Raw genomic sequence first — 72,089 nt, forward strand, 5'->3', positions numbered from 1 at the left:
TACGATAGTCTTCTACTATCTCCCACTTGCTTGTTCATTTTACACGATCGCTTTTCCTCCTCCCCTCTACCAATTCCATCAGAGTCCACCATTTGGATTCTCACTCTGAGAATATCGAGGGCTTCGAGTGGTGGTATCGTCCCCAGTTGCTGTTTATTCGTGCGCTGCTGTTCGTGTAGACGATCATGGTCTGTTAGACAACTGCTTGCTGGACGATAAGGAGCGTGAGGAGTTCGCTTCCGTTGGACCGAGTTCGATTGAAGATTGTCTTCAACTGGCAAGTCTCTCGGTCTTTTGTATTTTATTTGTTAAAGCATGCCCGTAATTAGTTTTACAATGCATATCTATATGTTAGAATGTTTGTGTGGTCATTTTGTCACAATGAAATAGGAAAGATCCGTTTCCGCTCATGGGTACTCTGTTTAAGAGTTCCTTCAAAGGTTAGGTTTGATTTTGACACCCCACACATGTCATAAAAATGTGCATAAACTAAATTTTAATATTTAAAAACATATAACTACATATTCTTTTGATAAACATTTTTTTTAGTAAAATTGGGGTAGGAGATTCAAACCATGAACCATGTGTTTCTAGCACACTCATATACCAAATGAGCTATGCACGGTTTGACTCGTTTGATAAACATTTGCTTAACTTATATAAACCATACTTTCACTTATGGGTTTCTTTATTTTTATCTACCTTTAAGGAGTGTTTTTAAAATTGAAGTCAAAGCTTAAAATTTTTAAAAGGTATTCCTTAATACGTGTATATATATATATACACGCATTCACACATATATACACACATTTATATATACATACTATGAATTGAAAAATGAAAATTCTTGTAAAGAAATGTTAAGAAAACAAACTTAATTTGCAATAAACTAAAAAGTAAATGCCAAATAAGTATTAAACTATTAAAATAATACAAGTTTCAAACTATAGATCAAAATGATCATTTATTTTTGTCTAGTTTTAAAAATGTTAAAATATCATTTTAGTCTTTCAACATCCAATTTTAATCTATGTACATTTAATTAATTTTAAATTTGGTAATTTAAGCTTAGTTTTTATTGAAATTAGCTGAACAATAACAACTATAACTTCTATTCAAATAAATAAAATATAAGAATATATTTCTTAAAATTTATAGTGAAAATATTAATAGATGATGGTTTTTTCAAATAAAAAAGTATCACATTAAGAATTAAATTTAAAATTTATTAAAATAATATGGACTAAATTTCAACCAACTAGAAATCAAAGAGATCACAATCATATTTTTTAACCTTTGAAAAATTTCAGCTAACACGTGCAGATTACTACCATGTGTTAATAAATTTGGCCACATCAATTGGGGTGTTTGAAAACCCGTAGACCCGAAAACAGATCAACCTAATCCAACCCGTATAGTTTGGATTGGGTTATTAATTCATTTTGGTTGGGTTGGGTTGAGTTCAAATAAATGAAAATTTTATGGATTGGGTTGGTTCATGGGTTCATAAAAATAATCCGAACCAACTAGAACTAACTCAAATGTTTTTGTTAGTATTAAAAAGTATGCTTTTTTACTTCCAATACAATTATATATATATATATATATATTTATTTATTTATTTTAATTTTACTTAATTTCATGATTTTTCAAAGATTATTTATTATCCACGAATTGTTTAAAATAACTTTTTAGCACTATGGAAATAAGTTTTTCATAATTTAATAAAATTCATTTGCTAATCTTATTTCATTAAGTGAAAATAATTAAACAATTTTTTTCACATATTAACATGCTACTTTTATGTAAAACAAAAATTTAAACAATGATCCAAGTAATCAGAACTAACCTAATCCAAATATTTCATGATTGGGTTGGTTGGGTTTATTATTTAATGAGAATCGTTTGGGATAAAGAAATTTACAACCCAGATTATTGGATTTGGTCTAAAAGATGTTTCAACCCAACCCACCCCATGTACACCCCTTATCAACGACCCAATGAAAGCAAATCTCATGGCATGCGCCTCGCACCAAAAAGCAGGAAAGAGATCGAATTATCGATATTAGGGTTCCTGCGAGGACATGATTATGAAATCAGATAAGGGCAATTTAGTAAAAACCTATCAGAGAGAAGGATTTTGATATGCTTCTTAAAATTTGGAAAATTGTCAAAAATAGCACATCAACTTTCCATCTTTCAAAACTAGCATGTTTTTTGAAAAATCGTTAAACTAGTTTTTTTTTCCGGTGGATCTCGGGTGAGATCGATCACCGAGATTTAGTTAAAATTTTTACTTTTTCTAAATTATAGATTGTTTTGACCCTTTGGACCTTTGTCGTACATGAGATTAAATGCCGAGATTTTAGTAAATTTTCTAGATAATCTATCCAAATCTTATACCAAATTTTACATATTTTCAAATTTTCTCCAAATTTCAGACCAATTTTTGTTTCCATGATTATATGAATTTTTAAATTTCCAAATGAATTTAATTTTTTCAGATGGATGATTATATTTTGATTTTTAAATTTTTGGAAATATTAAATTTTGCAAAAAAAAAAAAAAAAGATAAGATTAAATTTTGCCAAAAAGAGTAAGATATAAAAAATAATATTAAATCTCAATATTAATTTGGTCGAGAATTTATGAATTTCGATGTTAATGTGCTTGAGATTCATATCAAGAATTTATATATTTTCCATATTTTCAAAATCAATCTGAGATCCATTTTAAAAAATTCATTTAGATAATTAGTAAATTAATTTGAAATTTAGAATTTTGGCTAAATATTTTAAAAATTATGTGAGATTTTGATATAATATTTGATAAATATAATCGAAGTTAGAGAAAAATTGAAAAGGTATAAAATTTGATATAAGATTTAAAATTATCACATAATATTCTACTCAAATCTCGGTAAATCCTATCCCACAGTCAAAATAAGTCAGAGAAAACTAATTATTTTAACTAAATGTCGGTGGTAGATTAATTTTGTATGGTAAAAATTTCTGACAATTTCCCTTCATCATCTCAACCTCCGTCTGGTCTGAAAATCTCCGGAGGTTTCAATAATGGGCGACACCGGAGGTATTTTTCTTAATTTGTTTCTATTAAGAAAAACATTGCATATTTCCTTCGCCTTTGATTCTTGTTCACATTCTGGAATGTTTTGATTCTGTTTGTGTTTCTCTTTGTCGAAGTTTAATCTTGTTGGTTAATGTATGTTTAGATATCGACGGCATTGAAGAAGGCCCATGCGGATGTACACTGCGATGCGGCAAAAGAATCAGCGGCGTAGATAATGGTTTCGAAGATGAGAGGTATTCGGTTTCGATAGGATACTTTTTACGAATAAGGATGAAGCACTTCGGATGCTTGTTAGACGCCTAAAGAGGACTGGATCGTAAGGTAGAATGGTGGAACCTGTGCATTCTTTGATTATGTCTAGTGTTTTGAATATATCTGTTATCTTGTGACTTTTAGGGATCGAATTTTGTAATTGAAGCTAATGTTGATATGACCGTTATCCACTTCGGTTTCTGGTGTTGATTCAGTGAAAAGATTGTTCGGAGTCTCCTTTTCTTTCTTCTTTTACCCTGTGCTAGAGGAGACACTTTGTTTACCATCTTTAATTGTGTCATCTTGTGATCCTTATGTTATATAATCTAACACTTTGATATTATGATTTACTCATACTATGGCTGTGCAACTTTTTATAATTTTAGTGGCTTGCTACATTCTGAGCCAATGGCAACATTATTTTATAATTTAAATGATTCAAAATTTCTAGTTCAAACCTTTAGTTTTGTCTTCAGCACTGTTTTCCTTTGTGTGAATAACAACCATGGAGTTTTAATTTTCTGCAATTGCAGGATGGAGAAAGCGAGATGGTATAACTTTGGGATCAGATTCGAAGCATAAGTTGTAGTGCAGGTCAAAGATATAGGGTAAGAGTTGGGAGAAGTTCAGGATAAATTGGATAAAGTAATGAACAGGAACTACATGAGAAAATTTAGCAGGAAATATTGCTACTAACATATATATGTCATTACGGCTTCAGAACTCTCTTGGTCATGGTGAATCCACGGTTGTCGGTTATGGCTCTCATCTGGAAGAACAGCTCATGACTCGGGAAATGGACATGTCAGGCAAGTGTAAGCCTAAAGGTACCAGTGAATACTGACTTTGCCTTCATTAAAAGAAGCTAAGAATCAGAACCTTTTAAAAATGGCCATAGAATCTGTCTAGTGGAAAAATCTGTTTTCTTGGATATGTAACTGGTTCCTCCCGCGAAGACTTAAGCAACATGTGCAAACGTGTGTGTTGATATTTTATGAAACTTGACAGTAATGCGGAAAGATAATAGTGGGGTATCAGAGTGACGCTTTTCAGAAAAAGAAAAAGAAGAGTACTGAAACGTGGGATAATATTATCTTCTAAACAGGTTCTTTATTATGTGGCATCAGAACGTACGAATTATCAATCTTTATTTCCCCCAACATTCCATATTTAAGTAACAGTGGAAAGCCAGCAGATGATTCTTTCTTGATGATGATCACGATACTGAACACAGAAGTATGAAACTAGAGAAGATTAAAAAAAAAAAAAAAAAAATAGAGAGGATTTGCACAATACCTTCAAATGATAGAAAGTAGCATTTGCCATGGGAGATGAAAAGACTGAAGCAATTCATATACCAGCTGCTAAGAAGAATTCTGACATATTGAAAAGATGCAGTCTAAGGTAGCAATAAATGCCGGTTTCCGGAAAATGGAAAAAGTTACAAGGAAAAAAGAAGCTCTCCAAACTCCAAAGCAGGCTCTTTACTTACTGGTGAGGCCATGGAAATATATCATGCACCTGTTCTTTGGAATTCCATTTGTGGATAACTCTAATCAATCCGGGGATAATTTATCAATCACAAATGAAATTGATACTCAGAAACATTGGTTATTTCCGCTAATCTTGAAAGTTCTATTAAAGAAGGTTGAAGTATTTACAGCACATGAAGATGCTGAAAGTGATATAGGAGTCAGTGAAACCTTTTGGAATGTATGCATCTGACCATCTTAACCAACAATGATGTTGAAACCGTTAAAGGCTTGTTAACTAAGTTTGAAAAGACTGCTTCTGATTTGAATGATGACTCCCACATGCAACTTATAAATATTTACGTTCTTAAGCCACAGATTGTTGAAAGCACGAGGGTTTGCCAAATAATTCAGACTGTAATTCATCTTCTAATGAGAGCATTTAAAGAGGAAGGTGGGGAACATAGGAATGGTCTTGTAGAGACTTAGAATTGAAGTTTCTTGGTTGAATTCTCAAGATAGTTGGCAACCAGCACATTTGCACTTGAGGTTGGTTATTTATCTTTTTCTGAAAACTTATTGCGCCAATAGAATTTATAAACCGTATAATGTATTATTAATATAATATGAAACTCACTAGAAAGCTATTGAATACTGTGCTGGAAATAGTTCTCTTCCTGATAGGGTGCCTCAAATGTAATGAATTGGCCGTTCATGAAACTTTTGAACCTTACAGTCTAGATCATTTTGTTTTTACTTTGAGTATCTAGTCAAATTATCTTAATACATTTTCACACAATATTTTTCTCATCAAATGATTGTGCTACATTCTGACATTTTCCTCAATTTGTTCACATAATCAGATTATTATGATCCGTTATCATATTGAGCAATCAATTAGCTGGATAAAGTCAGCATTCAGGTGAACACACTCCAAAGTTGGATTTTGCTGAATTAGAAATACGCAAAATTTGGGAATCACGAAACATGTGAGTTCTACGTTCTATCTAGTGGTAGCTCTTCGTGTGTGAATTTATAGTGTCCTAGTGAATGCTCAAGGGTCTTTTAATCATTGTGTTTAAATCTTGAAGCTAATTGTATTCAATAATTGTAGCTGTGTAGCTGCTTCTCCGTTTTTCATTGTTAGAATAGAGTTGTTTCTTGTCCTTCCCAAGTTTTTGAATGTGCATAAGAGACTGCCTTTCCAATCACATTGCAAAAGTATCCATCAAATGAGGGTTGACACTTTCAAGCATCATTTTGGATAGCTTGCTTACCTTCTTTATATCCATCTTCCAATCCTGATCGTTGTGGCTACTCTTTTGGAAAGGCAAAAGAGGACTTCTCTTGGGGGGTGGTGATAAGGTGGGAATGGCTATTCATATATGGTCAACAGGAGTGCAGTTTAAAAAAAATAAACTTGGCGCTTATTTGTAAGTGGTTTTTGAAGCTTATCAATGAACCAAATAAATCATGCCACCAAGTCATCTCATATTCCCTAGCTTGTATTGAAAAGAGAGAGGAAAAGAGAACATAAGAAAGGAAGGAAGCAGTCATTGCCCTTGGAGGAAAATTTCGAAAACCAAATACTTAATTGAACATATTTCCTCTGTCAGTCTTGAAAATTGCATTAATACTTCTTTTTGGAAAAGGTAATAGGCGGTGTTAGTAGCAGACATTTAATGCAGAAATTTCCTTCTCCTGCTTTAGCACCCTTTATCGGATGCTAAAATTCGTACTTCTGGAAGAAGACTATTAAATCCTAGAATCTTAACAGGAGAAATCTGAATTAAATGTCTGCTTCTGAAACTGTTGGTTGAAATATGGCCTAAGAGTGGAGGCGACATTAGGGGGTTATCTTTTTGCTTTTCTCAAGATTAACAGCTACCATTTCCTTGCTACTCCAAAATCTAGCACTCCCAATTTGGAAAGTTGGGAGTACTGAAAAATGTTTGAATTTTCTATTGGGCCATGTTTATTGATTCTTGAAGGGGCTAAACACAATGGAGAGATTACAAGGACGTGGTGCATCAAATGACACAACCAATCGGTGCTTCCTTTTCTAGGAAAGTAGGGGAAAACAGAGCCATTTACTACTTTTTTTTTCCTCTAGCACCGGAAAGCTCTTTTCCTTTCTTTTGACTTCGCTTGGGGTTTTTATTTCGTTGTTGAGGATAATTTGATACAGCTTCTGTGTGGAACCAACTTCAAAGAAAATACAAAGACTATATGTAGGAATACTGTTAGAGCAATTAATTGGAGTTCATGGCTAGAAAGAAATTATTTGGTTTACCATGATAGGGATCGATTCTATAAATTGGCAAAGTTTCAATGCTTCTCCTAATATTCCTATTCCCCTTGACCCTTCCAATTGTTCCTGTGGAAAACTCCTCGCTTTGTTCTCAATCTTTCCAATTATTTGAGACTAATTCCTTTTTTATCTAAACTTTTCTTTCACGTCTCTCTGCCTTTTCCCCCCATCGAGTCCTTTAGAGAATTAAAGATATAAACCCCCCAACATAGCCTTTTAGTTGTCAAAAGTGTAGTGTTAAAAAATTGGTAAAGTTGTTGGGACTTTTTTTTACTTTCAGATTTGACACCTTTATGCAAGGAGGAAGATAAGAGTGCAAGATTAACAGGTTAGATTTAGAGTGTATTTGACTATTCTTTTAAATTAATGAAGGTATTTTCTTAACTATTTTCAATTTTTATTACATTTGGCTATATTATAAAAGATATATTTAGAAATTCTAATTCTTTAACAAGTACTAAATTTGTATTTTATAAACGAAAATATTGAATTTAAAAATATTACTCATGTGATAGAATAGAATCTTCTCATAAAACATTTCGAAAGATGAAACTTAAGAAAGGTAATAAATTTTTATGAGTGGTCGAACTTTTCAGGCTAAAGTAAGCATCTTTTCCCCGTTTGGCGGCAAAGTTAGTGGCAGACCACAAGGCCTTCAAAATATTGTCCGTATAGCATGCCTCTGCATTGCCTTGTGCTGTGCTCTTTTATTTCATGGATCATTACTGCTCTGTTATTACAGAAATGGTAGTAAGTAGATTTTACCTTTAATCATGCGTTATGGAAACTATACTTTTTTTTGCTTTCTGACATTTCATTTTTAACCTTGACTTTCTCGGAGTTTAGGAAAGGTTAAATTGTAAATTTGATCTCTATTGTGGACTATTTATGAGGATTTTATCAAACTATAGAGACTATTTATGAGGTTTTATCAAACCATAGAGACTAAAATTCTAACTTTTAAACCAATAGAAACTAAATTCTAATTTTCTCCAAACCATAGGGACCAAATTTGTAATTTAACTTTAGAGAAATGTCTTTATATCGACGGTGACCTTATTAATTTATACATAACAAATACATTAAATAAGTTGGGAATAATATATAGGTTTTGTTTTTGTTCAACAACATATGTATGGTAGGGGGCCAAAATTAGTCTAGCTCAATTGGCTTAAAGCTTGTGTTACCAACTTCGAATTCAGAGATTCAATTTTTCCCACCCACAGTAAAAAATTAAAAAAAAAAAAAAAAGCAAAAACAAACATATGGTAGGGGATTGACTAATTAAACTATGTTCACATTGACAGCTTACCTCTAGTTTGTTACACCTAATTTGTTTTTATTTTGTTTGTTTCTTTGTTGTTTGTTTGATTTTGTTTTGTTTAGAAACTAGAAATGGTTAAGATATTACCTTAGTGTATTGTGAAATTTTGATTGATAAGTAGATACTTCCGTAAATTGAATAATTCAACTTGAACTTGAAGAAACAATATAATTTTCCTGAAATATTGTGGATCTAAAAATGCTTATCATGTGGCTGAGCTGTAGGATCTGAATTTGAGTGTTTATATATATATATATATATATATATATATATAAAAACTGGAATTTGAAGCATTAGTTTCTTGTTTTCGGCAGTAGGTTTCTTGAAGAAAAATAAGCAGTACAGCATATGTTAGTCAATAACATACGTATAAACCAGAGGGGTGGGGCCTTATCCCCATGCAACTGTCTTCCTTTTGTTTAGTCCTTTTTCTTTAAGAAATACATTACATTGCTGATTATTATTATCATTAATTTGGTTTTCTTGTTTTTCATAAACTGGGAGCATTGCGTATCATGATGAACAGCATTGTGTCGATATCGATAAGACGTTGCTGTATACGAGAATAGGGAAGAAATGATTAGAGCTAAAGAGAAATGGTACGTTTACATTTCACGTTCCTTCAAATTTGGGTTTAAATCCTATTTCATTCTTAGAATCTTAAATTTAATAATTTTATATTTTTATTTATTGTGTGGATTTTTTTTTCTCCGTTTCTCTCAACTTCTTTACTAATAGTAAAACAGGACAGTTTCTTCAGGGACCAAATTATAGCATATCTCCGAGCTCCAATACTTAAACTAACATATTTTGAAATCTAGGGACAAACAGAATTGAAATCAAACCATCAAAACCTTAAATTGTGCATAGGCTAATAGTAGAAAATGTTCATTAATTGTGGGGAGAGAACGTGAAGCTAGCCAAAAAAAATTTGGTGGGGGAAATTAAATTAGTGAAGGAATCTCATATGATCATGAATGTGAGAAATCATTTAAGAATTATCTGACAGCTTGCTCTAGGCAAAAATGTTGGTACTTGGTAGTGCTGTACAATACAGAACTGGATAAGGATGGAAGAGGAAAGGGGCTTTTTATTTATTTTTTTAATTTTTTAATGTGTGCCATTCATTGATGGATTTGGCATTTACCATATCATAGATGGATACTCCTTTCCATTTACCATTTACCATTTACCATTTCTCGTGTCAAATAATTTTTTTTTCTAAATAATGAGAAGTTAGTATTAAAAATATTTGTAAAAGTAAATTATAGCATGAACAAGCAAATATGATACTAGCGAAAGTTAACTTAGCTAAGCCATAATTTCTTGAAATTAGAGACTCATTATGCTATCTCCATATTTGTTGTACGGACAAAGATTTGTTATTCGTCTAGTATCAGAAACTTTTATGTTGTGCTTAGATATAAATGATTTCATCTGTAACGTAAATTATAAATAACCAGAAAGGTTTATTTTCTAGTAATTGTAATTTGTACTCGCATTGAGACTTGATTGGGAGCTTAAGGACAAGAAATTTGAGGAAAACTCGAGCCGTCGGCATGGCAAATTGTGGAAATAGGAGAACATGAAAGTAGAGGGGAAAAAACAAATATTTTTCTTAGTTTAATAATTAAAAAGTTAAAAAAAAAAATATTTTTTAATAAAAAAATAGGTGACACATGAGCTTTGAATTAATAACTAATGGAAAAATTAATCTATGAACTAAGAATGTTACCAAATACAAATTTTGAGAGATTGTTGTGTTAATAATTCAAATGCATACTAGAACTTAAAAGTATGAATTTCTTTTAATTTTATCACCACTAGCTTTTCTGATCAGTTTGATGTGACTCAACAGCAAGTACTGAAAATCTTAAACTAAGGTCTCATTTAGTAACTATTTTGTTTTTAAAATTTAAGCCTATTTCTTCTTCCATTTCAAATAAGCATCTTTCTTAAGTCAATAAATTTTCAAAAGCTAATTTTTTTAGTTTCCAAAATTTGGCTTGATTTGTTAAACTATTGGTAAAATATATATAACAAAGAAATAATTTTGGAGGTGGGAGTTGTGCCTATATACTTAATTTTCAAAAACAAAAACAAAAAATAAATTATTATCAAACGAGACTTAAATATATATTTTATATCCTCTCATCCGTAATTAAAATCATAAAACAATACAAAAGTTCATTATTTCAGTTATGCAGTGCCCTCCCACATGTGATGTAAACCTTTAATATTAGAATGAAATTTGTGAATAAAGCAATGTACCTATACAAATTTTAAGAGAGGAAATTGTAGTCTTGATTAGATGAGAGAATTAAAACGACAATGACCAAAATGATTTAATTCTGTAACATTCATAAGTACTTTTCTTTATAGGTCTCGAATCACTACCATTATCTTTGAAATAATATTTTCATTGTGCATATTTATATAAAAAAAAGGGGGAAGGAATAAAATTATAGAAAAAACATCATAATCATCAACCAGATATTTGTACTCTTTTCCACTTCAAGTAATATGTTTCAACCAATTGAAAAGAACTCAACACCATTGTGAGTAAGTCGTAAAGGAGAGAAAAGGCCTTGTATTCTGGCTCCTATATATACATATCAGTAATCACCCTCTCTATCTTAGGATATTTGGCTTTTAAATGTAAACTCCTTTTAATTCCAATTTCAATCATATTCCCAAAAAGAAAAAGAAAAAAGAAAGTAGTAATTGAAAAGAGAGAAATTTAACTTGACACCTCATTCAAATTTTTTAGGACTCCTCACTGAATTAGATCACTTAGCTCATGAACATGATAGAAAATGCTATTAAATCCATATTGGAATGCACTACCTCAGCAACATAAATCGTGGTAGTTGCTTTGTTGAATCACTTTAGATGCCCATGGCAAAGGAAGTAAGCCTACAACAAAAAAGTTGTTTGAAGTTTAGTAAATTACTAGTATCTTAGTGACCCTGATCAAAGGAAAAGAAGTGATGGAACTTAAGAGTAAAAATAAAAGAGAGAAGGAATTAAGTTTAGAATTTACCCTTTCGTGCCTCCTGATCAAATTGTTCATGGAAGTGCTACATCTGAGACAACTCTTGATTCACTTTGTCTCACAGCCAATGGATTCACCATAAAGCCACCCCGTCGCTGGACGTGAAACCTATGATTCTCGACATTCATAGATCCAGCATCTACATTAGCTCCATGGCGATCGCCTGATCTACTGCGCATTAGAGCCAATGGAGTTGCACGAATGGGAGTTGAGAACTTTGATGTTGAGTGTCTACTTTCTGCTCTCTTCCAGAACCTTGAGCTCAAAAAATCAGCTCCAGGTAGCAGACAACATGTGGTCGTGGGAGTATTAGCATAAGACATCCTTCCACTTGATACAGCTAGATCATAAGAGATCTCATCCAATGCCAGTTCTAGACCATGTACACGCGTCTCCAACGATCGCATTCCATTTTGCGAACTCCCAATGAAGTTCTAAAAATGGTATAAAAAGCAAAACTCAAGTGAGATTGATATCCTTTAAAGACTTCATTGCAATGAGTGATCAATGTATTGAACATTGCAGACAATCAAGCGCTAACAGTAGTAGACAATGCAATTTTTATGTTGTACAGTAATTTGTACTTCAATAAGAAACATAGTTCTTGGCAGAAAATTGTAGGGAAGTTATAAAATGACACAAGCAGCTGAAACAATGATGGCCCGAATGATGGTTTATCTAAGCTTCAGTGGCAGGGTGAGGTAGAAAAAACCATGCATGTTCCATGTTTTTTCCTTTTTCGATGATACACCTTGCTCTATCTATTGTACAATGTGCCTTGAAAATTTCATTTTGTATTCCAATGTCTATGTGCTTGTCATCTATTGTTCTATCTACGTTGTGCAAGTACTTGGGTGTACTTGTAGATTTCCTGCATTCTAATGATTCCAATTTCCAAGGAGCGATCTATTATATTGATGCATGAGCATGCATATGTCTACGGGAGATTTATGATCTTTAGAATGAGACAATGAAGAAAACATACACGACTTAACTGAGGGCATGAATCAAGCATGAAGAAATGAAAATAAGTTCATTTCTTCCAGATTAAGTGCAGATTTCAGGATTCGTACTACCTGCAGGATATCTAGAAGACTGGATTGCTGCTTTTCAATTTGACTAAGCTGGTTACGGATCAAATGCAATTCTTCAGAGTCTTTGTGGTTCCTGTGGAGATCATCGGTTGCATTACTTGCTACAACAGTCGATTCAGGGAACTCCTCGGGACAAGGAACTACGCGAGATCCAGACTTGAAGAGAGCCCGTTTTGTTTCTGGTTTCGAAATCTTGGGTTTCTCATTAAACCTTCTATCCGGAATGTTTTCATCTCTTTCCTTCAGTTCTACGGAGGGAGATCTCCTAACAGAGACTTCCACTTTCCAGTCCAGAGGCTTCTTACGCTCAACCTTTTGGAGCATCGACAAACTTCCTTTCTTGTCACCACCGCTCAAAGGGCTTCTTTTTCTCGCTGCCGTCGCAAGTGAAGCATCCGGTGGTGTAGACTTGTAAACTGGGATTGTGTTCTTCCTCGAGAGAGGAGCATCAAGACGAGCTGAAGAATTATTCTTTAATCCAGGTGGATAACGTCCATCAATTGCGATTTCTAAAACAGAATAAAATACCAAAATGGAAGAAATCACAAGGCTGTAAACAATTTCACCCGACGTGCAGGGAATTAGCAAAACATTTACTGAAGATAATGTCTAAGCATGCTACCTTTCGAGGAAGAATGGGAATAAGCAGGCGCAGATGCCTCATCCGAGAGATCAGGAATCTGTTTCCATGCCTCGAGCATCTGACTCATTACCTCTCTTACAGCCTTAACCTATATCACAGTGGTGAGAATAACATGATCATATATCTCAATTCGATTCGTTTATTATATTTTTGAAGCCATTAAGAAACTGAAACCTTATCGAATCGCCGACTCTCGAGCGTTTTCAAGCAACCAGCCTTGAACTCCGCCAGAGCATCCCTCTCCACGACTGCTAGCTTACCTAGCGCCTCCGCCGCAGATTTTCTCGCCGCCCAATCCTCACTGCTTAGAAATGCAACCAAGCACGGGACCAAATTTTTCAGAGCTCCATTACCGAAAACTCCGTCAACTCCAATAACACTCCCGATCAGTGTCAAGAGAGCCGGCTTTGCCTTGAAACTCTCGCATTTCAAAAGCTTCTCAAACCTCGGCAAAAGCTTCCCGAGCTTAACCGGATCCGGATCCGGTGCAGCATCAATTGCTGAAGCCAAACACAAAGCCGCTCCGATCTGCGAATTAGAATCCTGCTCCGTGAAAAGCGAATCAGTTAAAGGCTTCAAAAATGTCGAAAACGGCGGTTTGGTAACAGTGGAAGCTAATGCGGCTACAGAGTTAACACAGGCGGATCGGACCGACGAATCAGGATCGCGAAACCGGCGTGTGATGTTGGAGAGAATCTTCGATAGATACGGAGAGAGAGAGTTTCCATGAATCTCTGAGAGAACAGCAAAGAGACGAACGCATTGCTTCCTCACCAGTGATTTATCCGAAGCATCAGTGGAGTATATACAGGAAAGGAAAATCGGCAAGGAATTCGCGTCAAGACTCCGAGCAATGGACTCGAGCTCGGATGCAGCAAGAGAGTAGGTATCTCGGTCGGAGAGCTTGGTGAGGCACGAGAGAATGCGAAGCTTCAGGCTCTGCGGCGCAGAGGCAGAGAGCGCCATGGCGAGTGGAATTGTATTCGTTGGCGGCGTCAGACCTCATGCGGCGGCGACAGAGGTAGAAATTCTGGCAACATTGCCGGACGGAAGCGGAACAATGGCTACAGATTTTTCCCGCGGGGAATTGGGGAAGAAGATGGGAGTCATGAAGAAACCGGTTTAAGCCTTTTAAACTGTTGAGAACTGTGAAGAAGAAGATGCCGGTGATCACAATAAATTTTATATATTATTTAATTATAACCTAAATTTGGCATTAAATAAATCATAACTTATAAGATATACGTTGGTCCACACATATATACATTTATTTCCCTCATAACCTTCTTCACTTTTTGTACTTGAAAAAAATAAAAAAAATAAAAAATAAAAGCCTTCTTCACCTTTTATTTTATTTTCTTTTTCTTTTTCTTTTTCTTTTTTGGATAAAATAGTACACCTACTTTTTATTTATTTATTTATGTGCCATATTAAAGTTGTCTGTGTATTTTATTTTGGTAGTTTTAACTTCCCCACTTGTATTTTCTTTTTTCCTTTTTAAGTTTTTAAGAATTAAGATTTACATTAAAAAAAAAAATGCATCTAGGTTCTACATGTTTGATATGAAGTGTACTTTTCCCAAAAAAAATATATATATATATATATATTTTCATCCCTATGTGTTGGGTCTAGTTTCTATATGGTTCTTAGATTTCAAAAAGTCACGTTTTGAGTTTTGTTTCAATCTAGTTCATAGGTTTTAAAATATTACAATTTCACCAGACATTTGAGTATTTATTTCAATTTGATTCCTAGATTTCAAGATTTTAACTTTTAACCTCGATTTTTTACTAAATCATGATTTTCTATCTTTAGTGTTATTGTATGTTAATGAATTTAAAATGATTAATAAAATTAATAAATTTAAAATGAGTAATATAATTATAATTAGTCAAGTTTTACTATTTTTTATCACACTTAAAATTAAATTTAAAATTTCAATTCATAATTATTTTAAATTAATTAGGAGGCATTGAGTCAATTATAGGAATAGAATATTTAATGAAAATTTAAAGTTAGAAAATGTAAAATCTTGAAATCCAATAACTAAATTGAAATAAAAATCAAATATGAAAGGTAAATTTGTAATATTTTGAAAGTTAGGGACTAAAATGAAATTAAACTTAAAACTTAAAGACTAAATGTGTAACATTTTGAAAGAACTAAATTAGATCTAAAATCTGGAGACTAAAAAAGTTATTTTAAAAAAAATAAAATTATAGGGTAATATTGAAGGTTTGAAATAATCCTCTACAATTTCCCTTCAATGCAATATAAACAATTGTAACAACGACTAAAGTTTTTTTCCTTTTTTTTTTTTAATTCAAAAGTATTTGAAGTGTGAGAAGAGGCATATATTGTTAATTTTATTTATAAATGTAGTTTTAAAAGAATCTAAATTACTAAAATTAGGTGGAAACGGATTTGAATCCATTTTTCTAGTCTCCGTTTATTTATCTCAATAGCTTACAATACATTAAATAAAAATAAAATACATTAAAACACTTTTCAACAATAGTAGAGAGTGCCCAAGAAAATAATAATAGAGTTGGAAGTTATTCCTTCAAAGTCTAATATTTTTTTCCCTTCAAATGATTCATTATTCATTTGAGTAAGTCGTGCTAGTTTACTTTACTCCTATTTTTGCACATTTTGTATTAAGTAGTTGTAAATAATATTATGCTAAGAATCTATTCATTTTTATTAAATTCTTTTGATAATTTTCAAAATTAAATACGTAAAAAGATAAATTAAATACACTCTAATTCATATGACATGAAAAAAAAAAACGTTGAATATAGTTCTATTTAGTTTTTTTTTATTTATTATTATTGAAAATGAGGTTAGTCTTTAGTTTTAAGAAAATAAAGTGCAACGTATAAAAATTTAATGGGTAAGTACAATAGCTATCGACAGAAGAAAGTAAGTAAATATAAAGTTAAAGATCATGTTTATTAACCGTTCGTTTGGTAACTATTTTGTTTTTGTAAATTAAACTTATGGATATTACTTTCACCTCCAAATATTTTCCTTTGTTATCTACTTTTCACTAATAATTTAAGAAACCAAAACTAAAAAAATAGCTTTCGAAAAGTTGGTTTTATTTTTGAAATTTGGCTAAGAATTTACGCATTGTACTTAGAAAATGTGGATAAAATAAGCTTAATTTAAAAAAAAAAACAAAAAAAAAGGTTATTAAACGAGACCTAACCATTTAGTTTTTGATTTCTGAATATTAAACATTTAAACATCAATTTTATTTATTGGTTTATATATTTTGCTATCTAGACTTTAATGGTATTTTTAAAATCAAAATCACATTCCGAAAACTTGAAAAAGTAGTTTTCATAAATTTATTTTTCATTTTGTAAATTCACTCAGAATTTAAATATATAAAAAAAAAAATTGGGAAAAAAATATTTTTGACAAATTACAGTCTCTATATATATATATATATGATTTAATCTATATATCTATTAATTTCGATGGCCATAGAACAGGTAAGGAGGTCAAAAAGAAGGGGAAAAAAAGTAAGAAAGAAGTAAATTTGGGATAAAGGGAGCATGTGAAGGGTACTGAACTTTTTTTTCAAAAAAAAAAAAAAAAAAAAAACTTTAATTGACCATAATTTTAAAGACACGTGGCACCGAATAATTGGCCTTTTCCGTGACCTGCTGGCGACGACCAACCTACTTTCATCATTATTTTAACCATATCACTGTTTGCTTCTTCTATAATCTTTCCGCGCAGTCTTCTCTTCTGCCTATTAAATTTTCCTCTTAAATAATTAAATAAACACTTAATTCAACCAAATCACTATTTGTTTTGTATTATTTATATGAATTATTTCAAATACATTCAATCTATCATTTATCATACCTTATCATACGGTGAATATAATAATATCATTATCACATTATTATTGTTTTTTATGATTGCTGTCAAAAATTAGCATGCGTTTGTTGACATCCTAACACACTCGAATATCAATTAAGTTATGTTCGTTTTGGCAAATCTACCACACTCTGATGTTTAAGATAATACAAAGAGTATAACTAAGTACACAAAAGTAAGGTTATAGTTCTCTTTGGATGGGAGATTACTAACTCTTCTCTTCTAGGGTCGTAAAATGAGGTTTTTCTATAATGTAAATTCTCTAACATTTGCCTGTGGCTACATGTAACTTCAGCGTTGTTAGGATAGTTGCAGCGACCGAGCACGATTTAATTATTTTTCAATTTATATATATTCATCAGCTCGACTGATTGGCCAAGAACATAAGGTTTTGACCTTTTTTTTTTTCTTTTGAGACGCGTGTTTTCCCATGTCGCCTCTTGATTTCCCTTGGCTTGATCAGTCCCATGGATTTAGGCCTTGCTTGGGGCAACCCTCAACATTTATTATAAAATAATATTTATTCATACTACTATTTTAATCCATAAAAGTATGTGCCTATTTAGTCATTGTATTTTCATTTTAGTTCATAAAATTTATCCAATTATGACTTTTTCAATAGTTTTGTAAGAGAATGCAACAATATTTAAAATATAAAATTTTGAATTTAAATATTTTAATCAAAATATATATCTTAACTAAGTTAAACTATATTAGTAGTGATTATTAAATTTCTATTAGTTATTTAATTATAATGTACATTCATTTGAAAATCTCACACCTAGCATGATACATATTGCTTGAAAACCTTTTTTTTTTTTTTACATGAAAAACTTGTTTAGTATGTGAGACATCTATCACGTAAACATACCCTTTGAAGCAAACATAGCAAATAATAGAAACACAGGGCAAACCCTCTAAATAAGGAGGAGAATAACGCAATCTTTTTTTTTTAAAAAAAAAAAGAAATATAGATAAAAAATGATCTTGAAGAGCAAACTAAAGATGCGATGACATGAGTAGCTTTTGCTCTTTTTTACGAATGTAACTAAAAAACAAGAGCTCAAATATATTGAATTTAAACACTTTATTTGTTCCTAAATTTGAGATAAGTTGGATTTTTTTAAGAACAAAGTTGGATTTCCATTAACTTTTAGTACTAACAAAACTAAAAGCTATCTTTTCGTTTCAAAATAGAAATGACTCATTAAATAATATTTTGTTTATATTTAAGTATTATTATAGCTTTTGTCACCATAAAATATTAAAATCTCAAACTTATAGTCTTTTTAATATTTATATAAAATAGACCATAAATTTTGAGTGAATAGATCTTTTAGACATGTTAAAAGATATATATTTTCGATCAAAAATCAATGTTCAAATCTCTCATTTTCAAATATTTTGTTAGAACTAAAACAAGCAAAAATAAGAAATAATTTCGAATTGTTGTGAATTTGAGGAGCACAATGAGAACACATATGGTAATGGAATATAATATTAAAATAAATATAATATAATAATAAAATAAATAAAACATAATATATAAATAAATTAACAAAATAAGAAGAAATGAAAAAATTCTCAAAATTCTCCACTTTCTCCAATTTGTATGGAATTTGCCCAATGTTTATCTTTCAAAACCTACTAAAGGCCACTATTTATAGGTAATTTGTCAAGTAGGAGATAGATTACATGGACAATAAGAATGAGTATTTACAAGACACATGGATAATAATTTGGAAAATGGGGACATGACACATGGTCAATGAACACTAAGCATGAGCATCTAATAGACATCTATTTTCTATAATATTTATAATACTCCCCCTTAGGATGCCCATTATATATATATATATATATATATAAATGAAATATGACTCGTTAAAACCTTACTAGGAAAAACCCGATGGAAAAAAACCTAATGAAGGAAAAAGAATACATATTTGATATAATACACACTCCTAAAAAATACAATATATTTGCTCTCCCTCAAGAAAATATCACTTAAGGTCTCTGAGTCGCTGCATTCCAATGTTTGCACCAATTTTTCAAAAGTTGCGGTTGGTAATGCCTTTGTAAATAAGTCTGACAGGTTATCCTTCAAACAAATTTGTTGTACAATGATTCCGTCATTTTCTTAAAGATCATGAGTGTAGAAAAGCTTCAGTAAAATCTCCTTTAATATATTCTCCTTTGATTTGGACTATACAAGTTGTATCGTCTTTGTATAATATTGTTGGAAAATTTTTATTAGAAGACAAGTCACACATTTCACAAATGTGTTGAGTCATTGATCTTAACCATACACATTCTCGACTAGCCTCATGAATTACAAGAATTTCAGAATGATTTGAGGAAGTGGGCGTTATGGTTTATTTCACCGATCGCCATGGTATAGCAGTTCCTCCATATGTGAACAAACAACATGTTTGAGATCTAGCTTTGTGTGGATCAGATAAATATCTATAATCTGCATAACTAACTAGATCAAAATTTGATTTATTTGAATAAAACAAACCGATATCAATCGTTCCTCGGAGATAACGAAGTATACGCTTGATTCCGTTCCAATGTCTTTTTGTTGGAGAATAACTATATCTTGCTAATAAATTTACTGGAAATGCAATATCTAGTCTTGTATTATTAACAAGATACATAAGTGTACCAATTGCACTAAGATATGTTACTTTAGGACCAAGAAGTTCTTCATTATCTTCTCGAGGTCAAAATATATCTTTATTTATATCCAATGAACAGACTTCCATTGGAATATTTAATGGATATGCTTTGTCCATATAAAATCTTTTTAAATTTTTTCCTGTATAAATTGACTGATGAATAAATATTTCGTCTGTTAAATGTTCAATTTGCAAACCAAGGCAAAATTCTGTTTTTTCGAGATCTTTCATCTCAAATTCTCTCTTAAGTTATTCTATTGCCTTTGAAAGCTCTTCAAGAGTTCCAATTATATTCAAGTTATCAACATATAAAATTATAATAGCAAATCCTGATTATGATTTCTTTATAAAAACACACGAACATATTGGATTATTTTGATATTCTTCTTTCAATAAATATCCACCCAGGCGATTGTACCACATCTGTCCTGATTGTTTCAATCCATATAGTGATACATGTAACTTTATTGAATATCATTCCCGGGAATTTGATGTATATGTTTCAGGTACCTTAAATCCTTATGGGATTCTCGTATAAATTTCATGACCAAGAGATCCATATAAATATGTTGTGACTACATCCATAAGATGCATATCCAGACTTTCATACACAGTCAAGCCAATTAAATATCTTAATATAATTGCATCCACCACTGGATAATACATTTCCTCAAAATCAATATTAAGTCTTTGTGAAAAACCTTGTGCAACTAGTTTTGCTTTACATCGTGTGATCTCATTATTTTTGTTTCTTTTCCTCACAAATACCCATTTGTATCCCACAGGTTTAACACCCTCTGGTGTTCGGACTACTGGTCCAAAAATCCGATGTTTTGAAAGTGAGTTTAATTCTGCCTTGATTGCTTCTTTCCACTGAAGTCAATATTTTCTTTGTTGACATTATTCAATAGATTTTGGTTCAGAATTCTCATTTTCAGATATAACATCAAGAACAACATTATACATAAAAATGTTGTTAATAATTACATCAGTTTGATTTCTTTTTTTTTTTTTTTTTTTTTTTTTTGTCATGACATAGTTTATTGAAATCTCATTATTATCTTAAGGTATTTCACCTTTCTCACTAATCATGTCGAGGATTTCTTCATGAGTATTTACATCCTCAACCATGTCTTTTTTACTATTAATTATTTTTCGTTTTCGACGATTTTTATCCCCAATTAGTCTACCACACTTCTAGCGTGTTCCAGACTCATTAGTGACAACTTGTTGTGTTGTGATATCAATTTTTGGTAGAACATTTGTAGCTGGTATATGTGACTTAATTACTTTCTTTGCATCTATAAATGCATATGGTAATTGATTTGCTATTTTTTGCAAATGAATTATTTTCTGAACTTCAAGTTCACAATTATCTGTACGGGGATCTAAATGAGACAAGAACGATGCATTTCATGTAATTTCTTTTTCCAATTTCTTAATTCCTCTCTCTAATGTTGGAAAATTTATCTCATTAAAATGAAAATCAGCAAATCATACAGTAAATATATCACCCGTCAGAGGTTCAAGATATTTAATAATTGATGAAAAATCATATCCAACATATATTCCTAACCTCGTTTGACTACCCATCTTAGTGCATTGTGGTGGAGCAATTGGAACATATACTGCACATCCAAAAATGTTAGGTTATATGTTCTAAAACTCGCAATTTATAATGTTAAAAATTTTTCTATTATCAATAAAGATGTTATTGACGATTATTCAATAAAATTGTTGTTGAATACGTAAATTGCTCTTGTAAAGACTTAATCCAATGAACTAAAGATCCGTGGCTATTATATGAATACTTGAACTTTATGTTGAGACATACAAGTGGATCAAGTTCAATAAATAGCCAAAATGGTCTATAGTATATGAATAAGGTTGGGTAACTTATTTTGGTAGCACCATCGAATGTGGCCCACTCTGTAGTTGTCACAATTTGTTGTAAAGTGCTACAAACGAAGTGATCCTGATTCGTTCTTGTATTGAGATGAGAAGTAGGGGCGTCCTATGCATGAGTTTGCATACGATTGGACTAAGAAATAAGTCACTATTACTTTATAATATTGTTTACTGTTTAAGATTGACTGTTTCAGATCGATGACCTAGGTAATTCGACCTTAATCCTGAGCTAACTATGAACTTCTGTTTATTCGGGATTATCCTTAGATTTGCATAGGTGAGGGTTGGCTCAACAGTGTCGGCTCAATAAGCCTCCCATTTCAGGAGTAAGACCGGATAGATATTTGGGGACATAAGGTGCAAGAAGGAATTTACACCTATTCGATTTAGGGATAGTAAAGAAGTTGTTCTCTTAAGTACTGAATCCAAGTCTTGAACAAGGAGTCCCACCCTTTCATTGGTCGAGAGGGATTCGGTTTAGTAATTGGACACAAACCAATTGTTCATTAGAGGATGAATGGGACTTAAGAAGCAAGATGTAATTTTGGGGGCAAAATAACATTTGACCCAGTCGTGATTACGAACAATCTGTGAAGTTCGACTTATGGGTTGTGGTTAAATCAAATGGACAAAAATATATCTACAGTGAGGAGAATGCAACTACTGAGCTATAGTGGTGTGTCTCGGTAATTAACGAATATTGATTAATTCGATTTAAAGAGTTTAGCCAATTAATCTCGAATCGTTGGAGCTCATGATCTATAGATTCATAAGGTCTCTCTACTAGCTCGTAAATCTTGAATTAGTATATTGAGTAAATTTGAAGTGTTCAAATTCATTTTGGGAATTAAATTTGAAGTGTTCAAATTTTAAATTTGATTTTGAATTATTCAATTTCAAATTAGGGTTTGGATAATTATATTCAATATAATTAACGTTTAATTTATCAAAATTAAATATAATTGGAGAGTTTAGTAATATTTAAATGATGATTTAAATATTAATTACATGATTAGAATTCATGTATGATATAGGTGTTTAATTAATTTAATATTTGATATTAAATTATTATTTATTTAATTGATTGATTGATTAAAATAAATCAATTTCATATTAAGAAATTCAATTTAGGAAATTGAATTTTGTTTAAATTAATTAAGTTGAACTTTTTTAATTTAATAAATTAAAATTGAATTTGTTAATTGATTTTTGAGAAAAATCAATTAAAAATTTGGAAATTGGTTGAGATAGGGGATTTCTCCAAGATTGGACACCTATACCACTTAGTTGGTGGATTTTGATGTGTCAATCAACATTATGGCTTAATACTTGCATGTATTTGATACATAAAAGCTTCATTTTTGGTTTCTGCTTGATCACTCTCCAAACCCTCCTCTTTCCTTATTCTTCTCACCAATTTTGAGTTCACCCACTCAAATCCAAGTTGGAGATAGTAGAGAAGGTTTCTTGGTGGTTCACTATTGTTTTGAAGATCGAATTCGTGGAGAACAACTTGGATATGGAGGAATTCTAAAAAGGTATAAGTTCTTGAAACCTTATTCTATGAATTTCTTTTCATGCATGGTTTTAGAACTCAAGTTAAATGTAAATATGGTGCTTATTGATTTTGATTACTTTCGCTGCTTGCTTGTACATTCCATCATAAAATTATCAGATGAGAAATATTGGGCTCATGACCATAAGCTAATTGTAATGACGAGTACTTATGATAAACTATTGGCCTAACGCGTACAAGTGACGCTGCATGCAAAATAGCATATCCCTATACGAAGCTCAGCTCTCATAAGTAATGATCTTGCAATTAATTGCAAATGTTTTATAAATGATTCTACTAAATCATTTTGTGTATGAACATGAGCTACAAGATGTTCAATATTTATCCCAATTGACATACAATAATTATCAAAAGCTTGGGATGTAAATTCACTAGCATTATCAAGATGAATGGTCTTAATTGTATAATCAGGAAATTGTGCTCTTAACTTAATTATTTGAGTAAGTAATCTTGCAAATGCAAGATTTCGACTTGATAATAAGCACACGTGTGACCATCTACTGGATGCATATATTAATACCATAAAATATCTAAATGGCTCACTTGGTGGGTTAATAAGTCCACATATATCACCATGAATTCGTTCTAAAAAAGCAGGTGATTCAGTCCTCACTTCAGCTAGTGATGATCTAATTATCAATTTTTCTTGAGAGCAAGCATCACATGATAATTCATTAGATCTAAGAATCTTCTGGCTCTTCAATGGATGTCCATTTGAATTCTTAATAATTCTTCTCATTCTAATAGATCCTGATGACCCAATCAGTCATGCCAAATTGTAAATATGTCTGAATTCGTGAACTTCAGGTTCATTGTTGCATATGTTTCAATTACTCGTAGTATAATATAATTTAGAAAATAAAGCAGACAACTTTTCCAATATACGTTTTCCATTTGAGAAAGTGAATAGGATATATAGATATTCCATATTATTCTTACTATCAGTCTCAATATGATAACTATTGCAATGTATATCTTTAAAACTTAAAATATTTCTCTTTGATTGACTAGGGAACAATGTATTGTCAATTGTAAATTTTGTTCCTCTAGGCAAAATAATATTTGCTTTTCCAAAACCTTCGATCAAGCTTGCAGAATCTGATATCATATTGAGTTTTGCTTCCAGTATTGTCAGTTTGGAAAAATATTTTTTACTTATAATTATTGTATGTATAGTTGCATTGTCTGCCAGACATAGATTTTCTTTACTCAGTTTTTAGTCACCCGACGTATGAAAATGATCTATGTTTCTTCACTAAAAGAAAATAATTACAATAAGAAAAATAACACTTAAAATATACAGACGTTACTAAAAGAAACATGAAGATAGATTAAAAATAACAACAATAATATTAAGTCTATATATTCTCAAAATTTAAAAAAACACTTGATGTTTCATCAACTACGCCAATTTTCTCTTTAGGAGATTCAAAGAAGTTTGCCACATCCAAATTTGTCATATGGGATGGGTCAAATATATCATTATCTTGGTATGAAAATTTGTTTCCACATTTTTCCTTTTTCCCTTCAGGGAGGCTTGATAAAAGTCAACTAATAATTTTGACGTATGACAAGTATGTGACCAATGCCCAATTATTCCGTATCGGAAGCATTTATTTTCAACACTCTTTGAACTCTTATCTTGTGGAGTTTTTTCTTTGTGATCATCATTTTGCATAGTTCTTTTGAAATTTGAATGATCAGAGCAACCATCACGAAAATAATAATTATTTCTTCCTCTACCTCGACCACGACCTTGATTACGATTATTAACATTCACAGCATTCATTTCAGGAAATGGTGTTGTTCCGGTTGGTCGAGATTCGTGATTTTTTCATTAATAACTCGTTATTTTGTTCGGCCACGAGAAGACGTGAAATTAGTTCAGAATACTGTTAAAAACCTTTCTCTCGATACTATTGCTACAGAAGCATATTCGATACATGAAATGTAGAAAATGTCTTCTCTAACATATCGACATCAGTAATTTTCTCTCTGCATAACAACAATTTCGTACTGATTTTAAATAATAAGAAGTTGTAATCACTTACTGATTTGAAATCTTGTAGCCTCAAGTGCATCCATCATAACGAGCTTTAAGAAGAATAACTGTTTTGTTATGATCATACCTCTCTTTCAAATTTTTCCACAAGATACGAAAATCTTTTATTGTTAAATACTCCATTTTCAATCCCTCGTGGAGATGATGGGGAAGGAAAATCATAACTTTTGCTTTGTCCTAACTGGATATCGTATTTTCTTCTTTAATAGTCTCCCCAAGATTCATAGCATCCAAGTGGATTTCAGTATCAAGTACCCATGACAAAATAATATTGTCATTAATATCAAGGGCGACAAATTCTAATTTTGTGAGATTTGTCATGATAGCCCTATCATAAAATATTGTACTTATGTTAGAAAATTAATAGATATTGAATATGCAAAATAACATTAAATTTATTAATTATAACGAAGAGGGAAAAACCTACATACCTTTAGGACCTACCTTTAGCGGGAAAAATGACAGGAATTCGTGCGTATTGTGAATTTGAGGAGCACAACAGAAACACGGAGGGTAATAAAATATAATATTAAAATAAATATAATATAATATTAAAATAAATAAAACATAATATATAAATAAAATAAAATAAAATAAAATAACAAAATAAGAAATGAGAAAATTCTCAAATTTCTCCACTTTCCCTAATTTATATAGAATTCACCTAATGTTTGTCTTTCAAAACCTACCAAATATCACTAGGCAATTTGGCAAGTAGGAGATAATTATATGGACACTGAGAATGAATATTTATAAGACACGTGGATAATATTTTGGAAAATGGGGAATATGACACATGGTCAATGGACACTAAATATGAGCATCTAATAGACATCTATTTTTTATAATATTTATAATACGAACCAATTATTTTACTATGTTAAAGCATATTAATATATTGAATTAATTAATACGGTGATGTGTAGTTGAAGCTAAAATGAATTGAGTGAGAGCAAAATCAAGCTCTCTTTGGTATTTTTCGTTTTAATTTGGATATCCAAATTCTTACTCCCAATTGACTCCACCCCATCTCTCATTTTGGTTTGTCTTTCACTATCATCCTAAAAGAGAAAAAGGGGCAAAAAAAAAAAAAAAAAAAGACAAATAAATAAATTAGAAAAATATATATTACAAAAATCTTCAAACTCTTATTATATCATTTCAACATCATAGGTTTATTTAGAATAATTGACCTTTTTCAGATCCTAATACTAAGGATCTGTTTCAAAGTCATTGTTTATAAAAGTATGTACCTATATCTTCATTTATTCTTTTTTTTTTCTTTCTAGAATTAAAAAAAATCAATATACAACATAATTTGATAGGTCACTTTTAATTACATTTTTTAAGCAAAAAGTATTGTTTTTAGTTTTTTTTTAATTTGGCTAAGAATTCTACCATTGTAGTTAAGAATGATGCAAAAAAAAAAAAAAAAAAAAAACAAAACGATAAGACGTGTGAGTTTTGAAAAGTATTCAAGAATTTATAGAGACAAATTTAATATTTAACGACAACCTATTAAATATAAAATTGTAAATTTATAGTTCTGTTATATACTTTTCAAATTTTAGATACCTATGATATAAAACAATCTTAAATTTTTATCAAATAAACTTATAATTATACAATATAAACACAAAAATGCCCAACCCACTGCACCATCATTTTCTGTTTTTAATGATATATAAAAGTTTTTTATTTTTTATTTTTTAAAAAAGCAAAATGATTGTTGTTAGGGAGGTGAGAAGAAGTGATGTGGTAGGTGAGAAAATATTTAATTTGTTTTTGGCTTCCCTTCCTTGTTGTTGACATGTGTGTGTAATATGTTTAGCTCAAATGATTTCACACAAAAACATGGATGTGGTTGGTACCAAAACAAATAACTTTCCATTTTGGTTCAACAATTTCATCTAACAATCATATTCATATAATAATAATAAGGAATTTAAATCCTATTTTAGACTCTGAATTTTGATAAATGTTCGTTTTAATTCCTGAATTTTTAAATTTATTTATTTTAGTCCATGATATTAAATTTATGTTAACTCTTCAATAGAAATGTGAGTTGAGCTTGTATATTTGGATGACAGACTCTAGATGTATTGAGTAAGATGAATGTGAAGTAAAATATCAATAATCAATATGTCAAAGTACTTGAAGACCAAAATTTTGAATTAAAAATATCTTTTAAATTCTCCCCCTTTGCCACTTTATTCAAAATTGAAACTCTAGAATTTTTTTAGCATACCTAACTTATTTGATAACTTAGTCATCCAAAAATATAAGTCACTTCGTCATTTTGTTAAAGAATTAACAAAATCTTAATATATCATGGACCAAAATAAACACTTTTAAAAAATTCAAGAACTAAAAGTATTTTAAAAGTTTAGGGACCAAAATAAAACAATATTCAAAGTTCAGGGACTCATACGGACATTTTTAAAAGTTTAGGGATCAAAATAGAATATTATTCAAAGTTTGGAGACCAAAATAAGATTTAAACCATAAATAATAAGGGTGATTATTTTAAATGACAAACTGCTGAAAATATTTTCAAATATAACAACATGTTACTGTCTATCGTTAATAGATATCTATCAATATTTTGATATATGTCTATCAATATCTATTACCGACAAACAGTGACATTTTATTATATTTGTAAATAAAATTGTTCGATAACAATAACAATAATAATAACAATAACACTAACAATAATTGTAGTGTTGCAAAATTGATTTTTGTTTTCTATGTTCTTACCATTTTCTACATTAGTCATCAAGCTTTTGAGAGCTCAAATTCAATCCTCTAATTTCCAATCAACTTTAAATTCAATAGAAGTGATAAATTTGATTGGACGTCAATATATGAATGACAAATAATGTTGCATCATGTTCCAACACCTTTAATTTAACCATCTTTAATTTAAAACACGTTTAAGAGTGTTTTTTGCACCTATCATATCTAAAATCATTTTTAATTTTTTTTTTCTCAATTAATTATTTAAGATGCGGTTCCAAATGATTTTTGGTAAATGGTTAGGTGAGATTTCATTTTTAAAATATCTATCATTTCAAAATAAAAATATATATGTATATGTTGGAAAGTTTAGTTCATCTCTCTAATATTTTTCCCTCTCTACAATTTTTCTCCCTCTAGTTGTTTTAATTTGTTTGGTAATTTTTTTTTTCTCTCAAAATTTTGTGTATTTTCCACTAATTTTCATTTCTCTCTCTAAAGCTTTTTATCCTAAAGTTTGATTTATATATCTCGCTACACTCATTTTGGTATCCTTGAATTTTTGCTCCCTTCATTAAATTTTTACTCACTAATTTTTTCTGTCCTATGTAAACTTTATGGCCCTCTCTGTCTTTCACATTTTATTTTCTTTAAAACTTTTCTTTTGCTTTCTCTTTTTCTTCTCTCCATTTTAATTTACCACTTTTTTATTTTTTTTCTCTAATATAATGCAGATAATTCTAACAATATTTTTTTCATTGTTTTTTAAACCAAGCATTAATCATTAAAAAAATATTTTTAAAATAATCAATATCTCATCACACATGTCCTCCTCGACATTATATGACGATCACTTTTAAAAATTGAGAAACAAACATAAAAGGTGCGTTTGGGACATTGAATTAGTTATAATAGTTAGTATTTATTATAATCTATGTTTATGGTACATACTATTTTAGTTGAGTTATTATAGTCCGTATTTGAGTGCAAACTATTTTAGTATGAGTGGAAAAATAGTAAAATAAAATATAGAGTTCAAATAGTATTACTTATGTAGATAATTGTATATTATAAACAATTGTAAACATCACTATTATATATAGAGCCTGAAACATGGGGTGGATTATAGGGGTGGAAACGGTTAGGCCAAATCGAACTGAACCGAATTTTTTAAAATGTGAAACCGAACCAAACCGATTTATTGGTTCAAACTGATCCAAATCGAACCGCATATATGCGGTTCGGTTTGGTTTCAAATTCAATTTTCGAAAGTGAACCTGAATAGAACCGAACCGAATTAATTCGGTTTCAAAATTTCTTCAAACCAGATCGAACCTCATTTTTCGGTTTCATTGAATTTTCGATTCGGTTTTTAGAAATGGTTCGATTTTTGCGGTTTGGATGACCACCCCTTGTGGGTTATAATAGCTACTCCACCAACTTCAAGTTGGAGGCCAAATACCCTAAATAGATCATAAATATGTCCTTAATAAGAAGTTGAAGACTTTAAGTAGAGATTAAAATTGAAATTATATTAGTTTAAGAATTATAATATGGGTATAATAGCTATTCGAGTGTTTGTTATTATAGTATAATTGATTTATTTATTACAAGCAAAACTTGATCAACATATTTATGTAACATTAAAATAGTTTGGAGTGCAAACTGTTTTAATATGAGTAGAAAATAATATAACAAAGAGGAATTTCAAATAATAGATCGTAGATAATTTGTATATTTAAAGAATAGTAAATACCATTATTATATTTGGAGTCCCAAATATTGGGTGAACTATGATAACTCACGCCACCAACTTTAATTTGGAGGGTCAAATACTCTCCGAATGATTATAGATAAACAAAAATTTAATAAAATGCATTTAAACAAATGGTAATTATGTATTTAATATTAATAAGAAGCCGATAATTTGGAATAGCGACTGAAAGTATATTAGTTTAAGAATTATAATATAAGAATATGGGAATTTTAGCATAGGAAAAGGGTATAATAGCGATGTTAATGAGCATATTAATTAGTTGAGTTGTCACAATTTAGGGAAGCCGATAAGCCATAATGACCTCAAATTTTATTGACCCTAATTCGACAACCTGTGGTATAGTCTTCTTTGTCGGTTGAATGCCAAAACCAGTTTGAATATCATTTTCTCTCTTCGTTCCGTACATTTTTGGAATTTAATGTGTGTATATATATCCTCTAAACGCATGAATCAAATTAACAAATTTAAGCTTTTGTTTAGATTGACTTGAGAAAAAGATGTTTTTGAAAAATTCATCCTTATTTAAATACTTTTGATAAAAAAAAAAAAAAGTTGAAAATACATTTCAAAGCTATTTTAAGTTATTGTCGAATACTTCAATTTTTTTCAAAATATATATATTTTTTTAATTAAGTTCATATTTGGAAATCACTTCTATTATGTTTGAAATTATTTCAAAATATGTCTTTAATCACTCGAAGTTAATTTAATAATTAAATTTATATTTTTAAATGTAATTTTCATATAATCAGAATTGATCTTGAATTTAAAAGTATATTTTGGAGTGATTTTGAAATTGTCAAAAATGATTTTAACCATTTTAAAATCACTCCCAAACATGATATAAATATAATTTGTTAAGATAGTATAATTTTGATTAAATGTTCACAAAAAGTTGAAAAACCAAGCCTCGTAACTATTTCGTTTTTTGTTTCTGTTTTTTTACAATTAAATCTATTTCATTTTCATTTCTTACAATTATTTGCATCTTTATCAAAGTACAAAAGGTTGAATTCTGAGTTACATTTCAAAAATAAAAACAAATTTTTAAAAGCTACTTTTTTAGTTTTCAAATTTTGGCTTCATTTTTTAAACTACTAGTAAAAGTAAATAATTAGAAGAAATTTGGAAGTGAAAGTAATATCTATAGACTTAATTTTAAAAAAATAAAATAAATAAAATAACCAACAAACATGGCCTAAATATTTAGGGGATGAGAAGTTTGAAACTTTTGACTCGTAAAAGTAGAGATGTCCAATTTTCCCCACGGGGAAGGGGCCCCGTGAGGCCGCCCCGAATGGGGGAGGGAGTGAGGAAAAAAATTCCCCGTGAGCTAAACAAGGACGGGACGGGGAATGCATTTCCCGTCCCCGCCCCGGCCCCGACCCCGCTCCGTTCCCCGTCCCTGCCCCAATTAGATTTTACATATTTATTTGGTATAGTTATCTAATGTCATGTTATATATATTATTATATAAATATTACATTTAAATTTAAATTTTAATTATTTATTGGGAAAGATAATGAATATGTTTAAATTGAATGTTGAAATTTAGATTTTATATATGTGAATAATTTGATTTATATTTATTTCTTTCTACTAAAAATATTAATTAGCTTTTTTAGGCCAAAATTTGAGTAATTTATCTTTAAATTCAAATGATCATTCAAAACTAACCATAATAAATAATTTAATGATAAAGTTAATTATTTAATTCCATTAATGATCTAAATTAGTTGAATTTTTACAAAAAAAAAAAAATAATAATAATAACAAGAAAAAATTTCTCACGGAATCCGATCCCCGCGAAATTTCTGCGGGAATCCCCGTCTCGATCTCCATGGAGAATTTCAAGGGGATGGAGAATGGCATCCACGTCTCGTCCTACTCTTTTAAACATCATGAATCAAAATAATTATATGATAAAATTTAGAGACTAAATCCAACATCACATGCTAAACTAACTTCAAGAATTAAAATGTTTGTTAGAGAAAACCCACCAAAAGTTATATTATGATGATGATGAAAGATACCGAAAAAGGTTTTTAACATTTTAAATATTTGTCTATTATTATTATTATCCAATAATACAATAATCCCAAAAGAAGGGTTTTTTTTTTTTACATTTTAAATATTTATCTATTATTATTATTATTATCCAATAACACAATAATCAAAGATATTTACCTATTATTAATTTCATTATTATCATCCAATAATACAATGAAGAGGTATGAACATATAGACGCATGATTCAATCATAGAGGTTATAAAATAATTAAACTAATGAAATTGTTTAAAATGTGGGTAAGAGTTAAGAAGTCATAGTCCAAAATCATGGTCAAATTGGGACAAGCTTTTATTAGAGTGAATATGAGAGTACATCCAACAAAGAAAGTTGCAGCCCACCCTAATATATTCCTCTCCCTCTCTCTCTTCTATCAATTTTTCTCTCTCTAAATCTATCAACATTGAATTCATTATTTATCTTGCAAGGAAAGAGAGAATGTATATGATAATTTCTCAACATGTAGTGCGACATATAACGTGCAAATCACAACAAATAAGTTTCACTACTCAATCATACGTAACTATCATGTAAATTCATATTCGGTGTTCTGTATTGTCCATCTTTAATTTGTGAGAGATTTTTTCTTCATTCATCAAATATTGTTTTTCAAATAAAATATCGACAAACTTTTATTTTGAATTTTTTATCTTGATTTGTAGTGGAACAGTTCAACTTGTCGTCATATGAATCTTCTTTCCAAACTTCTTTTGTTGTAATATAATATGCTACTATACGGACTTATATTATAGAAACTAACATCGGTGTGGTACCTTACGAAACGTCCTTTAATGCTTAAGTTAATGTCTGATTGAAGGTAGTTACAATTGAATAACAAGGTAATTTTTGTGTACCTGATATTGTCTTTAGTATAGCAATTTTTCCCCTCGATGGATGACGATGCCTTTTCCATCCTCGAGATATACCATGTGTCAATAAATTTCCTACAACACAACTAGTACAGTTTAGTTAGTTTGAAGCACTCATTTTGATTTAAATTTCTCGTCTTTCCAATAGTATTTGCCAAACACAATGGAAATTTACCAAATTTTCTATGTTCTCCTTTTCAAGAATTATAGGTCACTATACCAACATATTAGCTATAGTTTCAGTCAGAATAATAAAGTTATGCATAAATCATGGATTGCACATTTTGATGTTTAATTATAAGTACATTGTGGATTGATCTCTAAGTTTAAGACACCGATCTAATAATTCGAGTTAAGTTTATGCAAATTCATGAATTGCATTACGATTCTAACTAGGAAAATTTATGAGTTAGTTAGTTTATGTCCGAAATGACTTTTGGACTTAGGTTTATAATAAAAGTCAAGAGGAGTAGGGGAACTTTGTCCCACATGGAAAAATTTACCATTGTCTAGAAGGTATAATTTCCAAGACATTTTAAATGAGAATTTGTAGTGTGTTGATGGTAGAAGTAATTGTTGTTTTTGTTTGATGGGTGGTTTGGTTCACTTGCATGAAAATTACTAAATTTTTATTACTTATTTATTTAATTATTTTAATAAATCATTTTATTAATATTTTCTTGACTGTTCGTTTGCTCGTTTATGAATGTTGTGTTGACTGTTCATTTGCCCGTCTATGAACGTTCATTTGCCTCTTTGTTTCCTCTTCTCCTCTACTATTTAGCAGAAATCAGACCTGAGAGAGGAGACACACAACTGAAGTTTCTTACTTCCTCTTTTGTTTTCCTTTAATTGTTCTTCTGTTCTGAGCAATTTTCTTAGATATGTGTGTTTATTTAAAGTTATTTGGATCTAGGAGAAGCTAGCGTAATACTTGGTGTTAAGATAAGAAAAACTGAAAATGGGTTTTCTCAATGTCAATCTCACTACATTAAAAAATTACTAAAAGAAATTTGACTGTTTTGATGATCCTCCTATAATAAATCCATATGATGCTCGTGTAAGTCTTAAGAAAAATAAAGAAGATAGTGTATCTCAGTCTAAATATACAAAAATAATAGGCAGTGTTATGTTTCTAATGAACTATACTAGACCTGATATTGCATATACTGTGAGTAGATTGAGTAGATATACATATAATCTTGGTAAGGATCATTGGAGTGATCTTCGTCGTCTGTTAAAATACCTTAAGGGCACCATAAACTACTGTTTGCATTTTAACTAATTTCCTGTTGTATTAGAAGTTATTGTGATGCAAACTAGGTATCTGATAATGACGAGGTCAGTTCTACAAGTTTATATATATTCTTACTTAGAGGAGGAGCAATATCGTGGAAGTCTGCAAAACATATTTGCATAGCTAGATCCACCATGAAATCTGAATTTATTGCTCTAGAACTAGCAGGACAGGAGACTGAATGACTTAAAAGCCTACTAGGGATGTATCATTATGGGGGCATCATTACCAATCTCTATGCATTGTGATTCACAGGTTGTTATAGGTATTGCCAAGAATAGTGTACATAATGGCAAAAGGAAACATATACGTCTTAGACATAGAACTGTGAAACAATTGCTAAAGGGAGGAATTATATCCTTGGAATATGTGAGGAATGAGAAAATTTTTGTTGATCCTTTGACCAAAGACCTAACAAGGAAAATGATTTTAGAATCATCAATAAACATGGGGCTTAAACTCTTATACAGTTTCATCCCTTTCTCTGGGTGGTCTATTGCAATAGACTCGATGGTCCATAGCCCTTTGTTTGGGTGGTCTATTGCGATAGACTTAATGGTCCATAGACCATTATGTGAGTGGTCCCAGAATGGACTTGACAGATAATACTAAATCCAGATGGTCCTGACACATACTAGATGATGAAGGACTAGGAGTAAAATGTGTTGTGGGGGTCTCAACTAGTGTTATTGAAACTTCAAGAGGTAACTCGCTCTCTCTAACAAGATTGTTGCCCTACTTCACTATGCATCAATTCAAATCGTTAGATATGTTTAAGTTTGATCTCCTTTATTTGCTGAGAGCAGTTTTTTCAAAAATAATCTTTTATGTTGTTTACTCGTTAACTTTTCTGTAATAGACATTTGTGAGGGCCTGTTGGAAATGACTTTTGGGATTAGGCCCATAGGAAAAGTTAAGGGCATAAATACTAAGGCATTCTAGATGAAAGTCCAAAGTGTGTTGGTGGTGGAAATTTAACTCTTTCACCATACATGCGTTCCGCTGTCGTCTGGTCGGGCAAGTTCGGGTGAAAAGAACTAAGTTTTTAATTATTTTTTTTCATTTGCCTGTTTATGAAAGTTGTATCAACGTTCATCTGCCCGTACATTTGAGAGAGGAGACACACAATTGAAAGTTTCTTACTTCCTCTTTTGTTTACTTCTAATTGTTCTTCTGTTTTGAGTAACCTTCTCATTGATTCTAGTACATCATCCGGTGAGTGCACGCCTGAATTTTGAGGTTGTGTTAATCTTGAGTAGCAACCAGTATAGCGATTAGCACCAAGGTCGCACCGTAATTATTTTCAGGGTAGTGATTTGTCAACGACGCAGCAACCATTCGTGATATCTGTTCTAATAGTTTAAATAAGATTTTTTTAATAGCAAAATTTGATAATTTAAATGGCCAAATCTAACTTAATCAATCGAACTCAGGTATGATATTTTTTTATACATCAAATTATTAGAATAACTGGCTTACTCCATTGCATATTTACTAAATTGACATAAATATGCTATTTTGACAAATATATAAAAAAAATTGATAACATGGTAGAGTCTGAAAATTATAAATAGAGGAAGAATAATAGATATTAAGATTAACAGTATATAAATATTGATAAAATTTAGAATATAATTTGATATCTACAAAAAAAAAAAATTAATATATTTTAATTGGATTAAGATAGTATGAGATTTTTCTGGAATTCATTTTCGGGTAAAGTTAAAAAATAATATACTTTTTTAAAATAATAATAAAAATAGGGTGAGAAATTAAAAAAAAAAATGGTTAAAGAAATTAATTGCATAAATAGTGTTGAAGGGAAAAATATTGACAAAAATAGGATAGTGTGGATTTGGACCGAAATTGTGTACCCGATATACAATTTTATTAATCCAGTCACCTTTCCTGTGGTTAGTAGATGGCTGCCATGTCACCATACGCATAGACTTGGTCAATAAAGGAAGATCAAAGTCGTGGACCCTGTTCCCGATTTTAATTTTTTTTCAATATAGTTTTTTTCAAAAAAAAAAATTAATGAACAAATTTCTTTCTTACTTATTTTGTTCTTATTCTTTTATATCATACTCATTTATTAGATTTAGCATCTCAAGATCAAATGTAATTTTTTAGTTCTTTTATTTCAAGATAGAAGTTCATATGGAACTAAAAGTTTGAATTACAAGTCACTCATTTTCCACATAGTGGTCGTTTTCGTGTTCCTCTGGATTAGCTTTTCCTTGTTGGCGTTGTCATCTACGACGAATATGTCTTTAATTAGTGTCAGCAACATTGAGTCGTCTTGACTACTGCACAATATTTTCTACATATACCAAGTTTTGGTCACACATTGAATTTAACTCTGGTAAATTGTGTTGTACTGAATATTGGTGTACATCTTGGACAAAATTATTCTATATGATTACTACTACAAAATTGGACTTTAATGTTAGTTTAAAAACTGGAATTAGAAAGATACAATGTCGGTTGAAAACGGCATCGAAGATCGTGTTATAAATGGTCTTTAATGTCGGCTATCTTTAATTCGACGTAAACCGACATTATAGCTGACCGAAATTTCAATGCCAATATTCTTCAACATCGGTTGAAAACCGACATTGTACACCATCTTCAATGTCAGTTGAAAACCAACATTATACACCATCTTCTATGTTGGTTTTTTATCCATTTTTTCAATAATTGTCCGATAATTTTTTTAACGCCCCATCTTTTTAAATGTCCAATCCATTTTTAGTGTCGATCAAAGAGTTAAAAATCGACATTAAATGTCTTGTTTTGTGTTAGGAAATGCCCGTCATCATAGTTGAACAGATGTCGAAGTAATATAAATGTTTGTTATCATTTTGTTCTTCAAAAAATAACAAAAAATACATGTACATTTTCTGCTTAAGCACGTGCAAATCAATAATATTTTTTTAAAAACAATAATATTTCATTTGCCTGTATATATACAAAATAAAATCTTAATTGCTTTTATATATTAAGATTTTAACAAACACAAAAATTAACTAACTTGTTGAAAGAAGGAAATAAAACTAGATAACAAAGGAAATATAACACGTCTACAAATTGTTGTATCAATTTGACACAACCATCATAACGACCACTAACAAAGTTGAGTTCAATACATTTGCCAGAAAGAAAGGAACGTAATAAAGAATTGAAAAATGCATCATAGTTATGCTTCATAATTTATCTATTTTTCATGCACTTTCAAACCCAAAGATTCTAAAAATACTTGCATCAAAAAAATGAAGATAACACTTTGTGAAATATCTTAAAAGTAAAACCTTCTATGCATGAAATTAAAAGGAGTAGTTGTAGGTCTAAGCTATGAAGCTTAGTATGTTCTGACTAATAAAACATGAATGGAAGAAAAAAGAAAACAAAACCAGTATAAATCGAACAAAAACTTACTCGAGTTTTGTAAATGTTCGCACGTAGAGCATCTGACAGATATCCCACAGGCTAACTAATGAATTAGCACTTCCAACGACAAAATACATATGATTGCAATAAGGAAGTCGTTTATCTTTCCTTATGCCTAATTGCAAAAGTTTTCCCAATAATTGAACCAAATAATTGAAAGTAAAACCACCAGTTTTTTAATAGAAGAAATCTTGACTACCTATTTCATGCAACAATTGTACACAGTGAAGAAGATTCACTCAAGTTAAGAAGTCAATTATGAAACTCACCCTCCAACTGGGTCAATTGCAATGAAATACAGAAACAAGAGCAGAAAAAACCTTGGGAACATTACCATGTTTTAACCTAACTTTACTAACTCTTATGCTTTAGAAAAATTTCGGTAACCATTTTTTTTTTTTACTTTGACACTTGTTCAAAGAAATGCACTTCCAACACAACATTCAAACAACAATCTTCTCTCAACAGAACTACTAGAGTTTTCAAAACACTATAATATTCAAATTAACTACATAGTAATGTGAGCACAAATTGACTAAAACTTATATGAGCACAAATTGCAATATTTGAGCACAAATTGGAGAGTCATAACATTAAACTTTAGCCAAAAGAATAAAACATGATCACAATCAAATTTGACTAAAACCAAACAAAACTAGTGTACCAATTTCACCTGCAATTTCATTGGGGGTGGCAAAGTATGATCTTGCAACAGGAGGGAACTTTGGACAATTGAATTTAGAGAGCTGAGGGCTCCAAGAATCAAGAACTACCTCCACTGGTTGAATCCACATTCCACTCAAACTAAATAGAAGACTTAATCCAAAACAGAAACAAGTTCTTATAGATTCTAACATCCAAATTTCAAAGATTATGCATAATAAAGAACGAAAAAATATGTGTACCTTTGGATTACATGCCTTTGATCGATATGTGCTACTTTGGGTTCATGTTATAACTGATATGTGACCTTTGGGATCACCACGACTAATATATTATGATTATACACTGTTCCCTAGATCGAATGGCTATGAAGCATAGACACAAATACGGTTATATGATACAGATACGATCGGATACGACGATTCGTCAAGTTCTAAAAAAACTAAGATATGGATACGTCTAAGGATACATCATTTTTTTAATATTTTTTAATATATATATTTCTAAAAAAAACGAGGATACTGATACATTGAAAATACATATTTTTTTCTTTAAAAAATCTAGGATATAGATAAATTTAGCATACAATAACAATAGCACAAAATAGAATACAAACACTGGAATACAATACAAAAAAAGCAACATCTAAGATGTTGAAGTATAATAGTTAATAAAATGCAATAGAAAAGTGACTCATATTACAAAGAAGAAGAAGAAGATTAGAGGGAGAAGTATGAAGATAAACGAAGAACTTCTTCATTAAATTGTTGAAATTATCCAAATGGTTTATATTTTGGTGGATTTTGTGGGGACTCAAATGTGAAGATGAAGATTAGATGATTCTAGGGTTTGTTCTTTTATTTATTTGTTTTCTTTTAGTTTTGGACTCGAGTGGTAAGTTTTTAAAATAGGTTGTCTAGTTTTATATTGGGAAAGATTAGATGAGTTGTTTGTCTTTTTTCTTTAAAAAAACGTACGCGTAGAAATAGATACGTCAAATCGTGTGTCAGATACGTATCTGGGAAGTATCTGGAAGTATCGATATCTGATACGTGTCTGATACGGATTCTTTGCTTCACATGAAGTATCCGTGCTTCGTAGTTGAATGGTTAATATGTTACCTAGAAGGCCCAGTAGTTGGTCACTTACTGAGTATTTTTATACTCATCATTTCTTTCTTTATGTTTATCAGGTAATGACAGAAATAGGCTGGTGAATGACAAAAGAAACTTGTGATGGAGCCATATAGGGACAAAAGAAATCGATTCCGCTTAGTCTATGTTTTTAGTCCTATGATTGTTTTGAAATTTGAGTTTATTGTCAGATAGGATATTTTATTGTTTTAGAAAATTTCTTCGAAATTGTTTTTAAGGAACCTTGATTAATATTTTATTTATTTAATTTAATTATTAATTTAATAATTTGGTTTGAAATAGTCGTCCCTATTTCCATTAATTTTATGATTTATTGGTCAAAATGATTGAATGAAAATGTACATTTGATAGTAACGACCCTTGTTAGTGAAGGAACTGTGAAGTTCTGTAGCAGAAGCTGGGATCGGCCCAATTTTTTTTCACAGAACAAACAATTATGCATTAATGAGAAAAATTACAACATGCTTTAAAATAGAAGAAGAAGAGTGCTTACCTTTGAAGCCAAAGATCTTCACGAAACTCTCGAACCGGTCACAAACAATTCATGAAAACACAAACACCCAATGATGACACCACCATAAGTGAGACCTCTGTATTCTCTTTTGGGATGAGAATCTACAGTAAATGTGGGCTCTGTGTATTTTGAAAGAGGGAATAATATTTTAGAGGAGAGAAAATTTCTTTTTATAGGGAGAGTTTGCAGAATCCACACATAGAGACACAAAAACGATGAAGATAGAAAAAAAAAACTCTTCAAAAAACTGCCTTACTCACGTCTAATTGAGAGAATTAAAGGGAGGGAGTTACAATTTTGAAAATTTAAACTAAAATAAAATAAAATAGATTTAAATAATAATAATAATTATTATTATTATTATATATATATTATAATAAGTTTTCTCTATATATATAACAATATGTTATATCGAAATATCATACATAACCAATAGTTTTTATTAATCCAATCCATATAATTAATATTTGGATCATATTAAATATTTATTTTCTCTCAAATAAACTTTATATTATAATGTATCAAATACAGCATATTAATTATATCACATATATAATTAATTTAATTATATCACATATAATTAATTCCCTCAATTAATTTGTACAATTCAAATTAATCCAAAATTAATTCTCATTAATCCTTGTTGAGCTATGGAGGGGACTTTATAGACCTATAGAGTGAAGCTCCAATGGTACTTTAATAATTAACTAAACTCCTTTAATTCAACATCCATTAACTGTTGGTCACCCCACTAAAGACCATTAGCTGCACTCTTCGCACTACAGATATATTTCTATGTCCATTGAATATAACGAGTCAACAACGCGATGACCCTTCACAAATTACTCGTAAGTATAACTGGGCTAAAATTATCGTTTTGCCCCTGTAGTTATATCTAACTCCCTAAGTACCACTAATCTCTCCAATGAATGATAAGTCGTAGCCCAACTATGACCAAACCCTTCTCGGGCCAAGAGAGGGTGTGGTGCCACATTGTTCAAGCCCCACAATCTACCTTTAAGAGAGCAATTTATCTACTTACCTAGACGTTAGGGAAAGAATGAATTCTGTCTTGTATAGCTGTGTTCCCAGCTCCTTAACCAGATGAATCTCTAAAATGGTAGGCTTATTGAGCCGGTGATTTGGCCACTCTTACCCATATAAATCAAATGACCGCTTTCATAGGCAAGAGTTCAAAACTTACTCAAGATTCAACTCCTGTCACCTATGGTCATCCTAATGAAATGTAAGTCTCTATTATGAATGGTGTTATATAATAAGATTAGTCATTTCGTGGTCCGGTCTTATACAAACTTCTTTGTATAGAAGACCCTCGCTCACATGTCTCTACATGAATGATCAGGATCAAATCATTTGTAGCACTTTACAACAATTATAACATCTACAAAGCAGATTGTATTCGTGGTGTTACAAGGATAAGGTACCCAACCTTATCCATCTACTACAGACCATTTAGGTTATCATTTAAACATGATCTACTTGTATGTCTCCACATACATGTTTAAGCTACAGAAGATAACTTTGGATGTTAGTTTATTAGTTTTATGGGTTAATGCTACTAAATGTCGAATAAAACATCTCATATTTTATTAAATAAATAAAATATTTTTCTAGTATTGTATGTAGATGATATCCTACTCATTGAGAATGATGTAGATTTACTGATTACAGTTAAGAACTGGCTAGCAACTCAATTCCAAATGAAAGATTTAAGAGAGGCTCGGTTTGTTTTTTATATTCAGATCTTTCGAAATTGAAAGAACAAAATGCTAGCACTGTCTCAGGCGTCATATATTGACAAGATGCTTGTCAAGTATTCGATTCAGAACTCCAAGAGGGGCCTATTTCCTTTTAGGCACAAAGTTACTTTGTCTAAGGAACAATGTCCTAAGACACCTCAAGAGGTTGGGGATATGAGATGGGTCCCCCATGCATTTGTCGTGGGCAGTTTGATGTATGTGATATTATGTACTAGACCTGACATCTACTATGCAGTGGGGATAGTCAGTAGATATCGGTCTAATCCAGGATTAGATTATTGGACAGCTATTAAGAACATCCTCAAGTATCTACAGAGAACGAGGGAATACATACTTGTATATGGTTCTAAAGGTTTGATCCTTATAGGATACACAAACTCTGATTTTCAGACTGATAGGAATTCTCGAAAATCCATGTCAGGATCAGTGTTCATTCTTAACAGAGGAGTAGTAGTATGACGAAGCACCAAGCAGGGGTGCATCGCAGACTCCATCATGGAGGCTGAGTATGTAGCGACTTGTGAAGCTATTAAGGAGGCTATTTGGCTAAAAAAAATCTTGACTGATCTGGAAGTTGTTCAAGACATGTCAAAGCCCATCATACTTTATTGTGATACTAGTGGTATTGTGGCTAATTCTCGAGAGCCTAGAAATCATAAGCGCGACAAGCACATAGAGCGAAGTATCATCTCATCTGAGAGATTGTGCATCGACAAGATATGATTGTCACAAAGATAGCTTCGGAACACAACATTTCTGATCCGTTTACGAAGGCCCTCACAGCTATAGTGTTTGAGGGTCACCTATAGAGTATGGGTCTATGGGACATATCACGGCTGGACTAGGGCAAGTGGGAGATCTTGTACTGGGCGTGTTATGCCCTAGTTTATTGTTTTGTGTACTTGTATTTTTATTATCTTGTACACCCTACTAGCTTTAGGACAAGTGGGAGATTGTTGGGGTTGATGCCCTAAATTCTGTAGGGTCCTATAGTTTGTAAACCTTGTATGAACAAACTTTTATGTAATTAATAATATATGATATTTTTATTCACTTTGTCTATGAAATATGTGATATTTTAGTTGCATTAACCACAAACCAATAAATTAACGTCCAAGGTTATCGTTGTAACTTAAATATGTATGTGGAGACATACAGGTGGATCATGTTTAAGTGATAACCTAAATGGTCTTTCTCAATCTTCTTCCTCCTTCAAACTCAAACTCACCCTTCTAACCAAAATAGTCAGAGCCCACAATCCCTAGACTCTCACCCTGAGTATACTGAAGGCTCCGAGTGGTTGTGTCTTCTGTTTTGGTTTGTGAATTTCTTAAAAAAGGGTCTTCAAGTTTGTTGTTGTTTTTGAGTTCGTGACAGTTCGAAGGTTTTACACAAAGAAACGTTCTTCAAAGGTATTATCTCTTGAACTATTTTTCTTTACAAAAGCATGTTGTAATTTCGTTAGAATGCATATCTTGTATGTCTACTGTAAATTGAGTTTTTCAATCAAAATGGAATTTGGACGATCCGATTCCACTCAAGGATCTCTTTAAAACGAGTTCCTTCACTTAAGGGTTAGATTTAACTACAGGAGAAAAATGGTAAATTTGGCAGTTGTACTCACGAGCAATTTGTGAAGGGTCATCGTACTGTTGATTGGTTATATCTAATGGATACAAAAATATATCTGTAGTGAGAAGAGTGCAGCTGTCGGTCTTTAATGGAGTGCCCGACAATTAATGGATGGTGAATAATTTAATTAAAGAGTTTGATTAATTATTCACATACCGTTGGAACTTTAAGCTACAGATCCATGTGGTCTCCTTGGTAGCTCAATAAGACTAAATGAGAATCAGTTTTTTAATTAGTTTGAATTGTTCAAATTAATTGAGGAAATTAATTTTATATGACATAATTGTGATAATGTATTTGATACATTGTATTATTTATGAGAGGAAACAAATATTTGAATATGATTCAAATATTAATTATGTGAGTTGGATTCATATAATTGAATTTAATATAAATGTTATTTATAGTAAATACCATTTATGAGAGGAAATAAATATTTGAATATGATTCAAATATTAATTATATGAATTGGATTCATGTAATTGAATTTAATGTAAATGTGAGTTATATTAAATACCTTTTGTGAGAGAAAAGAAACTATAGCTATATTGCATATGATACAATATTGAAACTATAGGTTATATGTTTTATACGATATAACATATAATTATATATATAATAAATTAATTATTATATTATATTAATTTAAATTAATTTTTTTATTAATTTGAATTAATGGGAGGGAAGTAACTTTCCTCCCCACTTTTCTCTCCACCCACGTATAATGTGGGTGATTGGCAATTCGTATTCATTTTCTTCCTTATCTTCTTGAGAAAATCACATAAAGGTTCAGTGATTTCTCATAGAAAGAAAACTTATTTTGCTCGCATGCCTTCCTTCCTCTCAATCACTTCCATTCCCTCACCAAAATCACTAGAGCCCACACCTCTTAGGTTCTCAGCCTGAGATTACCAAGGTCTCCTTAATGGTAGTGCCCAATTCCAATTTGAGGGTTTTTCAATTAAAGTTTAGTCTTCAAAGGTAAGGGTATTCTGAATTCCTTAGTTTTATGTTAACGAGCATGTTGTACTTTTGTAAATGCATAAATTTTTTTCTGTAAAAATGGAGTTTGGGACGATCCTACTTTCGCTCAAGATTTCCGTTGCAAGACAAAGAATTGAGCTATATAGTGATGCACACACAAGATACAAGTCCATTGATATGCACTAATGACCTGACTTGACTCAATTCATGCAATACTACTTCTAGATATGCATTATTAATGGATGCTCTTGTAGTATGTTGTGCGTTGTCACAAGTTTCCTTGCGTTAGAACCAAGTATAATTCCACCGCAAGTTTTTCGGTGTGATCCGAGGTCGAACACAGGGACTGTTTGAGATTATTGCGTTCTATGATACAATAGACCAGGTTTTTCAATTTAATAAAAGTATTTGTGTACAAGTATTTAAAATTGCGATAAAGTAAAGGAAAGCAATAAAAATGCGATAATAAAATAAAGTGCAGTAAACCTAAGCTAAGATGGTACAAGATACAGGCTTCATGATACAAGATACTGAGGTCAAGGTTGGCTGTGAAGATTATACACAGATCATGTGATGTGATGGCAAGTCTTATGTAAGAAGCAGAAAGAGAAAGATAACTAATATAAACATCGCAAGTTCCTTAATTGTGTTAAAGTTATAAGTACGGTTCTGTTTTTCCCTTAACATACACCTTTCAGTGATCGGTCGCATTCCCACATGTCTGTGGTGAAACAGAGACGAACGTAAATGAACGTAAGGTTGCTTCCATCTCTGGAAGTACTACTCGCTCTAGTTAACGCATTCTTCTAACCTTCTCTCGATGTATCAGAATGACATCTTCACTTCTACTCTCACAGGTGAAGATGTTGTCTAGCATGTCTTAGCTAAACGCATTTATCTCTTTAACATAGATTAAGTACTCGTTTAATTCATATTAACTACCAGGGGATTAAGAACACTTCAAGAAGAAAACGATAAACGGAGGAACGAAAATAGATAGAGAAGTGGTAATGAAAACGATCGAGACATTCAATATATCTATTTAGCGTCTGATTCATGGTGTGTGAATGAAAAGGTAAAGAAGATGAAATACAATGATGAAAAGAGATAGAAACAAATACAAACAAGCGTCAACGTCTCGGCACCGATTTGGATGGAGATTTGCTTGTCGGAATGGATGAATCGTGTGGAAGGATGAGCTTCCCTCTCAGGCTTTCTCAATCGATAGCAAGGATCTGAGTATAGAGCTTTGTAACGGGGATCTGGCAGATTAACACTAAGACTCACCTCTCGGCCTTGTCTCTTCTTCTTCCCGGATTTCTTCAGTTTAACACTCAGCTCAGCCTTTTTCTCAATATAATAGCAGCAATTAGCCCCATATCAAGTAGCATATTTTTCTGTGAATTCTATGGGGTATTTATAGGTGAAGATCTTTGACTCCAGCTTTGTGGTCCCCACTTATTGTTATGGAAATTCTGAAGATGGAGGGATATTATTCCTTCTGTTATGCAATCAGGCCGTCAAATCTGCACAGTCGTTAGGTGTACAGTGTCACAATCCTCCGCATTTGCTTTGCTCAGCTGCATCTTTCGATCAAGATTTCACATGTGGTGTTGTTTTTATTACTGCATGCGGTTGAAAGTCAGCTCTAGATCGACTGCCGCATTGCGCCGTCATTGCGTTAATCGTCTTTTCATTGTTGATTGATGGGCACAATGACAGAGATGCGTTGGTCAGTTTGTCTTGAGTCTTAATCGCAAGCGGTGACTTGGTTTCCTGCAAAACAGAGTAGAAATCTCCTTTTCTTCTATCTCAATGATGTTAGTGGGTGTAATTGTGATAATTCAGAATTATTGTATTTCGAAGCTAATTTTCATACAATTGGCGCATATTTATTCTCTTTCAGCCGCAATATCTAAATAAGGCAGTATAAATAACTTGTATTTCTATAAGTTATCACACCCCCAAATTTAGATATATGCTTGTCCTCGAGTATATCTTCTACTAAGGCAATAAAACTCAATTCCTATCGTATATTTCTACATCAATTGGTTGCTCCGAATGTTACACTTAGGCACATTTCTTAACATCGCAATTTCTTCCTATCCTTGCTAATTCTTAACAAACCCTACTTTATTCTTCTATATAACAAAATTCTACTCAAAGATGCTTTTCTAGTTTTTTTTCAAAATAGAGTATCTCTTCTTGTCAAAACAACTTGATATATCTACATACAGTGGTCAAAACTTTTGCGTCATTTACTAGAGACTATTGGTCATGGTTACACTATTCGTTTTGACCTGTCCCCACGGGTGTCATGCGAACATCCAACTACGGTTGTGTGCCAATTTCAACTTTAACTCATGATATGCAAAGAAGTTGTCTCTTGCACTCTTTTATTATTATTATTATTATTATTATTATTTTCTTTTTTTTTCTTTTTTTCTTTTTTTTTTTTTCATTTTCATACTGTGCTGATCTTTGAAACCCACCTTTATTTTGGCTTGCTCCTACGGGTGTCATACGAACATCCAACTACGAGCAGGCTCCTTTCACAACTAAACTCTTATCAGGTTGGGAACATTTTTAAGGATTTTCCCTTGCGCTGACATTGGAATTTTGCCTAAATTTTTTTTAACAGAAAATTAATGCATTTTCTTAAATACTGCATATTCTTGATCTTATCTGCTCAGACCTTCCCCACTCCCAAATTTAAAGATGAGCAAGGTCCTCATTGCGTTGTTTGGATAGACTAGACAAACACTTAGAAGAAAATTTTCAAAAAGAAGGTTTGAACAGAACTTTGAAAGATAAAAGGTAAAGTACTACTAAACTAAGAATTAACTAAGTGTTAGTCTGAATTTACAAAGTATGAGAAATATTTCTAAGTATAAACATATATTACATCACAACAACGCAATGAAGAACACAAAAGTAAAAGAGTAAGAATATTGCAAATATTGACAAAGGATGATAAGGAAAAAGGCACAGGCAAAAAGTGGAGTGAATATGTACTCATTGTATTGAATATTAACAAATTAATTACAAATTAACGCAATACAAAATTTTTGTGCTTGTACAAAAATCAAAGAATTCTATTAACTTATAAAAGAATAAATGAATTGAAAATTTCTTTCAAATTTGATTCAGAAGGGTGTATGATTTAAAAATTCACACCATGCTCCCATTAAATGCAGACACATATTTGCTGAGGACGGGCAACACACATGTACTCCCACAACACGCCCCTTAACCAAACACATTTCTGGAGGATACCTCAACATAGTGTATTTAGCTAAGGATGTGGCAAGACCACAAGCGCGCAACACCCCCCCCCCCCCCAACGCAATGCATTTGGGTGTAATGGACGCAAGGTGTCTCCTGTGAACATACAACGCACTTATCATCGCTTTTATACCAGTATTTATTTTTCTTCTTAATTCATCGAAAAAGAAAATCGAAGAGGACTTTGCGGTGTTTAATGATCAATCATTCATAAGAATTTACGAACGACGCTACTAATTAGAAGAAATGGAAATGCGTACGACATTAAATTTTAAACGAACACAGAAAGTATTAACGGCTAATTCTAATAAGCAGTAAATAACGAAATTTAGAAAGCGGTAAAAGAAAGCTGTAAAGAAGGCAAGTAAACATAGGTAAGGGTGCTGATTAGAGGAAGTTCTAAGAATTACCGCAATCCATCTTCCCCTGCAAGCGGTTTTAATCCTGCTTGCCCAGTCAATGGTGTCCATAGCGTCGTTCAAAAAAGATTCGCTCCATAGTATTGCTTAATCTGTTGACCATTGACTTTAAACGCGCTGTTCCCATCTAAAGTTGTTAGTTCTACTGCGCCGTGAGGAAAAATTGTCTTGATTTGGAATGGCCCAGACCAGCGAGACTTCAACTTTCCTGGGAACAATCGCAAACGTGCGTTAAATAATAATACCTGTTGACCTTCGGTGAATATCCGGCCATTTATGCGGTCGTCATGCCATTTCTTGGTTTTCTCCTTATAAATCTTGGCATTTTCATAGGCGTCCCTTCGCCATTCGACCAACTGGTTCAATTGCAGCTTCCAGATTTTTCCCTACTGGCTATGTAACACCCCACACATTTTTTTAGTAATAATGTGATTTCAATAACTTTATTATTTGAAATTTCAGTAATTGTTATTAGTTTGAGGGCTTTTTTGGAATTTTGGACTTCAAGTGTAAGTGTGGGAATTTAATTGTTGGCGTGAAATTATTCAATTTGAAATTCAAATTGAAAATTAAAGGCAGGAATTAATTTTCTTTTGAAACGGAAAGGAATTTAATAGTATAAAATGGAAAGGAATTAAATGCAATTATATTTACTTCCTTTTTTATTTTATTATTATTATTGTTGTTTTTTTTTTTTTTTATAAAAAGTCAAACCCCACCCCCTTTTCTTCCTCACGTTCGTGAGCCCGTCCGACACTGCCCAAAGCCGTCGCATCAGTTTCTTCTTTATGACCTCCGTTCACCACTGCTCAAGCGTCGTTTGCTTTTGCTGTCATTGGATCTATCAATTTGGTTTGTGAAGGTATTGAGATATTGTTCAGTGAAGTTGGAGTTTGTTTTAGCGAGCTTTGGGGTTGATTCAAGAATTTCATTCAAGATGAAAAAGCGTTTGGTTTGCTAGTTATTTGGACTTAAAATTGGAGGTTTTGAAGGTGAATTCGAATTGGACCACACCTTAGGCTTGATTAAGGATTCAAGAATTTCACAAAGATTCAATTGCTTTTTGGTTCGACGTAATATCAAGGTAAGTAATCTTACTACTAGAACTGCCCACGAGCCAGGCATTATATGTTTGCTAGCATGTTAAATGAAGGTTACGGCAGAATGACAGCATGAAAAATTGATTGTATAACATGATTAAAGTATGTTCTGTTACGAGATCCAAATTATTTATTTATGCACATAGGCACTTGAATGATAAGATGAGATGATATGTGATTCTATATGGTTGTATTTAATCTGTTGATGTTGAGGATTGTAAGACTGGTTACAAGGATAATTTTGACTGTTCTGAGATTTAATAGGCCGTTTAGATAAAATATATGAACATGTGATAATATGACTGAAGCATGTTAATGTATGAGCATGATTTGGAATTTTTTGAAATATATTAAAAGGACGATTGGGCATGACCCTAAATTATGAGTTAAGCGGCACTACTACGGAAATGTATTAAAGTTAGGTGAAAGTTGGAGCATTTTGTTGATGTGCTTATTGATGTGATTTATTATGAAAGTGTGTAAGTTATATGATGTATTATGAAATTTCAAATGTTTGATTGTTACATGAGTTAGTGCATGAAAGTGATGTACTAGAGTGGATCCATTAGTACTAAATTAATTACGTATGTTGAGGTTAACTAGCCTAACCTTGATCAGGAGATTTTTTAGAAGATTCATGATTAGGTGAATGTTATATGTAATATGAAGTTATATGCAATCTCTTTTCCTTTCTAGACTATGTGACTGCATGAAAATGATGCACGTCCAAAGGTGCTAGTACATGAAAGAGATGTACTAGGGCTGGTGTGTATGAAAGTGATACATACCTAGAGGGTACTGGGGTGTACGAAAGAGGTGTACACTCAGTGGGTTATGTGTATACGAAAAAGGTGTATGCCTAACCATGTGTACGAAAGAGGTACGCATCCCTATATTTATAGAGAGGATTTGGGGTGTACAAAAGAGGTACATACACAGTGGGTTATGTGTATACAAAAGAGGTGTATACATAACTAGATGTACGAAAGAGGTACATACTCAGTAGGTTAGGTGTATATGAAAGAGGTGTATACTTAATCAGGTGTACGAAAGAGGTACATACTTAGTGGGTTATGTGTATACGAAAGAGGTGTATACAGAACTAGATGTACAAAAGAGATATATACTCAGTAGGTTAGGTGTATACGAAAGAGATGTATACTTTACCAGGTGTACGAAAAAGGTACACATTTAGTGGGTTATGTGTATATGAAATAGGTGTATACATAACTAGATGTACGAAAGAGGTACATACTTAGTAGGTTAGGTGTATACGAAAGAGGTGTATACTTAACCATGTGTACGAAAGAGGTACACATTAAGTGGGTTATGTGCATACGAAAGATGTGTATGCATAATCATGCGTATGTAAGAGATTGTGTTTCCTTCGGGATTCACCAGAGGTTGTGGGTCCTACGGGACTTACTAGAGATAGTTGGCATACTTAACTACAGTAGAATAGAACTCAGTTTTTCATGTATGTATGTGTCCCATGAGGACTAGAGCAATTTATATGTTTCACCATAGGTGGGTATCTAGAGGATATAGAAGCCCAGCCTGACCCCAGTAGTGGGGTTACTTACTGAGTATTTTATACTCATTCTTTCTCATGTTGTTATTTCAGGTAAGGGTAGAGATGCACCAGCGATGGACAAGCGAAATTCGTGATCGAGCCACTGGGACTAGTTTTTATACTTCCGCTCATAAGATTTAAAGTTCTTTTCATGTTCCTCTTAACTTTTAGTTTTGATGCTTAAAACTTACTTTTAAGAATTGTTTTTCAGACTTATTTATTGTCCTTTATGATTTATGGGTACCCTACTATTGTTTTAGTATTTGAATTTAGTGAAAGACTTTTGAACTTACCTTATTTAATTAGCATTTATTTCGCCATAACCGAGTGTGGTTTTGAGTTCCATGCATGCATGTATTTAGTAACGGCCTAACTTAAGTCCTAGGGGGTCTGGTCGTTACAGGCTAAATCAAACTTCAGCTTTTTACATGCCCACATTGCCTTATATTCCAACTCGAGCGGCAAATGACAAGCTTTTCCAAAGACCAGGGCATACGGGAACATGACAATTGGTGTTTTATAGGCAGTCCTATATGCCCAAAGTGCTTCATCAAGCTTGGGTGACCAATCCTTCCTGGAAGTATTGACTACCTTCTCAAAGATAGATTTGATCTCTCTGTTAAAAATTTCCGCCTGCCCATTAGTCTGTGGGTGATAAGCGGTCACAACTCGATGGCTGACGTTGAATTTAGTCAACAGATTGGCAATTATGCGGTTGATAAAGTGAGAACCCTCATTGCTAATTAAGGCCCGTGGCGTCCCATATCGAGCAAAAATGTTCTTCTTCAGAAACTTCGCCACTATGGCCTAGGGTTGGCAAAAACCCCGACAGGGCGGGGATTCCCCAGTTTTACCGGAGATGGGGTCAAACCGGAGAATTTAATCAGGGCCCCATCCGGGACAGGACATGGAACGGGGACAGTATCCCCACCCCAACCCGTCCCGTCCCTGACCCCAACCCCGAATTTATATATAGTCTATATATATATATATAGAAATTTTATAAACTTATATTATAAAAAGACCTAAAAATTTTAAAGCCCAAAATTCAAAAGCCTTTCCCTAAATCCCTAAAATTAATTCCCACCCCTCCACTCTCTGTAGAGTCAACTGTCTCTCAGTCTCTGTGTCATGTGTGAACTGTGAAGGTGAACTTGAAGTGTCTCGACTCTACACCATACCACGACACCACCTACTCTACTGCCTTGCCTCAGCCTCACAGCGTTCACGTTCAGAACTTTAGTATCCCCTTCCGTGCCGACCTTCTCGAGTCTCGCTCTCTGCCTGCCGGTGCCGGCTGCCGAGTCCTCTCTCAGTTTCGTCCATCTGCTCTCGATCTCGCTCGTCCAATCCATCCACTCTCGTTCTCGCTCATAGTCCCTACAGCCCTCTCGCTCTCGCTCGTCCATCCGATCTCGATCTCGATCTCGCTCTCGCTTGTCCCTTTTTGTCCCTCCACTCTCGCTCTCGTTCATCCCTCCACTCTCGCTCTCGCTCATCCCTCCCCTCTCCCTCATCCCACTCCATAAAACAGGCCCTCTCCACTCCATCCTCCGTTGAAAGTTTATGAGACTGAAAAGTTGAAAACCATGACATTGTTGAATGAGATTAAAGGAAAGATTGCCCTGACAATGGACATGTGGACTTCCAACCACCAAACAAAAGTTTATATGGCCGCCACTGCTCATTTTTTTTATGATAGTTGAGTTTTGCAAAACAAAATAATCAGGTTTATATATGTTCCTTCTCCACACACTTTTGAGATGCTTCATGAAGAAATAACGGAATGTCTGTTAGATTAGAATATTGATAAAAAATTGTCATCATTAACTATAGATAATTGTAGTACCAATGACTCTATGGTTAATATGTTTGTTGATAGTTTGGGTGGAAACTTAATTTTGGATGGGAGTTTATTTCATATGCGGTGTTGTGCTCATATTCTGAACTTGATTGTGAAAGATGGGCTGGCAGTGATAGGAGATGGCATCGAAAGAGTACATTGTAGTGTGTTTTTTTGGGTGCATACACAAAAAAAGAAAGAGAATTTTGAGAAAACTACTCGACAGTTGAATGTTTATGATGGTCAGATGTTGAGTCTTGATTATTGTACTAGGTGGAATTCTACCTATTTTATGTTAGCCACTGCATTAAAGTACAAAGCGGTTTTTTATCGATTAAAACAACGAGAACCAAAGTACAAGTGTTTGCCTTTGGATCAAGATTGGGTATTAGCAAAAGAGATATGTGAGAAACTGAAAATATTTCATCACGTGACTGAAATATTTTCTGGATCCAAATATCCTACTCCTAATCTTTTTTTCCCAAAAATTTGTAAATTGAAATTGGCTATTTCTGAGTGGACTAATTCTTGCATTCAAGAGATCAGAGACATGGCTTCAAATATGATGTCAAAGTTTGATAAGTATTGGAAGAAAATTCATGGGGTAATGGCCATAGTTGCAGTTTTAGATCCACATTATAAATTAAAGTTGATTGAGTTTTACTTCCCTAGAATTTATGGAGATGGCTTTTTTTCTTGAAGTGGAAAGGATTAAAAAAATTTGTTCAGATTTGGAAACAAAATACCAGTTGAAGCATGAAGGTGAAAGTGATGATTATGCTAGAAATTTAGATGGAACCTTACAGAATATCGAATTTGATGATTTTAATGATTATGATTGTATCAAATTCCAATAATATGAATCAGAAGCAACAATTTGATGCATATTTGGATGAACCTGTCTTACCTCGAACATCCGATTTTGACATTTTGAGTTGGTGGAAATTGAATGGTGTCAAGTATCCAATTTTACAAGAAATTGCAAGGGACATATTAGCCATCTCGTTATCTAGTGTTGCATCAGAGTCTGCTTTTAGTACTTGTGGTAGGATTGTAAGCCCACATCGTAACAAACTTCATCCAAAGACGATAGAGGCTTTGATGTTCGCTCAAAATTGGATTGCAACTAAAGTTTTGATAGGTTAGTTTGTTTATTTTGTTTTACATCTTTCTATCATTTAATATATTAATAAATATTTTCTTTTATTACAAATATTTGACAATGTAAGATACAAGCACAGGAAAAGAAACGGTTACATATTTAGCAACTGTTCTAGAAGATGCAGACAATTCTGATGAAGATGGCATGGTGACTAAGGTATATGTTCAAGGATTAACATTATTTTGTGGTCTAGTTTTTATTTTTTTGTGACATTATTTGTTTATTACATTTTAATTTTTAAATATAGGAACGAATACAACTAAGGATGGGATGATGCCAAGAAAAGTGATGGTGAAAGATTTGATTGTGAAGTCGTTGAAGAGAGAAGGACGAGTTTTATTGAAAGATTTGATGGTGAAATACTTATTAGAATGTATTGCCTTTAATTGACTTCCTTATTCAAACTTTATTGAATTTTAAATTGTAAAGTTATCTAATGGATCTGTTAGCTTTTAACTTATCAATTGATTGTTAATTAATTGTCAATTGTGTTTATTTCATATAATAGTATTTTGTTTTTTGTTTATTTATTGTGCATTAGTCAAATTTCAAATAAAATCACTTGAATTAAAAAACGAGGAATTCGATAAACTTTTTTAATGAATTTTTCATGGACTAATAAAATTTTAACTAAAAAAAATGGGGAATCCCCACAATCCTTGCAGGGAAACGGGAAATTGAGCCCCGCGGGGACCCTGTTTCACTGACGGGGAATCCCCGCCCCCGTCCTCGCCTTCAAATGGTGAAGACGGGGGCAGGGATGGGAGACAATTTCCCCTATGGGGCTGGGGACGGGGAACGCCCCCCGCCCCGCACTCGGCCCTTGTTGCCAACCCTACTGTGGCCGCATCATTCTTGGCGCATGCGATGGTCTCAACCCATTTTGATACATAGTCAACCGCGACCAAAATATAGTGATGACCTTCTGATGGTGGAAACGGGCCTATGAAGTCAATTTCCCAACCATCAAATAATTCCACTTTTAAGATTGACATCAGTGGCATTTCATTCCTTTTCGACATATTCCCCATTCTCTGACATCTGTCGCATTGCACAGCATGGGCATGGGCATCCTTAAACAATGTTGGCTAGAAGTAGCCATACTATAGGACCTTTGCTGCGGTCCGCTGCCCCCCAAAATGTCCTCCATACGATGACTCATGACAAAGCTCTAGAATGTGCTTGACCTCGTGCTCAGGAACGCATCGATGTAATATATGATCAGGTCCCAGTCGATAAAGGAATGGGTTGTCCCAAAAATAAAATTTGGCATCATGTCTTAGCTTTTTCTTCTGCTGGTAAGTGTAGTCATTTGGTACTTGACCGCAAACGATGAAGTTCACTATGTCCGCATACCAGGAAACATTAATGTCTACTGCCATCAGCAGCTCATCAGGGAATCTTTCCTCAATATCTTTTTCTGTCCCTTGAACCTCGCAATTCTCCAATCTAGACAAATGATCTGCAACTTGGTTCTCAGTGCCCTTTCGGTCTTTAATCCCTAGGTCAAATTCTTGCAGCAGCAACACCCACCGTATAAGCCTTGGTTTTGCATCCTTCTTTGTCATCAAATACTCGATCGTAGAATGATCCGTATACACCATAACAGTTGTTCCGATTAAGTATTGTCGAAATTTCTCCAGTGCAAATACCACTGCGAGCATTTCCTTCTCTATGGTTGTATAATTCTCTTGCACATCATTCAATGTTTTACTTGCATAATAAATAGGATGCAATACCTTATCCTTGCACTGACTCAAAACTGCGCCCACAACATATCCACTAGCATCGCACATCAACGCAAATGGTTGCGTCCAATCCGGTGCAATCAAAATAGGTGCGGTGATGAGCGTATCTTTCAATGTGTTAAATGCTTTGGTGCACGAGTCATCAAAATTGTATTCTCGGTTAGCTTCAAGGAGTGCACTTAGAGGCCTTGCGATCTGAGAAAAGTTGTGAATAAATCTTCTGTAAAATCCAGTGTGTCCCAGATAGCTCCTAAGTGTTTTTACGTTCACTGGTGGGGGTAACTTAGAAATTGCGTCAATCTTTGGCTGATCAATTTCCAATCCGACTTTAGAGATTTTGTGACCCAGAACTATTCCTTCTTCCACTATAAAATGACATTTTTCCCAGTTCAAAATCAGATTTGTTGCCACGCATCTCTTGAAGACCTTTTCAAGGTTAGATAGACAGAAGTCATAGTTATTGCTGAAGACTGAGAAATCATCCATGAATACCTCGACTGACTCCTCCAAATAATTTGAGGATATTGCCATCATGCATCGTTGAAAAGTGCCTGGCGCATTGTAGAGTCCAAATGGCATGCGACGAAATGCGAACGTGTCAAAGGGGCATGAGAAAGTTGTCTTATCTTGGTCCTCCAGCGCAATTGCTATTTGGTTGTACCCTGAATAGTCATTAAGAAAACAGAAGAATTAATTCCCCGCGAGTCTGTCTAACATCTGATCAATGAACGGGAGTGGGAAATGGTCCTTTTTAGTGACCAAATTCAGCTTGCGATAATCCATACAAATTCTCCACCCCGTAGTCATTCTTGTGGGAATTAATTCATTCTTGTCATTAGTGATGACTGTCATCCCCCTTTTCTTCGGAACACACTGCACTGGGCTTACCCAGCTGCTATCAGATATTGGGTAGATGACACCTGCGTCTAGCCATTTTACTATTTCTTTTTTCACGACCTCTCTCATGGCAGGATTCAAGCGACGTTGCCTTTCTACTGATCCAGTCTTTCCTTCTTCCAGACGAATCTTGTGCATACAATATGAATGATTGATTCCTCGAATGTCTGCCAAGGTTCATCCTAAGGCCTTTGCATTACTCTTTAGGATCTGTATGAGCGCATCTTCTTTTTCCTTACTCAGCGATGTGCAAATGATAACTAATAACGTGTCGTTACTCTCTAAGTAAGCATACTTAAGGTGCATGGGCAACGACTTTAACTCTAGCACAGGTGGTTCTTCCAGAGATGGCTTAATGCATTGTGATGTCCGTTCAGACAACTTGAGCGGTTCAAAATTTGATTCAATATGAATTGCGGCACAGTTTTCCTCCAACAATACACCGATTTCAAAATCTTCTTCCTCCAGTTCCTTCAAGGATTCGTGCCAAGGTTCTTCCCGCAGTTCCTCAATGTATTGGCAATTCTCCATATCACCTGGGTATTTCAACGCATTGAATACGTTGAATTTTACTTCCTGATCGTCGACCCTAATGGTCAATTCTCCTTTTTGCACATCGATCAGGGCTCACCCTGTTGCAAGGAATGGGCGACCTAAAATGATAGGGATTTCTCTATCAGCTTCATAATCCAATATGACAAAGTCTGCCGGGAAGATAAACTTATCCACTTACACGAGAACATCCTCTATCTTGCCCTCAAGAAGCTTTATCGATCTATCGGCCAACTGTATTGTCATAGTGGTTGGTCTTGCGTTGCCGATATCCAGCTTCTTAAATATTGACAGGGGCATTAGATTTATGGTTGCCCCTAGATCGCACAGCATGTTCCCGACCATCTTCCCTCCTATAGTACAGGGCAATGTGAAACTCCCAGGATCCTTCATTTTAGTGGGGAGATTGTTTTGGAACAGCGCGCTACATTCATATGTTAACGCAACTGTTTCATTTTTCCCGATCTTTCTTTTATTGGCAAGAATATCCTTGAGAAATTTTACATAACTTAGCATCTACTCTAGTGCTTCTATCAAGGGAATGTTAATGTGTAGTTATCGAAGAACGTCCAGAAACCTCTGAAATTGATTGCTATCATCTTTCTTCTTCAGCCTAGACGAGAAAGGTGGAGGATCCCACCGTATTTCCTGTTCACTTGGCTGTTTGTTGAGGTCCTATGCTTGTTGCGCTTCATTAGCTGGAGGTTGTGTTGATTTAGCGTTCATGTCTTGAGGAGCTTCATCTTTTGTAGATGAACTTACTTCTGAACTGGTACTTTTTCCAATATTAGCTGACTGGTCATCATCAACAGTCAAATCATCTGGTGTTGTTATTGTCGCATCTGGTACTGATGGCATAAGGTCTGTTATTTTGCCACTTCTCAATGTCACTGCATGAAATTGTTCTTTCCCTCGTGGCCCCTGTGCTTTTGAACTGTTATGCTTCGTACTAGGCGTTTTCTTCTTTAATTCCCTCGTAAGTTGATCTATCTGCTCTTCTAATTCTTTAAAGGTGTCAGCTTGCGATTGTCTCATTGCCTCACTCTTTTCAATATAGTGTTTTAACGATGTCTCTAGAGACGAGGTGCTGCAAGAGGTATCATATAGAAACGGTTGGTCACAGGGTGGTATACCTTGAGCATTACTTGGGTTGCAGTCTGGATTAATTAAGACTAGAGGGTTGCCTCGATCCCCTTGATAACTATCCTGGTAGAACTATGGCTCTCCTGATTATGATTCCCATCCCAACCTATAGTTGGGTGATCCCACCAACCAAGGTTGTAGATGTTGCCAAATGATTCATCGTAGACAGCATATACAGGTTGTTGATTCCATGGGTAGAACTCTACTCGATGTCCTTCTCCACATTGGATGTAATTCATTGTGACCACGTGAGTCAACGCATTAACTTACGCTGATCTTTGAGAGAAAGGTCTCTGTTGGTTAGCCATTGTCTGGAGAATTGAGGTCATTGTGGTCATCTGATCAACCAGTGCGTTCATTGTATTGGTTGACGCATCAGCACTTTCTACTCTTTCTTGCTCCAGACCTCTCATCTCAAGCCTGGTATCATTCCATTCATTAGAATGTCGCGAGATGCGATCCAATATGTTCTTTACTTCCGTATATGACTTGTTCATCAATCCTCATTATACAGAGGAATCGACAATTGCTTGGTTGATTGGTCTAAGCCATTATAAAATGTTTCCATAAAATACTATCAGGAATCCCGATATGCGGACAGTTCTTCACTAACTACCGGAATCACACCCAGGCAGTACTTAAGGTTTCGTAACCCTTTCGTTCAAAATTCAAAACATCCATCCGTCTCCTTGCATTGACTGCTGGAGGAAAGAAAGAATCTATTCATGAACCTATCAACCAACTGCTCCCAACCATTAATCTCGGCTGGCTCTAACGCTTGAGCCCACCTCTTTGCTTCATCCCTTAATGTGTACGGGAGGAGAAAAATTGGATCTTGCGCTGGCAAATTTTCCCTTTGGTTTCCTAGAGGTGCCACATTCTCATCAGCCATGCTTCTTCACCGATTAATTTGGCCCTGATGAACTCTTGCGCGAATAATACACTTGATCTCTGGGTCCGCTTAGAATTACCAGATCACTTCAGCACTCATAAGTCGTCAGACTACTCTCTGCATTGAACAGTCAGTACAAAAAGATATGTTCTGCCTATATCATAAAAATATTCAAATAATAAACCGTTAACCAATCCCCAGCAATGGCGCCATAAACTTATAAGACAAAGAATTGAGCTATACAGTGATGCACACACAAGATACAAGTCCATTGATATGCACTAATGACCTGACTTGACTCAATTCATGCAATACTACTTCTAGATATGTGTTATTAATGGATGCTCTTGTAGTATGTTGTGAGTTGTCACAAGTTTCCTTACGTTGGAACCAAGTATAATTCCACCGCAAGTTTCTCGGTGTGATCCGAGGTCGAACATAGGGACTGTTTGAGGTTATTGCATTATATTTATGATACATGCGAATAGTTTTTTCAATTTAATAAAAGTATTTGTGTACAAGTATTTAAAATTGCGATAAAGTAAAGGAAAGCAGTAAAAATGTGATAATAAAATAAAGTGCAGTAAACCTAATCTAAGATGGTATAAGATACAGGCTTCATGATACAAGATACTGAGGTCAAGGTTGGCTGTGAAGATTATACAAGATCATGTGATGCGATGGCAAGTCTTATGTACGAAGCAGAAAGAGAAAGATAACTAATATAAACATCGCAAGTTCCTTAATTGTGTTAAAGTTATAAGTACGGTTCTGTTTTTCCCTTAGCATACACCTTTCAGTGATCGATCGCGTTCCTACATGTCTGTGGTGAAACAGAGACGAACGTAAATGAAGGCAAGGTTGCTTCCATCTCTGGAAGTACTACTCGCTCTAGTTAACGTATTCTTCTGACCTTCTCTCAATATATCAGAATGACATCTTCACTTCTGCTCTCACAGGTGAAGATGCCATCTAGCATGCCTTAGCTAAACGCATTTATCTCTTTAACACGGATTAAGTACTCGTTTAATTCATATTAACTACCAGGGGATTAAGAACACTTCATGAAGAAAACGATAAACAGAGGAACAGAAATAGATAGAGAAGTGGTAATGAAAACAATCGAGGCATTCAATATATCTATTTAGCGTCTGATACATGATATGTGAATGAAGAGGTAAAGAAGACGAAATACAATGATGAAAAGAGATAGAAACAAATACAAACAAGCGCCAACGTCTCGGCACCGATTTGGATGGAAATTTGCTTGCCGGAATGGATGGATCGTGTGGAAGGATGAGCTTCCCTTTCAGGCTTGCTCAACCGGTAGGAGGGATCTGAGTATAGAGCTTCGCGGAGGAGATATGGCAGATTAACACTGAGACTCACCTCTCGGCCTTGTCTCTTCTTCTTCCCGTATTTCTTCAGTTTAACACTCAACTCAACCTTTTCCTCAATATAATAGCAGCAATTAGCCTCGTATCAAGTAGCATATTTTTCTGTGAATTCTATGGGAAATTTATATGTGAAGATCTTTGACTCCGGCCTTGTGGTCCCCACTTGTTGCTATGAAAATTTCAAAAATGGAGGGATATTATTCCTTCTGTTATGCAATCAGACCGTCAAATCTGCACAACCGTTAGGCGTACACGTGGCACATTCCTCCACATTTGCGTTGCTCAGCTGTATTTTTCGATCAGGAGTTCGCATGTGGTGTTGTTTTTATTATCGCATGCGGTTGAAAGTCAGCTCTGGATCGACTGTCACATTGCGCCGTCATTGCGTTAATCGTCTTTTCATTGTTGATTGATGGGTGCAATGACGGAGATGTGTTGGTCAGTTTGTCTTGAGTCTTAATTGCAAGCGGTGACTTGATTTCCTGCAAAATGGAGTAGAAATCTCCTTTTCTTCCATTTCAATGATGTTAGTGGGTGTAATTGCGATAATTCAGAATTATTGTATTTCGAAACTAATTTTCATACAATTGGCGCATATTTATTCTCTTTTGGCCACAATATCTAGATAAGGCAGTATAAATAACTTGTATTTCTACAAGTTATCATCCGTTTAATGGGATCCTTTCAATTGGTATCAGAGTTATGGTTTAGATCCTAAATTCCATTTTTCATGAATTAATTTTGCAGCGATTGTGGGTGTTTTTTATTTCACTACATTCTGTTTAGAATTCATGTGATGAATGACTATTATTGAATGTGGTTTTTGGTTGATGGATGTTTTCGGGATAGGGCATAGATTTATTACTTTAATCTTCAATTTTTGGTTGTAAGGGCCCTTGTTTTGGGGCATTTAATTGCTATAGAGTCTATGTTGATTTTATATCGATTCGTTCGTGATGTTCCCGGAGGTTTTCTGTCGTTTCGAGGCTGTTTTTGGATGTCAGATCGAAGAAAAATGAAACTGTGCAGTATCAGACTACATCGCAGCGTCGCGACGTTGTGCCCTAGCTTCGCGACGCTCTGAGTAGAAAACGAAGAAATTTCTCCGTAGTGTCGTGACGCTAGGCATAGCATCTCGATGCTGTGATGTGAAAAAATTCCTCATATTCGCTCGTGGTTCGATCAATTCGAGCTATTTGAGGGCGGTTGATTGACGGTTGGACCGTTTCACAGCTTGGTTAGAGCGGTTCAAGGCTCGGTACACTTGTGTCAAACCAGATGGCTTTTATTAATGTAATAGTTAGCCATTTTATTGTTTTATTAGTGTTCTATCCTGATCCATCAACTTTTAGTTTTAAATCTACATATGATGTATGTTTTATTAATTTATATGTCATATTATATGTCATATAGTTTTTAAAATCCCACCATAGGTTATGCATTTATAGCATATTCATGCATCAATTTATATTATAAGTGTTATATACATGAATTTTATTTGTATATGCATCAATTTAATTGAGTCGGCGATCTGGCCACTCTCATCCATACAAATAAAAGGACCGCCTGTTGGGGTTGATGCCCTAAATCTCGTAGGATCCTATAGTTTGTAATTGTATTGTACAAACATTTTATTTATGTAATAAAATATATGATGTTTTATTTCAAAATTAGTTGCATTAACCACAAACCAATAAACTAACATCCAAGGCTATCTTGTAGCTTAAACATGTATGTAGATACATACGGGTGGATCATGTTTAAGTGATAATCTAAGTGGTCTGTAGTAAATGGAAAAGGCTATAGATCTTATCCTTGTGATACTATAAATATAGCCCACTTTGTAGATGTTACGACTGTTGTAAAGTGCTACAAATGATTTGATCATGATCATTTATGTGGAGACATGTGAGCAGAGATATTCTATACAAAAGAGTTTGTATAAGATCGGACCATGAAATGTTTAGTCTTATTATATAATGTCGTTCATAATAGAGACTTATATTTCACCAAAGTGACCATAGGTAACATGACCTGAATCCTGAGTGAGTTGTAAACTCTTACCTATGAAGGCAGTCCTTTGATTTGTATGGGTGAGATTGGCAAGATCGCTAACTCAACAAGCCTAACATTTTGGGAATTCATTTGATTGGGGAGCTGGGAATACAACTACACAAGAAGAAATTCACTCCTTCCCTAATGTCAGGACAAGTAGATAAATTGCTCTCTTAAGGGTTGATTTTGGGGCTTAAACAATGTGGCATCACACCCTCTCCTAGCCCAAGAGGGGTTTGGTCATAGTTAGACTATGATTTATTGTTTATTAGAGGGATCAGTAGTACTTAAGGAGTTAGATGTAGGGCAAGACGGTAATTTTGGACAATTATACTTACGAGCAATTTGTGAAGGTTCATTGTTTTATCGGTTATATTCAATGGACACAAAAATATATCTGTGGTGTGAAGAGTGTAGCTAACGGTCTTTAGTTGAGTGCTCGTAAGTTAACATATGGTGAATAACTTAATTAAAGAGTTTAATTAATTATTCACATACTGTTAGAGCTTCAAGCTACAGGTTCATAAGGCCACCTGGGTAGCTCAACAAGAATAAATGAGAATCAATTTTAGATTAATTTAAATTGTTCAAATTAGTTGAGGGAATTAATTATATGTGATATAATTAATTTACTTTAATTATGTATGATATAATTACTGTAATATATTTGATACATTATAATATAAAATGTTTATGAGAGGAAATAAATGAATATTTGAATATGATTCAAATATTAATTATATGAATTGGATTCATATAATTAAATTAATATAAATGAGATTTATATTAAATGCTATTGGTGAGAGATTTGAAACTATAGGTTATATGTTATATATGTCTCTTATACACATCTAGATGTGTATAAGAGACAGGATCTGATGAGAGAAATAAGGGGAGAAAAGTTATTTCCCTCATTTTAAATTTAAATTTAAAATTTAATTTAATTTCAATTTAAATTTTGAATTATGGTAGGGAAATAATTTCCCTCCCATTAATCTCTCATCATTTTTTATTTTACGTGGGTGGTGGAAGGTAGTTATCAAAAAGGATTTTTGAGTTGTCTTCTTTTTCATGTAAAAAGAAACAAAAGAGTTCTAACATAGATATCTCTAAGAAATTCCCATCATCCATCCTCTGCTCTCTCTTTTTTTTTTTCTAATCTTCTCTCTCTCTCTCTCTCTCTCTATATATATATATATATATAATAGTCAGAGCTCACTCCTCTTGGGTTCTCATCCCTGAGAATACCAAGGTTTCCATCGTGGTGGGGCCTAATTAGAGATTGAGGGATTTTACGTGAAGATTTGGTCTTCAAAGGTAAAGGTTCCAAACCCAAATTATTTCTTTGTTTTTTTTCTTTCAAGTATGATGTATGTTTTATTTAATTAAATGCATGATTTGTTTCTTGAAGAAACTCTTATTCAAGAGTACCTACGAGCGGAAACGGATCTTTCTAATTCATTGTGACAAAATTTCCACATATACATTCAATAATACTAATATGCATTCATAACGCTAAATTATTGACATGCTCAAAGGAACAATAAATAAGAGGTCGAGAGATCATACCAGTTGAAAACTTATTCTTCATAGAAAATCTCGCTTTCACTGAAATGGTAAGCTATCATTCAGTAAATCCCAATTGTCTACCTCGAACAGTCTCCACGCGAACAGAAGGAAAAGGGGACGACACCACCACTCAGAGCCCTCAGTATTCTCAGAGTGAGAATCACATTATATTCATAACCTATGGATTAATATCATATATTAATCATAGTATTTTTCCTCTATTAGATATAAATCATATTTATATCTAATTTTCTTCAAATTAATGTATCTCATACATAAAGTTAATTATATCATATATAATTGACTAGTTAAATTATATCATATGTAATCGAACTCCCTCTTGTCAATTTGAACATTTCAAACTGACCCAAAAACTGATTCTCAACTTGTATCCAAGCTACCAAGGGGACCTTATGGACCTCGAAGCTCCAACGGTACGTGAATAACTGACTAAACTTTTTAACCACGGTATCCGCCATCCGTTAACTGCCAGGCATTCTATTAAAGACCAACAATTGAACTCTTCTTACCATAGATATATTTCTATGTCCATTGGATATAACCAATCATCAGTACGATGACCCTTCACAGACGCTCGTAAGTATAGCTGGCTAATTTATCGTTTTGCCCCTGTAGTTACATCTTACTTCGTAAGTACCATTGACCCCTCTAATGAACGATACAACATAGTCCTACTATGTGTGAACACCTCTCGAGCCATGAGAAGATGTGTGGCGCCACATTGTTCAAGCCCTGGGATCAGCCCTTAAGAGAGCAATCTATCTACTTACCCCTGCTTCGGGGAAGGAGTGACTCTATCTTGTGAAGCAAAGTTCCCAGCTCCCAAATCAGACAAATCCCCAAAATGGTAGGTTTGAGTCGGCACTTTGGCCACTCGCACCCATGCAAATCAAAGAACCGCCCTTAATGGCAGGAGTTCCCAATTCACTTAGGATTAAGGTCATGTTACCTATGGTCATCCTAGTGAAGTGAAATCTCTGTCATGAATGGAGTTATATGACGAGGAATTAACACTTCGAGGTCAGGTCTTATACAAACTCTTTGTATAAGACGCCCCCACTCGCATGTCCCCTACACAAATGTTCAGGATCAAACCATCTATGACAAGTCACAACACTTGTAACTATTCTACAAAGCGAGTCGCGTCCATAGTATTACCAGGATAAGGTTTCCCTCCTATATCCATATACTACAGACCATTTTGGTTGTCACTTAGGACATAATCCACTTGTATGTCACTACATACATGCTTAAGTTACATAAAGACAACCAGAGATATTAAGTTTATTGGTTTGTGATAAAATAAAGACATCTAAATGTGCAAAGTCAAGAAGTGAAGTAAATATCATATATATTATATATCACAAATGTTCGTATAAAATTGTTTACAAACTACAGGACACGGGAAATTAGGGCACAAACCCAACAATCTCCCATTTGTCCTAAAGCGAAGTGGTGAGTACAAAAACAAGTACAAAATAATAAACCAGGGCATAACAACCCATAGTCTCCACTGCGAAACCCCAAAACGAGTCCGGTAAGTAAGCATAACTCATCATCCAACGAACCATGTCTAATAAGGTTCTATTTCTCCTCTCTGTTACACCATTCTACTAAGGTGTACCTGGTGCTAAGAGTTGGGAAACAATTCCATGTTCTAATAAATAGTCCTGGAACTCAGAATCCAAAAAACTCTCCACCTCGATCTAATCGAAGTGTTTTAATTCATCTATCTAAAGCATTCTCAACTTCAGCCTTAAATAATTTGAACTTTTTAAAAGATTCAGACTTTCGTTGCATCAGATAAACATACCCATATCTCGAGTAGTCATCAGTAAAACTGATAAAGTAGTTATAGCCTCCTCGAGCTTGCATATTCATAGGACCACAAAGATCAGAATGTACTAATTTTAGAGTCTCTTTGGCTCGATAACCTTTTCCAGTCAAAGGTCTTTTAATCATCTTATCCTCAAGGCAAGATTCGCACACTGGTAAAGAATTTTCTTCTAACTCGGTTAGAAGGCCATTCTTCACCAATCTCTTAATCCTATTAAGATTGATGTGCCCTAATCGAAGGTGCCAAAGTTGGACATTTTCTTTTGGAGAAACTTATTGGCGTTTAGATTGAGTTACGGCAGATTTAAATATCTCTATGTTATGGAGGGAACTTAAGGCTAACAGTCTTAGCACATACAAGTTATTTTACAGTTTAGCTGTACAAATTTCAACACCATCCTTATGAATAAACACTTTATTTAATTTAAAAGAAAGAGCGTAATTGCATTGTAACAGACACTTTACAAAAATAAGGTTCTTTGTAGTTTAGGAATTACAAAGACATCTTTTAATACAAGAAACCTATTCTGTAAAATTAATTGGATGTCTCCCACTGCCACAGCTGAGATGACGTGCTTGGTACCTACTCGCAACGTCATCTCACCAGCCTCCAGCTGTCGCCAGGATCTAATCCCCTGAAAAGAAGAACAAACATGATTAGTGGCGCCTGAATCAATTATCCAAGCAGAATCATTATTCTCTACTAAAAAAGCTTCTAACACAAGTAAATCACATTTACCTTTGTATGCCTTGGCCTTAGCCTTGGTTGCCTTCTTTTCCTTTAGATAACAAGGACAATTCCACTTCTAGTGTCTATCTAAGTTACAGTGGAAATATTTTCCTTTTTCAACTGGCAGTGGCTAAATTGCTAACTTAACCTGCCTACTCTCGCTCATACTATCAAAGGATCGCCCTCAAAGGCAGGATTTTCAAAAACACTCAGGATTGAGGTCGTGTCACCTATGGTCATTTAGGTGAAATGTACAGAGTCGTTATATAGAGAGTCTAATCATCTTGTGGTCCGGTCTTATACAAACTCTTTGTATAGGACACCCCCACTCGCATGTCTCCACATAGGTCAGGATCTACCATCTGTAGTAATTTACAATACTTGCAAACCTCTATAGAGTGGGTCGTATCCGTAGTGTCACCAGGATCAGGTATCCCATCTTAATCCTTATACTACAGACCTATCTAGGTTATCACTTAAGGCATGATCCACTTGTATATCATATATACATGCTTAAGTTTACATAAGATAATCATGGAGTTTTGTTTATTGGATATGAGTCAATGCCAGTATGAAATAAAAGTTATTTTATTCATAAAACAATGTGTATAATTATAAACAACGAGACTCTAGGAGAATTAGGACACGAATCCCAACAATCTCCCACTTGTCCTAATGCTTCGAGAGACTAATGTATAATATACAATAAACTAGGGCATACCCCAGTATCATCTCCCACTTCCCTAGAAAAGATGCCGCATGTCCCCCAGACCCAGACTCTCCAGGTGGCCCTCGAACACTTTAGCCGTGAGAGCCTTTGTAAAGGGATCACCAACGTTGTGCTCCAACGCGATCTTCGTGACTATCACATCATTGCGATGCACAATCTCCCTGATCAAGTGGTATTTTCGCTCTATATACTTACCCCGACGATGACTCCGAGGCTCCTTCGAATTTGCTACAGCTTCACTATTATCACAATAAAGAGTGATAGGCAAATCCATATTTGGAACAAGTTCCAAATCTGAAAGAAATTTCCTCAACCAAACAGCTTCCTTAGCTGCTTCACAAGCTGCTACCTATTCGGCTTCCATAGTGGAGTCCATGATGCATCTTTGCTTTATGCTTTGCCACACTACAGTCCCTCCATTCAGAGTGAACACTGACCCCAATGTCGAATTACGAGAATCTCTATCAGTCTGAAAGTCAGAGTCCGTGTATCCTGTAAGGATCATATCCTTATCTCCATATACAAACATGTAGTCCCTCGTTCTCCAAAGATACTTGAGAATCGTCTTGACCGCCGTTCAGTGATCAAATCCTAGATTGGACTGATACCGACTGACAATCCCTACTACATAGCAAATGTCGGGTTTGGTACATAACATGGCATACATTAAGCTTCCTATAGTTGAAGCATAGGGAATCCATCTCATCTCCTCAACCTCTTGAGGTGTCTTAGGACATTGATCCTTAGATAAAACGATTCCATACCTGAAGGGTAATAAACCCCTCTTGGAATCCTGCATTTTGTACCTGATCAACATTTAGTCGATGTACGATGCCTGAGAAAAGGCTAACCGTTTGTTCTTATGATTCTAAAAGATCCGGATCCCTAGAATGTACTGTGCCTCGCCCAAATCTTTCATTTGGATTTGGGTAATTAGCCATTTCTTAATGTCAATCAGATATCCTACATCATTCCCAAGTAGGATATCATCCACATACAGTACCAGGAAATCTACTGAGCTATTGATGATCTTCTTGTAAACACAAGGTTCATCAATGTTTTGATCAAAGCCAAATGACTTGACCGCTGTTCCATGATCTAGATGTTTGTTTCAGCCCATAAATGGCCTATTAAGCTTGCAAACTTTCTGCTCTTGATCTGGAACTATGAACCCCTCTAGTTGAGTCATATAGATGGTCTCCTCAAGATTACTATTAAAAAAAGAAGTTTTGACGTCCATTTGCTATATTTCATAATCATAAAATGTGGCTATGGATAGGAGTATCCTGATAGACTTGAGCATGACAATAGGTAAGAAATTTTTCTCATAGTCAACTCCCTCGACCTGGGTATGACTCTTTGCCATGAGTTGAGCCTTAAAGGTTTGCACCTTTCCATCTACACCTTTCTTTCGCTTATAGATCCATTTACACCCAATAGGTTGTACCCCATCAGGCGGATCAACAAGCTCCCAGACGTTATTGAAGTACATAGACTCCATTTCCTGGTTCATGGCTTTAATCAATTCATCCTTGTCAATATCCTCCATTTCTTTCTTAAAAGACAACGGATCCTCGACCCCATCATTCTAAATGACGTTTTGGGCTTCAATCAAACCCATATAGCGATCCAGCGGGTTCATAACCCTCCCATTACGTCGAGGCAGTCTCAACTCTTGAGCTGGTTGACTAGATGTTCCGACCTCAATAGATCTTGTTGATCTGTCAGTCTGTTCAACAACTGTTGAACTCTCAGTAGCCTTAGTCTCACTAGAAATCTCACGCAAAACAAGCTTACTGTTGGGTTTTATGTCCTAAAACTCGTGGTATGTAAACAATGGAACTTATTCTAAAAAATTCAATAAAAGTGTTATTGAATAGATCTATTGCTTGAATAGAAATCCAATAAACCTAAAAAGTCCCTTGACTATTGGATGAGTACTTGAACTTTATGTAGAGACATAAAGGTGGATCAGGTTCGAGTAAATAGTCAAAATGATCTATAGTATATGAATAAGGTTAGGTACCTTATTCTGGTAATGGGTACCTTATTCCAGTAACACTACTGGATGCAGTCTGCTCTGTAGTTATTACAAGGAGTTGTAAAGTGCTACAAACGAAGTGATCCTACTTCGTTTATGATGGACATAAGGAGTGAGGGTGTCCTTATGCAAAAGGGTTTGTGTAAGATCGGACCATGAAATGAGTCACTCTTACTTTATAACGTTGTTTACTATTTAAGACTAACTATTTCAAAGCGATGACCTAGGTAACTTGACCTTAATCCCGAGCTAACTATGAACTCCTGTTTATCAGGAATTACCCTTAGATTTGCATAGGTGAGGGTTGGCTAAATAGCGCCGGCTCAATAAGACTCCCATTTCAAGGGGACATAGGGTGCAAGAGGGAATCCACCCCTACCCGCTTTAGAGATAGTGGAGAGGTTGTTCCCTTAAGTGCTGATTCTGGGGTTTGAACAAGGGATCCCGCCCTCTCATTTGGCATGAGAGGAAATCGGATTGTTGATTGGATCACAAAATAATTGTTTATTAGGGGATCAATGGGGACTTAAGGAACAAAAAGTAATTTCGGGGGTAAAATAAAGATTTGACCCAATCGTTATTACGAACAACCTGTGAAGGGTTAACTTACTAATCATGGTTATATCGAGTGGACATAATATATCTACAGTGAGGGGAGTGCAACTATGGGCTTAGTGGAATGACCCGTTAGTTAAAGAATTGGGGTTAGATCGTTCTAATGAGTTTAGCCGATTAATCTCGGATCGTTGAAGCTCATGATCTGTAGGTCCATGAGGTCCCTTACTAGCTTGAAAATGGATTAGCTCTAGAGTAGCGTGATAAGTTAATTTGAAACATTCCAATTAGAATCAAACAAAATTGGAGAAAATATATTTAAATATGATTTAAATATATGAAGATGAATTTTGTAAAAAAAATAATTTAATATTGGATATTAAATTAATTAGAATTATTTAAATTATTTAAATAATTATTTATTAATTTTATTAGAAAATTAATTTGTAAAATTAATAAATTTTGATTNAAAATTAATTTGTAAAATTAATAAATTTTGATTTTAGAAATAAAATATGATTTTAAAATCAAAATTGGATTTTGGAAATAGAAAATTGACATAAAAAAGGAAAAAAGTGTTTTTCCATGTTCATCTTCAATAGTTGCTCACTAGGAACTCATCACCTCTTCCTTCATTAAACTCTAAGCATGAACTGCATCTCATGCAGCACGCTCATGCAGCACATCTCTTTGCATGATAGTTTGCAATATATTGAAGAGAATGGAGTGAAGTTGAGATTGATGAACCGATTGAATTTTTCCTGAAAAATTCTTGAGAAGAATGTGTTATTCAATGGGTTGGTTTAGTGAGCTTTCTCCATATTCCCTTGATTCCAGCTTATTTTGAGTCCCACAATTGAATCTAGAGCACCAAAAGAATAGTAGAGAAGATCTTGTGGTGATTTACGTAAGGATTTGGAGGTTTTTGTAGCTAGAAATAGAGATTTCAACGATTTGGCCAAGGTATGTTCTTAAAACCCATTAAACTCTGTTTTAGCATGTTTCCTTTTCTGCCAAATTTAATCAATTAGAGTACTTATGGATCTTGTTCCCTTCCGTTGCGTGTTGTGTCATCCAACACTTACTTCGTGGCTTATGACCCCAGATGTGGTCTTTTTCCAAGAAGATAACATTTGTAGAAACAAACACTTTGTTCTCACTCGAATCATAGAAGTATCCACGCTCGTTTCCTTGGGGTAGCCTACAAAGAGGAAAACCTTCGAACGCGGTTCCAACTTTTTTGGGTTAGTCACTAGCACATGTGTTGGACATCCCCAAATCCTGAAGTGGCATAAACTACCTTTATGGCCTCTCCACAACTCAAAAGGTGTTTCAGAAACACTTTTTTAGGGAACGTTGTTCAGAATATAGCATGTAGTCTCCACTGCAAAATCCCAAAACGAGTCTGGAAGATGAGCATAACTCATCATAGACCGAACCATGTCCAACAAGGTTCTGTTTCTCCTTTCTGATGCACCCTTCTGCTAAAGTGTACCAGGGCCCAAGAGTTGAGATGCAATCCCATGTTCTATCATATAGTTCTGGAAATGGAGGTCTATATACTCTCCACCACGGTCAGGAGAAACCTTTGGTCTTTTAGCTGTTGTTGCCGTACTGAACATCTTAGTGTTAAACAAGGCTTTTATGACTAACGACCTTAGTACATATAAATTACTTTCCATTGAACCATAACCAATCTCCATTCCATTCTTGAAAATAAACACTTTATTCTCAGAAAAGGAGATGGTATACCCTTGTTCAATGAGACAAGAAACCGAGATTAAGTTCCTCTTAATATGAGGAACTACGAAAACATTATCCAGTACCAGATAACGTTTCTTAAAAACAAACAACTTCAACCGGCCTACAGTAACAACTGAAACAACCTCACCAGTACCAACTCTTAGAGTAATCTCTCCTTGTGGCAATGATTGCCAGGAATTGAATATTTGGTAAGAGGAACTGACATGATTGGTAGCACCCAAATCTAAGGTTCAGGCAGAATCATCATTTTCTACCAAACACGTTTCCAAGACCAATAAATCAAATTTACTGTTTTTCCTCCTCTTTTGGAGAGTAGTGGGATCAGTGTCAGAACAACTGACACTTCTGGTTTTGTCATCTATCCCTTTGTCCTCGAAAAGCAAGAACTGACGTTCAAACAAATCTTGCAACAAGTCCATGATCTCACGTGCAATGACCATGTTCTCAACCCTTTTGGCCAAAACATCAAGTACGTTAGCCAAGATGT

The 72,089-nt window shown here is 33.5% G+C and overlaps 1 protein-coding gene and 1 long non-coding RNA gene across 5 annotated transcripts; one reads left to right on the forward strand and one right to left on the reverse strand.

The window, feature by feature from the left end:
* The first annotated feature begins 2,942 nt into the window (after positions 1-2,942).
* LOC120070861 lies at positions 2,943-11,706 on the forward strand. Of its 4 annotated transcripts, none has more exons than XR_005480039.1 (8): positions 2,943-3,090; positions 3,233-3,411; positions 3,876-4,169; positions 4,448-5,363; positions 5,678-5,803; positions 7,406-7,453; positions 7,722-9,048; positions 11,569-11,706. It is a non-coding gene; the product is annotated as an uncharacterized LOC120070861 (long non-coding RNA). The 4 variants fall into 4 exon arrangements; XR_005480040.1 differs by having other exon boundaries at positions 3,876-3,950; positions 4,064-5,363; XR_005480037.1 differs by having other exon boundaries at positions 3,876-5,363.
* On the reverse strand, positions 10,929-14,514 carry LOC120070860 (TORTIFOLIA1-like protein 3). Its single transcript, XM_039022753.1, has 5 exons — positions 13,416-14,514; positions 13,221-13,329; positions 12,581-13,107; positions 11,493-11,938; positions 10,929-11,365 (listed from the first exon to the last, which is right to left on the reverse strand). The coding sequence occupies exons 1-4, from the start codon at positions 14,205-14,207 to the stop codon at positions 11,519-11,521; spliced, it is 1,848 nt and encodes a 615-aa protein (XP_038878681.1). The 5' UTR covers positions 14,208-14,514; the 3' UTR covers positions 10,929-11,365; positions 11,493-11,518.
* Positions 14,515-72,089: the final 57,575 nt, after the last annotated feature.

Source organism: Benincasa hispida, chromosome 2, assembly GCF_009727055.1.
Source record: "Benincasa hispida cultivar B227 chromosome 2, ASM972705v1, whole genome shotgun sequence".
Classification (NCBI taxonomy): Eukaryota; Viridiplantae; Streptophyta; class Magnoliopsida; order Cucurbitales; family Cucurbitaceae; genus Benincasa; species Benincasa hispida.

Bases quoted from the DNA above. Each gene is read 5' to 3' on its own strand.
- LOC120070860 (XM_039022753.1), bottom strand. From the start codon at position 14,207: ATGGCGCTCTCTGCCTCTGCGCCGCAGAGCCTGAAGCTTCGCATTCTC. The intron at 13,108-13,220 runs GTAGCATGCTTA...ATTCTGTTTTAG, and splicing joins TTCCCATTCTTCCTCGAAAG to AAATCGCAATTGATGGACGT. The intron at 11,939-12,580 runs GTAGTACGAATC...TACCATTTTTAG, and splicing joins GTCTTCTAGATATCCTGCAG to AACTTCATTGGGAGTTCGCA.